Source organism: Salmo salar, chromosome 06, assembly GCF_965601325.2.
Source record: "Salmo salar chromosome 06, fSalSal1, whole genome shotgun sequence".
NCBI lineage: Eukaryota > Metazoa > Chordata > Actinopteri > Salmoniformes > Salmonidae > Salmo > Salmo salar.
The window spans coordinates 32717681-32778628 of record NC_138296.1 but is presented as its reverse complement, the minus strand read 5'-3'; the positions used below and the strand labels follow the sequence as shown (position 1 = coordinate 32778628).

The window sequence follows — 60948 nt, the reverse complement described above, 5'->3', positions numbered from 1 at the left end:
TCACTTGTTTCAACTGCTGATTGCCGCTTTAAATCAATCACTATAATCAGACCTTCAAATAGATCTGTTGTAATACAGTTGGTTTCCATTAAAATAGTATCTGTTTTATGCAAATGCTTAGCTGGAATGTATTTTCTGTTTCTCACTAACATTTACTGTGGAAAGTCAAAGCAGCATTTCTGAGTCCTTTTGTTGAATCTCTTCAAAGTCGAGAGATTCCATTGCTGAAATATCCCTCTCTCCCTCTTAATCATTAGTCATCTGTGTGTGTGTTATGCATGGCTGCACATTTGCTGGGAAACCCCAAGAAGAATGCAAAAGGCATTCTTATTTAGTAAGAGCACACTTATCTGGTACTTGAGATTTAAACCACAGACTTTATCTCCTCTGAGGTCTCAAACACTCCAGATAAAAACCCTTCCAAGCGGTAACACAATCACAACAAGAGAGATTATCGCCCCAACACACTGGGACCATTGTAGAATTAGAGGGGATGATGGCTGTTGAGAGAGACATCATCCATAAACAGTGATTGGATTAGCACTGAAAACAGATTGAGTTTGAATGAGAGCCAGAGTGAGTTTGGCTGTGGGAGTCAGAAGAGGTCAGGTCAGAAGAGAGAGGGCAGAGAGGGGCGTGGGGAAGAGAAACAGAGTGACAGATCGCCCGCCTGTTTAAGTACCCTGCTAAATTCATACATTGCAGCTGTATTCTAACTGAGACAGAGGAGAGGGAAGGAGGGAGAGAGGGGGATGGAGAGATGCATGGACGACCCAGTCGGTCTTGAGAGGGGGGGGGTGTGTTTCTCCTCCCCTCATTTTCCACCTCATTGCCCGGGACAGTGGAGGACAGAGATCCCTTTTCACCTCACAGACACCTGCTGACGGGGAGGGGAAGGGGGTCTGCTCACTCAGTTAACACACTGCATAAACCATCCTACAGAACTGATAAACAACACTTTATCACTCAGAACTAAGTCAACCAACTAAGTGCTTTTGACACATTTCTGGTAAATGAGCTGTGTTTTACACTTAACTTTATTAATTTACAACAATAACTACAGTGTAAACAACAAGAGTATCAAAACTCACAGACCATCTGACAAGACAATATTTGAATGAACCTTTATTTCAACAGGAAGTCATTAAGATCCAGGCCTCTTTTCCAAATGAGCCCTGCAGAACATATAAAATACAATTATTAAATACGAAATGCAATCAATAAATAGTAATACAATCAAACAGTTACCACAACAAACAGTTTCCCCACTTCAAATACATACTTGTATTTTAGGTTTCCGGTAAATCTTTCATTGTTTGCAATTCGATCTCTCTCTTATACGTACAAGCATTTCAGGTAAGTGAAAATATTGTTATGACATAATACCGGTAGTTAAAAACCTTAAACATTATAGTACTGCATGTATAACACTCTATAAGGCAGGCATTGTATAGTACTTGTAATGCTCCGTCAGTAAGATTATTCTTCATATTATATTTTGAATTACTTAGAGTGACAAGGACAGCAATAGAGAAGAGGGCATGGATGCACAAATGGAAATATAAATGACTGGACAGAACTTGGACACACACAAAATACTTAAGGGAAACAAAAAAATGTATTGCGGTATTTATATAAAGACAAAGCACTGCATATATAGACCATTTCAATATTTTGGGATAGTTACATTCATGAAAAAAACAACCTCTCACCGTTCACTCGATAATGCCCCGTCTGTCAGAGATGGTAACAGTCTGCAACCCTCATCCTGTACTACAGTACATTATCAAACTCTCTCTCCTATGCCCCATATCATCCAATATTTTATCCAATATACAATCAATGGTTAGCTCCTACAGACAGAGAGCCACATGGCCTGCTATATAAAGTAGGCAGACAGGCATCCAGTTACTGTTCCATTGAATGTTAGAATGGGCAAAACAAGTGACCTAAGTGACTGAGTGCGGTATGATCATTGGTGGCAGGCGCGCCGGTTCCAGTATCTCAGAAACGTCCACCCTCCTGGGCTTTTCACGCAGGACAGTGTCTAGGGTTTACAGAGAATGGTGAGACAAACAAAAAACATCCAGTCAGCAGCAGTCCTGTGGGAGAAAACAGCTCGTTGATGAGAGGTCGAAGGAGAATGGCAAGACTCACACAAGCTAACAGGCAAATAACGGCGCAATACAACAGCGGTGTGCAGAACAGCATCTTGAACCTCAGAACTAGCCGGTCTTTTTCACGGATGGGCTGTTGCAGCAGACGAGCACACCGGGTTCCACTCCTATCAGTTAAACACATGAAGAAGCGGCTCCAGTGGGCACGCAATCACCAACACTGGACAATTGAGGAGTGGAAAAACATTGCCTGGTCCGACAAATCACGATTCCTGTTGCGTCATGCTGACAACAGAGTCAGGATTTGGTGTAAGCAGCGTGAGTCCATGGACCCATCCTGCCTGGTGTCAACGGTACAGACTGGTGGCGGGTAAAGTAATGGCGTGGGGAATGTTTTCCTTCGCACATGTTAGGTCCCTTGATATCAATTGAGCAACGTGTCCATGTCCCGAAGAATTCAAGCTGTTCTGGAGGCAAAAGGGTGTCCGACCCGGTACTAGATGGGTGTACCTAAAAAAAAAAAAGTTTAAATTGCCATTGAGCGTATATCTTCCTATATGAAACACCTCACATCGGTTAATGGCTTTCTCTCCTCATGTCAATCACCCTGTCCTTCAGAGTTACGGGTAGATAGGGCAAGGGCGTGCTGTAGCAGCAGCAGTGCTGTTACTTGACTGGCTCGTTTCCGTAGCTGCTGCCTGTGATTGGCTGAGAAGCTGCTGCGTCTCATGTGACTCTGATTCTGGGCTCGTCTCGTCATCAGGGCTGGGGGGAACGTACAGACCAATGACCTCCTGCACCTTCACCGGCAGCTCCTGAGAGACAGAGGAGGAATGGAGAGAGGAGAGGTTAGATCAGTTAGATGACAATACAAAATATGTTAAATATATCATATCCAAATGAATGTATCCTCCTCTAAGATATTCCCTACTTTGCAGCAGGCCAGCTGTAGGTAGTTAGATTCTGCTCCTCGTAGGACTGTCTGCAGATCCAGCTTCATGGTCAGTTCATTGATGTGCTGCACATAGAGCCACATACACAGTCCTTAGTACAGTACACACAAACAAAAAAAAAACAACATTAAGAAAAATAACTTCAAACACATTTCCAACAAACCTTCAAAATAGTGTTGAAGTCGTGGTCAGAGCCGATGAACTCCCCCCTCTGTGATTCCAGAATGGAAGCGGCCATCAGCAGATGGAAGTTTTCACAGGGCAGACGAGTCCAAAGAACCTAGCACAGAACAGTGCATTCACTGTGTGTTTACTTACATATATTGTAAAACAATGGGTGTTTTTTCCATGTAGTGTGTAGAGCCTACATGCGAGAGTTTCTAATGAGTGTTGTGTGTTGAGTAGTATCCACTCACTCACCTCCCAAAGGGACAGGATGTCCTCGAAGGAGAACTCTCTCTTAAACCAGATCAGTAACCAACGGAAACAGAAGCACAGAGAGCCACTGTCCTGGGAGTCTGAAAGAGACACACAACGTAATAACATAACAATGTGAAGAATTTACTATGTCAATGGATTACACATCCAGGTAGTGACATAACACACCTTGAGTTAAGGTGAAATATAATCAATTGGCTGATTGGAGAATTGACTGCATGATGAATGTCTACCTCACTGAGTAATAACACGTTTGGGTTATGGTGAAGTGTGAGAGAAACACAGTAACTGAGTGATAGTCATTGTTTACCCAGGTAGTCAAGGAGCTCAGGGTCCAGAGCCTTCATCAGCAGGCTGAGCTGAAGGAGCTGCTGCTTCATGGCCTCCTGAGACTCCTCAAAGTTCTGGTGCTGAGGGCCGGAGAGAGAGAGAACATTCAAATAGTGTATAAATGTATAATGCTATGTTTTAACAGTATTATGTGGTAATATGAGTATATAACAAGAGAGTAAGGTGCTTACCACCATCTCCATAAAACCTGTCAGACACCAGAAAGACTCGACTTCGTTCTGGGTGACAAACAGGAGAGGAGCCAAGAGGTCACTCATCCCCTGGACATAGCCTGCAGGGAGAGAAAGAGAGACACAACAGGAACCACAAGGCGAGAGGAGAGTCAGGTGTGAGATATTGATAATAAATACAGTTGAAATGTGATACAATGGACAAGGGGAGTGGCTTACCCAGATCAAAGTTGAACATGCAGTATGTCATCAGCACGTCATTGAGAAGAGTCAGGCCTGGGTTGTCGTTGCCAGAGAAGAAGGTGTTGTGTCTGTCCGTCCGACTCACGTCCCTTTCTGTCCAATCAAAACAACATGAACAGATAAGTAACAAATCATAAAATGTGTGTCAACCAATGAGGCGTGAGATCATGTTTAACAGACAGCAACACCGACCTATCAGGCTGCGGTATCCTCTGAGGAGGGAGTTCCTCATCTCCTGCTCTTCACTGACTGACTTCCACTGAACCTTCATTCTGAAATACTCATCTCTGAAGACAGAGAAACACAGAGGGGTTGAGGAGATGAATTTACTCACTCCCGTTTAGACAACAGTCCCAGTCTGTGATAAGAGAGCCATAACAAGTGAGGGAGATAAGAGACTAACGTTTTCATCCTCAGAATGTCCTCCCTCTCTTTCACAGTACTACTCCAGGGATAGAAACCCAGCAGAAACTTCCACACGTCCTTCCTCAGGGATGGTGTGATACCCTAGGAGAGGGAGAGGAGGGATGGTTTGAATGACATGGTGTAGACACTGTACAGCAAAACACATTTGGATGGAAGATGGTGTCAGGTGTTTTTTACAAGAGAGGAATTATACTGTAAGGTCTTACCCCCCTGAAGACCAGCTCTTTGACTCGCTGTGGGTCCTTCACACGCCCCTCTGGGTCCAGGAACTCCTCCCATTTGTCGAGAGGCTGTCCCCTGGTTACGTCTGGTTTAGGGCCAAGCTCCACCCCCTGGTGGCACATTAAAAAAACTCTCACCATTGATATAGCCATCCGTATGTTATAGCCAACATCTGGATGATATCGCCATCCGTATGTTATAGCCAACATCTGGATGCTATAAAGTGAGGTCCTCTTCTCCATCTACTCCACAGATGTCAGGGCGAGTGATGAGTTTACATCTCCACCCCCATCCCCCCCACTTACACAGGTGATGAGCTCAAAGCCTGGTTCGTCGTCAGCTGAGGGGGGCCCATGGTGGTCCTGAGGGCCACGGGGGTGGAAGGGGGAATCTGGTGGTCGTAGAGCCCCTCTGAAGAAATTGGTGACCTTGGAGAATCCCCCAAAGGTGGTGGCATAAGGGTCCTGGATAAACCTCTGGAAACAAAGAGATTAATATAATTAGAAACACAGACATTACAGCTTCTCAAAGAATAGCACACACAAAACAAGACTTACAGAGACGAGGTCGGAGCTTCCATCGTCAAAGAGGTGCAGCTCATCAAAGGACTGAGAGAGAGCCCCAGAGCCATGGGGATACGCTAGGAAGAGACGACCATCTACAGGTGATCTAAAACAAGAGAAAAACACAGTCAGGCAGATAGTAAGAGACACAGACAGCGACAGAGAAGATATAGAATCTCAAAATAAAAGAAAACGCTAGCAAGAAAGAGAGAGAAAGTATGAAAAAGACGCTTGAAAATATATGTAGTAAGGGAGTTGGGTACAACAGCTGCTAAACTCTACTGTTCAGAGTCCAGTTAAATGCCAGTGAAATGCTTGAATTCCTCTGAGGCACTGATCTGAGAGAAAGAGGGGGAGCTGGCTGTCTGCCGCTACTCACGGGGCCAGGATGATGTAACGCTGCAGGGCCCTCAACAGCTCCCTGGTACCCCCCCTGTGGAAGTGCAGAGGAGGGAGGGGGTGGCCACCCCTGCTGGTAAAAACCAGGAAGTTACGGCCCAGGGAGAAACGGGACCGTCTTAGAGAGTACAGCTCCGACAGAGGCAGAGAGAACGACCACTGGCCTGGGAACAGAGGGGGAGACATCAACATCAAGAATAGCACTATACAGTCGTGGCCAAAAGTTGAGAATGACACAAATATTAATTTTCACAAAGTCTGCTGCCTCAGTTTGTATGATGGCAATTTGCATATACTCCAGAATGTTATGAAGAGTAATCAGATGAATTGCAATTAATTGCAAAGTCCCTCTTTGCCATGCAAATGAACTGAATCCACAAAAAAACATTTCCACTGCATTTCAGCCCTGCCACAAAAAGACCAGCTGACATCATGTCAGTGATTCTCTCGTTAACACAGGTGTGAGTGATGACGAGGACAAGGCTGGAGATCACTCTGTCATGCTGATTGAGTTCGAATAACAGACTGGAAGCTTCAAAAGGAGGGTGGTGCTTGGAATCATTGTTCTTCTTCTGTCAACCATGGTCACCTGCAAGGAAACACATGCCGTCATCATTGCTTTGCACAAAAAGGGCTTCACAGGCAAGGATATTGCTGCCAGTAAGATTGCACCTAAATCAACCATTTAACAGATCATCAAGAACTTCAAGGAGAGCGGTTCAATTGTTGTGAAAGCGGCTTCAGGGCGCCCAAGAAAGTCTAGCAAGCACCAGGACCGTCTCCAGAAGTTGATTCAGCTGCGGGATCAAGGCTTGCTCAGGAATGGCAGCAGGCAGGTGTGAGTGCATCTGCACGCACAGAGAGGCGAAGATTTTTGGAAGATGGCCTGGTGTCAAGAAGGGCAGCAAAGAAGCCAATCCTCTCCAGGAAAAACATCAGGGACAGACTGATATTCTGCAAAAGGTACAGGGATTGGACTGCTGAGGACTTGGGTAAAGTCATTTTCTCTGATGAATCCTCTTTCCGATTGTTTGGGACATCCGGAAAAAAGCTTGTCCGGAGAAGACAAGGTGAGCGCTACCATCAGTCCTGTGTCATGCCAACAGTAAAGCATCCTGAGACCATTCATGTGTGGGGTTGCTTCTCAGCCAAGGGAGTGGGCTCACTCACAATTTTGCCTAAGAACACAGCCATGAATAAAGAATAGTACCAACACATCCTCCGAGAGCAACTTCTCCCAACCATCCAGGAACAGTTTGGTGATGAACAATGCCTTTTCCAGCATGATGGAGCACCTTGCCATAAGGCAAAAGTGATAACTAAGTGGCTCGGGGAACAAAACATCAATATTTTGGGTCCATGGCCATGAAACTCCCCAGACCTTAATCCCATTGAGAACTTGTGGTCAATCCTCAAGAGGCGGGTGGACAAACAAAAAAACACACACAAATTCTGACAAACTCCAAGCATTGATTATGCAAGAACGGGCTGCCATCAGTCAGGATGTGGCCCAGAAGTTAATTGACAGCATGCCAGGGTGGATTGCAGAGGTCTTGAAAAAGAAGGGTCAACACTGCAAATATTGACTCTGTATCAACTTCATGTAATTGTCAATAAAAGCCTTTGACACTTATGAAATGCTTGTAATTATACTTCAGTATTCCATAGTAACATCTGACAAAAATATGAAAAGACACAGAAGCAGCAAACTTTGTGAAAATTAATATTTGTGTCATTCTCAAAAATGTTGGCCACGACTGTACAATTGGTGCAAGCACATTTGTGAGTATAGCCTAGTATGAGAACTACAAACACAGAAGGCAAGTTATAAAAGTCTACGTACTTGTCTCTTTGACGGGGGGGTGCTCTCTGACTCGGTCTCTCTTCACTGTGCTGATGACTGCCCAGTCTGGCTCGTAGCCAGGGTCAAAGTTGGTGTCCTCCACCCCACCTTCTCCATCCTAACAGGAAGACAGGCCGTATATAAAGAACATGAAGAAAACAGAGTGATGTGTGTCACTAGTGTATTAAACAAGCTCTCACCTTTTTAGTGTAGAATACAGCAGCCGCATTGCGGCCCTCATCCTCTAGTGCGCTCCACTCCAAAGCTGGCTCCCCACCCTGTAAACATAGACAAACACCTTAGTCTAGTCCAGAATAATGTGTGATAGCCTAAAGCTAAGAAGAAAGGACATACTGTATATGATCTATAGGCCTATGTGTTTGACTAAAGGAAGCAATACTAAGTTATTGATGACAAAGACTTCCACCACAGGGATGAGTACACTTTTAATATGAGTAGAATTGGGTTTCGATCAACCGATATTGTCATGTTTTTTAAATGTATTTTTACCCCTTTTTCGTGATATACAATTGGTAGTTACAGTCTTGTCCCGTCGCTGTAACTCCCGTATGGACTCGGGAGAGGCGAAGGTCGAGAGCCACGCGTCCTCCGAAACACAACCCTGCCAAGCCGCACTGCTTCTTGACACACTGCTCGCTTAACCTGGAAGCCAGCCGCACCAATGTGTGGGAGGAAACACCATCCAGCTGGCGACCGATGTCAGCGTGTATGTGCCCGGCCCATCACAAGGTGTCGCTAGAGCGCGATAGGACAAGGACATCCCGGCCAGCCAAACCCTCCCCTAACCCAGACGACGCTGGGCCAATTGTGCGCCGCCTCATGGGTCTCCCGGGTCTGTAGTGTCGCCACTAGCACTGCGATGCAGTGTCTTAGACCGATGTGCTACTCAGAGGCCAATATTTTCATATACAGTGAGCTCCAAAAGTATTGGAACAGTGACAATTTTTGTTGTTATTTTGGCTTTGTACTCCAGCACTTCGGATTTGAAATGATACAATGATGAGTTAGAAAGTTATCATACCCCCAAGACATGCTAACCTCTCACCATTACAGTAACAGGAGATGTTAGCATTTTTGAGGGGGTATGATATTTATGCCTCTAACTTTCTTACTCATCATTATTCACAACTCATTAAGGATTATCCGTGATTACAGTAGCATCCACAATAATGTGAGGTGTTTAGAAACATATTGTATTCTTATTTACAATAAAAAGTGACTCCAAAATGACAAAATACATTATTTACCATTAATTTCTATTGGGCACACAATCTGAATCTAATCTGAAACACAACCAAAACAAACAGCAAATGCATCCAATAAGTTTGTAGAGTCACAAGCTTAATGTAATGATTGCCTGCTAGGAATATGGGACCAAATACTAAAATGTTGCCTACTTTCATACACATAAGTGAACTTGTCCCAATATTTTTGCTACCCTAATAAAGTGCTGTAACTCCTAAGCAGTTGAAAATACCCTAAAATGAAAGCTGACAGTCTGCACTTTAACCTCATATTCATTGTATCATTTGAAATCCAAAGAGCTGGAGTACAGAGCCAAAACAACAATAAATGTGTCACTGTCCCAATACTTTGAGGGGTGGGTATAATTTGTGGAACGTTCCAAGAGGAATCTGTCCAAAAACGTTGTAAATAACAAGGTTGCCAACAAACAGTGCATACAAAGTTGTATAGCAGCAGAATAAGATACCGGTAGGGAGTGGGCTATTTCATTAAGTTTTTCACTCATCACGTTTATTACAAAAAATGTCTGTCCTCACTCTGGTAGCCTATGGACAAACATTAAGAATAAGCTACGTGGTGAGTTGATGCCTATTCGGCAGATAGTTAGCTAGGTGAATTGATCATGATACTTTGTAAGTGTTTGTTGGCAACCTCCTTGTACTTTACTTCGTTTTTGGACAGATTCCTTTTGGAACGTTCCACAAATTATACCCACCCCGTTTGGAGCTCACTGTAAATATGGTGTCTATGGGAGAAGCCCAACTTACCCGTTCCACTATACGGATGAATCCTGGGATTGTAGTGTCCTGGTTGCTCCTCTTGGCATTGGTGTGAAGGTACACCCCCTCCTTCTCAAACACCAGCTGTGTGACAAAACAACATAAGCTATTAATAGAATAGAAATTGCTGTGAAAACTAATGGCTAAATGTCATGTCATGGATTCCAGTGCAATGAATCAGAAAGTGCGATCGAGTGGGAATAGGGTGGGGGGTGACAATCATATGACATCCCAAAGAGGATGAGTTAGCTGACTTTACTGTAGCCTACAAAATAGAGTCACATGTACATTATGAGTCACTCACAGTGATTCCACTTGTGTGCCTGCCAGGGGTTTCTCCCAAGTAGTGTCTGGTACTCCCCGTCTATAGCTCCATTCCTGTGCATTTTATTCCTCGTGTTACCATTTTATTTTTAAACTTGGCATTGTTGGGAAGGGCTCATAAGCAGCGTTTCACGGTAAAATCTACACCAGTTGTATTCGGCAGCTCAGAATCGAATTAGCCTACTGGACCAAAACTGAACATACCCAATTGGTTAGATCTAGCATCCATACAAATACAATATACCATCATATCTATCCTGAATATTACCCGAAATGTATAATCAATAATAATTTTCCAGCTGTGACATCAATTCAGGTGAAATATTACATAAGCTATCCTCCAACGAACTGCTCAAACGTTTAGTTAGTTAGATACCGTAATCACATCAGTGGCGGTTCTAGACCATTTCAACTGGGGGGGCCAAGCTGGGGCCAGTTGTACTGTTAGAGGGGCCAGTAATATTAGACGTTATTGTTGTCATATCGTTTTGCATGTGGTACAATACTGTTCTGTTCCACTTAAAGCCATCCCTCTAGAAAAGCCCCCCTCCCCCGAACCGCTAGTGAATTACATTCACAGGGAAGTTTACAATGCTAATTCTGTGGAATGGGGATCCTCGGCCTCGGGACCCTTTCTTCACTGTAAACAGGTCTAACTACTATAAGTAGTTGTTAGAGAAACAGCAGTGCTTATTGCTTTACATATTAAAGTCTGCCGTGGAAAATAACACAACTATTACGATATTTCTCATGGCCAATTTATTGAACAAGTAATATATCACACCAGCAAATATCAATTTAATCTGGAAATAATTATGAATCTAGCTTGTTTGTTATAACGTTAGCTAGCTAACTGTTACTGTAGTTACGTCAGCGTCCCCAAATATCACACGACTTTGTTTTGAATGTGATAGTCTAGCTACAATTTATTTTATTTATTTCACCTTTATTTAACCAGGTAGGCAAGTTGAGAACAAGTTCTCATTTACAATTGCGACCTGGCCAAGATAAAGCAAAGCAGTTCGACAACATACAAAAACACAGAGTTACACATGGAGTAAAACAACATACAATCAATGATGCAGTAGAATAAAAAAACAATGGTGATAACCGAGTTTATTTAGTTAGCGGCCCTTTAATATAGACCGAATCAATCAGACGAAGAGAAAATCTAAACTTCAATTTCAATACATTGAGCTTACCTTGTGACTAGTCTCAGCCTTTGGCTCCATTTTTCTTCCACTAGCCTTTTTTCCAAAACAAATGTCATCACAAGAAGACTTCCGCCTTCATAGACTGCACCGTCTACGTTATACGTCAGTCAGGTGGTCAGGAACATCAACCAATCATAGCTGGTGGCACGTCTACATTGGAATAGATGCCGCGTTCAAAACAACGGGGAACTCAGAACTGGGAAATCGGAAATCTCCGACTTCCGACTTCAGTACGTTCAAAACAACAGAGAACTCGGAAAAAACGAGCTCCGACTCGGAAAAATCGATTAGAACAGTTATCCAACTCGGGAAGTCGGGCCTCTTTCTAGAGCTCCGACTTTCCGACCTGAAGATCACCGATGTCAGGATTTGACATATTTTCCCAGTTGTTTTGAACGTGGCAAGAGTACCGCCGCATGAATCATAATACCCATAAACCCTAGTGGTCAAAGCGGGAAATGGTTCCAATCTTTTTTCCACCATACATTTTTTCCATAGGGGATTTTAGAAACACTTGAAATAAGGCCTGTATTTCATTTAGGATTACCCTGCTGTGACGTTTTGATAATTGTGTGAATCTCTCTAGGACAAGGTGACTTATCAATATATTCGCCTGTATTTGCCCCCTAAAAAGGAAATGCTAATGAGGCGATTATAAAGAACTACAAATGCCATGATGATCTGGATGAGACTGCTGAATTGAGGCAAAGGTAAGAATCTCTGGATTAACTATCTAAATGTAGTAATGAATAAATTGGCAAAATTTCTTTAAGTGGACAATTCTGTGAACTGTCTTTTGCAAGTTTTAAATTGACACAATACCTAATAAAGGTGTCAACTAGCGATGATGTACAGGAACTTGCAGGGATTTGTAGTTTTGCATGATGTCCACCTTGATACTAATTAGCATTTTCGAATCTGAGAGTAAATAGAGCCAAATATACTGATAAGTCACCTTGTCCGAGACATGATTATCAAAACGTCACGCCAGGGTAAGCCTACACGAAACATGAAAAATGTATGATGGAAAAACGATTGGAACCATTTCTCTGTTTGACAACTAGGTTTTATGGGTATTCAAATCAAATTGTATTGGTCACATACTTATATTTAGCAGATGTTATTGCGGGTGTAGCGAAATGCTTGTGTTCCTAGCTCCAGCAGTGCAGTAGTATCGAACAATACACACATCTCAAAGTAAAATAATGGAATGAAGAAATATATAAGTATAAGGACGAGCAATGACGGAGTGGCATTGACTAGAATTGTTTTATTTATTTTTTCTTTAACCTTTATTTAACTGACTTGCCTAGTGAAATAAAAATGTAACGTTTTACTCTCCTCTTTTTTCCTTCATCTGCACTGCAAAATTAGAAGACAGTTTAGGTGGGAATAATATATAGATTCAAAAGTCTACCAAAAGCATTTGCTTCCACCTGTCAAGCTCTCCATCATGTCAGATCAGTGAGGATGAAGTAAATTATACCAGTAGAAGAAACCATGACAAACTATTGAGATGCAGCCAGCCCCAAGCCTCGTCCAAGTGCGCGTCCAAAACAAGACGAGTACGAGCCCGCCCACAGTCACATGTAAAACGTGCGTCTCGTCTAGCGTCTCTAAACAGCAACGTCGGAGTCTAGGGGAGACTATTCTTGAGATGAAGAATCAGACAAAGAGGGATAAAGAAACAGTTAGAACTAGAAAAACGCGTGCAACAGACGAAATAAGGAACTGAATGTGTAAGCTGACTTCTGTTCTTGCTGTTTATTTGTGTCTGTGTGTGCCAGTGTCTCTGCAAAGGCGAGAAATGGAGGTGAAATGTGTTCATGTTGGGAGGAGAGTGCACAGGAGACCAGTTGGCTAGCATGTTAGCAAACAAACAATCACAAACAATCCGCAGTCTTGAAAATTGCATTTTCATTGAAGTGCTTTCCTGGTAGTAATAATCACAGGGATGACATTTAGAAACGAGCTGGGTAAGTCTAGAGCAGGCAGTCACCCCACAAGGTTTTGGCAGAGCCAGTTCGTATGCTAACGAATGCACAAGATTGGGAGGGAGGAAGGGGGACGACGACGCTGAACTGCGACAGTAAGCAAGACGTAACGACAGGTGGACAACGACTTCCCACAGTTAGCGGTCTATTTTGGAACATCCTCAAACTGCCACTGAGATATTGACCACTGAGATATTGACCATGAACTCAAGTCATGCAACAAGGTAGTCTGACGTCAGAAAAGTTATATGGAATTGAAATGTATGTACAGTATTTGGATCATGTGAATTTGACAAATTATATGCTTGAGTTGAGTGTAATCTAATTTCATGAAGTTTCATCATGCATAAATTTATCAGATTATTATCTGAATTCTGGTTTAGTGATAATCTAAATGGTGCCTAGCTAGTGACATCAGCTAATATTGCTATAATGACTAACAATGCAAACTTTTTTTTTTTTAGCAACTCAAGCATTATTTCTCCATTTTGTTTTTTCCAGGTAACACCAGCAACATTTTCATTTATCTCTCCCCTAGTTCTCTCAGGCACACGGACATTAATAATATTAAACAATCACCTTGTGCCTCTGAAACCTGCTTTATAACAACTAAGGATAGTTTTATTCTTAGCTTTAACCAAACCACCAATAGAAAAAGGATCCTAACGTTTCCTCAGATTAGCCAAAAACACAGCAACACTACAGCCTACAATCCAGTGAGAAAAAAGGTAAACTTATCACAAGACTTGTTGACAAAAATATATAGTATTTAATATCAAACTGCTGGCTGAGTCCTACAGGCGCCTGATTACACTAACCTAAACCATTTTAGCTATTGATCAATAAAAACAGTTACAAAGCATCTATATGTTCCATAAAAGCTAGCCCTAATAAATTAAACACACCCAACAGTTATTGTCAGTCCTGTTTATCTATCATGGCCTCCATCACCCAATCATCTGACCCCGAGGTCCCAGACAACCACAAAGAGAGCTGGCTGGCACTACTTGCCGCGGCGGAGGGATATTGTCAGAAGTCAGGCTGCGACCTGGCTATTCTTACAGCCTGTAAGAAGTTCTGGCCATCTGTAGTGGAGGGAGATGAGAGGAAAAGGGAGAGTGGCTTGCCTGCTGGAGGCCGGAAGTGGGATTTCTCCTATCACGTGTGGGGTCAGGGGGCTTTGGCTGAGTCTTCGCGGCGCTACATGGACGACATTGCGGTGCTGCACTCCACATCTATGCTAACGGCGCATAGACATACACGTCTGAGTGCAGGAGACGGAGGAGCTAAACTGGTAGTGGACATGCCCACTGACAGGGCGGTGAGTAGACTGACTATCAGTCATTTTGTGCCATTCAATGTGGCTGTCATTCATAGTGCTGTGTGTGATTGTAAAGTTCTAAACTTCTCTTCCACAGGGCCTAACAGGTGAGGGTGGGGTGGGAACCATCAGCCCCAATACCACACTCTATTCGCAAAGCTACCCATCAATCTACCACTCAGGGGCTGTCATTGGCCAAGCTGCTGGGCAGCATGGGAATGGAGAGAGGGAGCGAGAGATGGCTGTGATGATAGAGGAGGCTGGACGAGGGAGAGACATTCCTGGAATTGGGGACTTGGAGGAAGAGTGTGAGGAAGAGGAGGACATGGACGAAAGGAGCCGTAATCTGAATGAGACTGCAGGTGAACACAGCTCTGTGGGACTATTTTTTTATCTCCAGGTCTGAATGACTTTGTAAATATTAATCTCTCTGCTTCAGGAGTGTTTTCCATGGATGAGGACTCTCTGTCTCGTGACTGTGAACCATTCTTTGAGTCCGATGGAGAGGAGGAGAGCACTGATGGTGAGTGTATGTGTGTAGTAATATTAGTTAATGATCTAATGCTCTTAATATGTGCCTCTCTCTGCTCCAGGCTCGTTAAGTGAGGACTGTCCTCCTCCACCGCGCAGCAGGGCCATGGGGCAGTCGTTCTCATCCCGACACCCCAACCCCATGAACATGGCCCGCTCCCTCCCCGTGTCTGTTCCTGTGTGGGGCTTCAAGGGCAACAGACCCCACCAGGGAGAAGGCCACAGTGGGGAACGGGTCAGTCAACCTTCATTTAAAAACATACAGCTCACTTTCTCTCTGTCGATCAGTCATTCTGACACACATACCCACTAACTGTCTCTGTGTTGCAGGCTGGCGTAGCTGACCTGGATCATATTGCTGCCAGCATGAAGGCCCTGTTGGCCCCAGGAGCCAACGACGGAACAGAAATGTTTGGAGGACTACCTCGCCCTCGCCTCAACACGGGAGACTTCTCCCTCAAACACTGAGAGAGCCAAAGAAAGTGAGGGGATGAAGGAGTGAGAGAGTGTGTGGATGAAAGAGAGCTAATTGATTGGCTGGCAGGCGGAAAAGTACCCCAGTGTATTAGCTAATCACTAACCCCAAATTTGGTAGGAACAACAGTGAATCCAGAGAGGATTAACTGACATGACCTGCGCTGGTATACACACTAAGATCATTTTCAACACATTACACCCATACACACTTAAACACTAAAAGACTATTCACTACACACAACTTAACTTCAAATGTGCTCATAGTGACCCACTGTACTGACCAACATGGACACTAACATATTGATATGTTTCTATCTGACACAGGTGTTGACTCTGTTGTGGGACTTTGCCAAGTAGATTCGTGGAGGATGGGTCACCCTTCTAGAAATGGTTGGCTCTAGGGGGCTTTTTAACATGAAGCCTGTAGCTTTTCAAATTGTGAGTGAAGGGCACCATGTCTCCATGAAACATGCCTTTTTGTACTTCTACCTTGCCAATGAATGACTGTACACTTACTATCGTTCTACCAGTCAATCTCTGACGTTGACACTATTATAATAATAATATCCTCCAAATGTGTTGACTGTGAGAGCGAGAGAAAGCAGAGGTGAACAGAGATGTATCTATCATCTCCCAACTTTTCAAAAGCAGATAAATGTTTTAATTTGAGTACCTGTATGGTTTAAATTAAGGAGCAACATCTGTGAATCAGGCTGTTGGTTCTGACACTGAATATTATTTGGATGCAGTATAATGGCTGTCCTAGAGAGGGCAGTATCAGATTAAGAACTATACTGAACATAAATAAACACAACATGTAAAGTGTTGGTCCCATGTTTCATGAGTTGAAATAAAAGTTCTCAAAGAATTCCATACGCACAAAAAGCTTACTTCTCTCATTTTGTGCACACATTTCTTTACATCCCTGTTAGTGATCATTTCTCCTTTACCAAGATAATCCATCCACAGGTGTGACATAACATAATTAAACAGCAATATAATTTCACAGGTGCACGTTGTACTGGGGACAGTGAAAGGCAACTCTAAAATGTTTAGTTTTGTCACACAACACAATGCCACAGATGTCTCAAGTTGAGGGAGAGTGCAATTGGCATGCTGACTGCAGGAATGTCCACCAGAGCTGTTGCCAGAGAATTGGATCTTCATTTCCCTACCATAAGCTGCCTCCAACATCATTTTAGAGAATTAGATAGTACGTCCAACCGGCCTCACAACTGCAGACCACATGTAACCACACCAGCCCATGACCTCCGCATCTGGCTCCTTCACCTGCGGGATCGTCTGAGACCAGCTACCCGGACAACTGATGAAACTGGCTTTGCACAACCAAATAATTTATGTCAGAAACCGTCTCAGGGAAGCTCATCTGCGTGCTTGTCATTCTCACCAGGGTCTTGACCTGACTGACTAAAGTAGGTAAATGCTAACCTTCAACGGCCACTGGCATGCAGGAGAAGTATGCTCTTCACGGATGAATCCCGGTATCAACTGTACTGGGCAGATGGCAGACTGTGTATGGCGTCGTGTGGATGAGCTGATGTCAACGTTGTGAACAGAGTGCCCCATGGTGGGGTTATTGTATGGGCAGGCATAAGCTACGGACAACGAACACAATTGCATTTTATCTATGGCAATTTGAATGCATAGAGATACTGTGATGAGATCCTGTGGTCCATTGTTATGACATTCATCCACAGCCATGTTTCAGCATGATAATGCACTGCCCCATGTTGCAAGGATCTGTATACAATTCCTGGAAGCTGAAAATGTCCCAGTTTTTTCATGGCCTGCACACTTACCAGACATGTCACCCATTGAGCAAGTTTGGGATGCTCTGGATCGTATATGACAGCGTGTTCCAGTTCCTGCCAATATCCAGCAACTTTGCACAGCCAGTGAAGAGGAGTGGGACAACATTCCACAGGCCACAATCAACAGCCTGATCAACACTATGCGAAGGAGATGTGTCGCGCTGCATGAGGCAAATGGTGGTCATGCCAGATACTTTCTGATCCACACCCCTACCTTTTTTTTAAGGTATCTGTGACCAACGGATGCATATCTGTATTCTCAGTCATGTGAAATCCATAGATTAGGACCTAATGAATTCATTTCAATTGACTGATATGGGCCAGGGTTGTGGGTTCAATTCCCACGGGGGACCAGTGCGAAAAAAGAAGAAAACAATGTATGAAATGTATGAATTCACTACTGTAAGTCGCTCTGGATAAGAGCGTCTGCTAAATGACTAAAATGTAAAATGTAAAAAAAATGATATCCTTATATGAACTGTAACTCAGTAACATAGTTGAAATTTTTGCATGTTGTGTTTCTATATATTTTTTCTATTGTTACACAGTTTTATTTATTCATCACATTCATACATGACCATGGTTAAATCAGATATAAAATGATACAAGCTATGAATGTAAACTACACACCCTACTTTAACACTAACAAACTAGTGCTGTAACAAAACTACTGACAGTACTAATAAATATTAATAGTCAATATAATTGTCATTCTAAATATTATAATATAACCTAGTAATTCATATGTATGTTGTCCTCATGCAACAGAGGGATAACAGCAACACTTAAAACAATAGACATGATGTGAATCTTACAGATTACCACTGATTTCATGTTGTGAAGATTCCATTATTCTCTGCTTCAATTCTGCATTCTGACACCAGTGCTTTTTCTCCAAATATTAGAAACATATATCTTCTCGTTCACTTTACCTCCCTCTCTTACAAATTCCCTGACCCGTTATTCCATCTCTCCTTTCCTACACCCTTCTTGTTACTGTCCCTCTTTCTTCCGGATCCAACAGAAGGATTTACTGCCAACCCAGAAACAAGGCAGAATCTTCTCTTTGAGGTCAGTTTTGAACTTGTGTATCAGTCGCACCGCCTTTTCCGCCTCCCCTTCTCCTTCCACGATGAAGAACTTGATGATGCCAGCGGGCTGGTCCAGGTATATGCTCATGGTGTTGCACAAAGGGAGCTCGACCGCCACGTTCTCCCCGTTGTGCCAGACGTGGTAGCAGGAGCCGGCCCAGCCCACACCCCATGAGCTTTCGTTCTCTCCCAGCCCACATGGCCCGTCCTTCCGGCCCATGCTCTCGTACACTGCCCCAATCACCACCCAGCCGTCATAGTCCACCTCCCAGTACCCTCTCTGCCCCAACAGCCCCTCCTTACAAAGCACCTGCACAGAATAGAGAGCGGATAGTAGAAAGGGTAGATTAGAGATGTCTTAGAGCCAGGCATGCACTGATGGCATGTCCAAAACGGTGGGCACACTTTAGTTACACAATGATACTATGATGTGTGCCCTGAAACTGAGGATGGCAGACCAACCTGTGGTGAATGCTCATATCTCTCCGGTCTCATGGGGTATGGACACACCTCCTCTGACATACGTGACACCTTGAGGTTGCTCTCGGATATCCACAGCAGCTTCTGGGCCGTTTTGTCATCCAGGGAGAGGGGGATCCAGTCTGAGGGGAGAAAGAGAAACGATGAGGTAAAGAGAGAGGAATTGAGTTGAGTGGTTGGTTGAATATGGATGAGATGAAAGGGTCGGAGAACCAATAAGGTCAGATGAGTACTGTGATATTATTGAGATAAGTACAATCTCTTTTGTGTGTAGGCCGTAAAGCGGATATACTGTAAGCCAGGTCATAATTGTGCATTTCAACATTGTATAGGCTGTGGGCAAGCAGGACTTAGCATCAAATGCATTACAGAGAGTGAGGCCCGAAGTGATAAAGAGCCAATTACATGGCCTTACATTTCATAAGGTCAGCCCTGGTGGTGGGATCATGAATATTGGGCTCGTACACCGGCGGCACCTCTGTTATGAGGAGAGAGAGAGATAAAGTGTGAAATCCATTAACGGTATATTGATGAGATAATCCAGTTTGAATTACACCACCGGTCTAATGTAATTCCTGGGATGCTATTGTTAGTCAGGATTTACAAAGGCTTTTCAGTACTTATACATGCAGTCTTACAGAAATCATACCTGCAGGAGCTGCCTGGGATTTTCTTCCTACAGAAAAGAGGCAAAAATGTATTATCTTTCCCAAATAGAACATTATCTTGTGTCAGATTGTTGTTATGTATTTATTCACTGTGCATTTGCAGAGGTTGTGCTAGGTGCTGTTTGTAGAGGTTGTGCTAGTTGTAGTTTGTAGAGGTTGTGCTAGTTGCAGTTTGTAGAGGTTGTGCTAGTTGCAGTTTGTAGAGGTTGTGCTAGGTGCTGTTTGTAGAGGTTGTGCTAGTTGTAGTTTGTAGAGGTTGTGCTAGTTGCAGTTTGTAGAGGTTGTGCTAGCTGCAGTTTGTAGAGGTTGTGCTAGTTGCAGTTTGTAGAGGTTGTGCTAGCTGCAGTTTGTAGAGGTTGTGCTAGTTGCAGTTTGTAGAGGTTGTGCTAGCTGCAGTTTGTAGAGGTTGTGCTAGGTGCTGTTTGTAGAGGTTGTGCTAGGTGCAGTTTGTAGAGGTTGTGCTAGCTGCAGTTTGTAGAGGTTGTGCTAGGTGCAGTTTGTAGAGGTTGTGCTAGTTGCAGTTTGTAGAGGTTGTGCTAGTTGCAGTTTGTAGAGGTTGTGCTAGCTGCAGTTTGTAGATGTTGTGCTAGGTGCAGTTTGTAGAGGTTGTGCTAGGTGCAGTTTGAAGAGGTTGTGCTAGGTGCTGTTTGTAGAGGTTGTGCTAGCTGCAGTTTGTAGAGGTTGTGCTAGCTGCAGTTTGTAGAGGTTGTGCTAGGTGCAGTTTGTAGAGGTTGTGCTAGTTGCAGTTTGTAGAGGTTGTGCTAGGTGCAGTTTGTAGAGGTTGTGCTAGGTGCAGTTTGTAGAGGTTGTGCTAGCTGCAGTTTGTAGAGGTTGTGCTAGCTGCAGTTTGTAGAGGTTGTGCTAGCTGCAGTTTGTAGAGGTTGTGCTAGGTGCAGTTTGTAGAGGTTGTGCTAGGTGCAGTTTGTAGAGGTTGTGCTAGCTGCAGTTTGTAGAGGTTGTGCCCCTGTGACAACAATTTTGAACCCCCTTGTGGGGGAGTATGAAATAATTTTTACATAACTAATTTTTGCTATCGTTCTTTTTTTACATCCGCTTTAGACAGTGGCAACGCGGAACACTAATTTAACACACATTTTCTAGAAGGACGGCTTTAGGCGGAACACAACAGTATCGTACCACATGCATCTGCATTATGAACATGGTCTTTTGCCTGCTAATGCCTGCAATGCAGTGAAGAAAACGATATGACAACAATAACATCTAATGTAACTGGCCCCTCTAACAGTAGAACTGGCCCCAGCTTGGCCCCCCCAGTTGAAATGGTCTAGAACCGCCACTGGTGCTAGGTGCAGTTACTGTCCATGATTCCTTCTCTCCCTTCCTTCTCTTCATCTCTTCTTCCCTTGCTTCTATCTCCCTGCTCCTGTCACTCTCTCCCTTCATCCCCCTCCCTCCCACTATTTGCCTTAATGCCATATATCACTTTGGAGTGTGTGTGCTATTCTGAGTCTTTTTTCTTAGCACTGATTAATGTAGTTTACCCATACCAGCCCAGGTTTGGGTTACGGCTTTACATCCGCTAAGGACGCACGTCACAGCCACTGACACCGGGGTTCAGGCCGTTATAAGATTACAAGTTGTGTGTGATGGACGTTATTTCACGCCACTGACAGCATGTTTGTCTCTGCTGCTGAAGTACTCTGGCTGTTGTTTAATCTCTGGTTCTCCCTCCTGTCCATTCATTTGTCATCTCACTTTCTCAGAAAACTGGGTGCTATTGCTGTTTCCACTCGGACTGTCACCGTCCGTCAGTCTCCTTTCGTCTATGGGCGACATTAGCTCAAATTACTTGATTTTCACAGGGTTATCCATCTTGTTTCAGCTCAGCTCTCATTCTCCCCTATCAGACTTAATCTGTTTTGCAAAATATTTTTTATTGTGAAACAAACAAAAAATAACAAAAAAACAGAAAACTTGAGCGTGCGTAACTATTGCCCCCCCCACCACCACCACCACCTTTTGCAGCAATTACAGCTGTATGTCTCTATAAGCTTGGCACATGTAGCCACTGGGATTTTTGCCCATTCTTCAAGGCAAAACTGCTCCAGCTCCTTCAAGTTGGATGGGTTCCGCTGGTGTACAGCAATCTTTAAATCATTCCACAGATTCTCAATTGGATTGAGGTATGGGCTTTGACTAGGCCATTCCAAGACAAGACTTTAGCAGAATGCTTAGGGTCATTGTCCTGCTGGAAGGTGAATCTCTATCCCAATCTGAAATCTCTGGAGGTTTCTCTCAAGAATTTCCCTGTAATTAGAACCATCCATCATTCCTTCAATTCTGACCAGTTTCCCAGTCCCTGCCGATGAAAAACATGGTGTTGATGGTGTTCATGGTGTTGATGGTGTTGGGTTTGCGCCAGACATAGCATTTTCCTTGATGGCCAAAAAGCTACATTTTAGTCTCATCTGACCAGAGTACCTTCTTCCATATGTTTGGGGAGTCTCCCACATGCCTTTTGGCAAACACCAAATGTGTTTGCTTATTTTTTTCTTTAAGCAATGGCTTTTTTCTGGCCACTCTTCCATAAAGCCCAGCTCTGTGGAGTGTACGGCTTAAACTGGTCCTATGGACAGATACTCCAATCCCCGCTGTGGAGCTTTGCAGCGCCTTCAGGGTTATCTTTGGTCTCTTTGTTGCCTCTCTGATTAATGCCCTCCTTGCCTGGTCTGTGAGTTTTGGTGGGCGGCCTTCTCTTGGTAGGTTTGTTGTGGTGCCATATTCCTTCCATTTTTTAATAATGGATTTAATGGTGCTCTGTGGGATGTTCAAAGTTTCAGATATTTTTTTATAACCAAACCCTGATCTGTACTTCTCCACAACTTTGTCTCTGACCTATTTGGAGAGCTCCTTGGTCTTCATGGTGCCACTTGCTTGGTGGTGTCCCTTGCTCAGTGGTGTTGCAGACTCTGGGGCCTTTTGGAACAGGTGTATATATTCTGAGATCATGTGACACTTAGATTGCACACAGGTGGACTTTATTTAATTAAATATGTGACTTCTGAAGGTAATTGGTTGCACCAGATCTTATTTAGGGGCTTCATAGCAAAGGGGGTGAATACATATGCACACTCCACCTTTCCGTTTTTTATCTTTTAGAATTCTTTGAAGCCAGTTATTTTTTTCATTTCACTTCACACAAAATAGTCCAAATTGGTATGTCCATTACATGAAATCCAAATAAAAATCAATTTAAATTCCAGGTTGTAATGCAACAAAATAGGAAAAACACCAAGGGGGTGAATACTTTTGCAAGGCACTGTACCTCTTTGACATGCCAGCGGTTGACAGTTTGGTCATCAGGTATATGCTTGATTTGCAGTAAATGCTTTGTTTACTTAGATAACTCATTGCGAAATGTCAATGAAACAGTAAAGCGGAAGTTGTTGCAAATATGGTCCAAAGTTATGCTAAATGTGGCTTTGTTCATGTCATTTTGATTGGTCAAAATATTTATTGTGATACCTTGTGATGGCTTACAATACAAGGGTGTTCTCAGATACTTGACTCCTGTTCTTCATTTATTTCAAGTTCACTGGTTTTTGTGGACTCTTACTTTTCATCTACCAGTATCTCTCAAGGGACCCATTCACACACAAATTCATGTTATCTGTACCAGGGCTCAGAAGAAGTCAACCATAGGTTTGAAAATGCACTGACTGGGGTAAAGGTTTGTTGACATGTCAAATCAAATCAAATTTTATTTGTAACATGCTTAATTACAAGCGCTTAACCAACAATGCAGTTCAATAAATAGAGTTTAGAAAATATTTACTAAATAAAGTAAAAAAATATATAATAATTTGAATCAAAAAGTAACACAAGAAAATTACATAACAATAACGGGGCTATATACAGGGGGTACCGGTACCGAGTCAATATGGGAGGGTACAGGTTAGTCGAGGTAATTTGTAAAGTGACTGTGCATAGATAATAAACAACGAGTAGCAACAGTATAAAACAAAGGGAGGGAGTCAATGTAAATAGTCCGGGTGGCCATTTGATTGATTGTTCAGCAGTCTTATGGCTAGGGGGTTGAAGCAGTTAAGGAGCCTTTTGGTCCTAGACTTGGCGCTCCGGTACCGCTTGCCGTGCGGTAGCAGAGAGAACAGTCTATGACTTGGGTGACTGGAGTCTTTGACAATTTTTGGGGCCTTCCTCTGACACCGCCTAGTATATAGGTCCTGGATGTCAGAAAGCTTGGCCCCAGTGATGTACTGGGCAGTACGCACTACCCTCTGTGGCACCTTACGGTCAGATGCCGAGCAGTTGCCATACCAGGCGGTGATGCAACCCGTCAGGATGCTCTCAATGGTGCAGCTGTAGAACTTTTTGAGGATCTGGGGACCCATGACAAATCTTTTCATTCTCCTGAGAGGAAAAGGTGTTGTCATGCACTCTTCACAACTGCCTTGATGTGTTTAGACCATGACCAGGAACTTGAAACTCTCGACCTGCTCCACTTCAGCCCGTCAATGTTAACGGGGGCCTGTTCGGCCCTCCTTTTCCTATAGTCCACGATCAGCTCCTTTGTCTGGTTCACATTGAGGGAGAGGGTGTTGTCCTGACACCACACTGCCAGGTCTCTGACCTCCTCCTTATAGACTTTCTCATCATTGGGGGCAGCCCGTCAGGAAGTCCAGGAGCCAGTTGCAGAGGGAGGTGTTTAGTCCCAGGGTCCTTAGCTTAGTGATGAGCTTTGTGGGCACTATGGTGTTGAACGCTGAGCTGTAGTCAATGAATAGCATTCTCACATAGGTGTTCCTTTTGTCCAGGTGGGAAAGGGCAGTGTGGAGTGCGATTGAGATTGCATCATCTGTGGATCTGTTGGGGCGGTATGTGAATTGGCGTGGGTCTAGGGTTTCCGACATGATGGTGTTGATGTGTGCCATGACCAGCTTTTCAAAGCACTTCATGGCTACCGACGTGAGTGCTACGGGGTGGTAATCATTTAGGCAGGTTACCTTCGCTTTCTTGGGCACAGGGACTATGGTGGTCTGTTTGAAACATGTAGGTATTACAGACTCAGTCAGGGAGAGTTTGAAAATGTCAGTGAAGACACTTGCCAGTTGGTCCGCGCATGCTTTGAGTACACGTCCTGGTAATCCATCTGGCCCCGCGGCTTTGTGAATGTTGACCTGTTTAAAGGTCACTTCGGCTACGGAGAACGTGATCACACAGTCATCTGGAACAGCTGGTGCTCTCATGCATGCTTCAGTGTTGCTTGCCTCGAAGCGAGCATAAAAGTCCTGTATTAACGCTTTGTCTGTTCGATGGTTCATCTGAGGGCATAGTGGGATTTGTTATGTGGCTTGATTGAACCATTTTTTGTGGTAAAAGTGTTGGGATTGGTAAGAATTTCGGCCCGTCTTTTTGTAGTGTGGTCATTGAACAGTTTATGCAGTAATATTGCTGTGATTTGACTGTTTTATACAGTAATAGTGTGGTGATTGGTCAAATTTGCAACCCCTCGTATAATATGCAGAATCGCAGAATTCCACAATCCTGGAGGGACTGATATGGGTATTTTCTCCTTTACATAACACACACATGCACACATAGGATACCGGTACTGCTTTCAAATGCCCCAAACACGTGTTTGAAGATGTCGCTGGATAGCAAACTTTCAGTGATGGAGGGGATAGCAGAGAGCGTGAGCGATATGTCTTAATTGTTCTTCCTGACAGTCTGCACCATTGCAGGAAGCCAGGGCCTTTGCTAACACCAATGGATTACTTTTTAGAGGACAGGTGGTCAACTGGTCATTGATCATGGTGGCCCTGCCAACACATTGCTGGAAGGATTGGCCAGTCTGTCCTTTTAGCCCAGCTCTTTTGCGCAGGACAGTCCATGCTGGCACCTGTCTGAGGAAAACCTAACTCTCCAGCTTTCGCGACGTGTCTGCCCAGTGGCGGACAGGGAGCCGACAGGATGGGGCGGCAGCGTAGCCTAGTGGTTAGAGCGTTGGACTAGTAATCCAAAGGTTGCAAGATCGAATCCCCGAGCTTACAAGGTACAAAAGGCAGTTAACCCACTGTTCCTAGGCCGTCATTGAAAATAAGAATTTGTTCTTAACTGACTTGCCTAGTTAAATAAAGGTAAAAAATAAAATAAAAAGGATGATGACCATGAGGAAAATGTGAGCTTGTTACAACATCAGTAGAGGCCAAGTGAAACTGAGAGGATGAGCAGAGGAAGAATGAGGCTGAGAACTTCACTATCTTCCTTGCTTGAAGCATGTGTACCAAAGAAGCTGCCACATTACTGTATGCCCAGTTTAGAGGTTATGATGTCTTTCAACAACTTCCCATCGTGGTTGGCTGAACTCTGATCCACTGGTCTTTCCAATCAAGCTTCCATGTTTGTGACTTACACTCCACTGAATGTGTCCTGAAGACTGAACAGCTGCACACTGCCCAAAAGAGATGAAAATGACTTTGACAGAAAGGTATGCATATAATGTATACTGTGCTGAACAACAAGTAGAAGTAATGATCAGGGAAGGTTTGGAAAGGGAGAAGGACATCTGATCTCGGGAGTTGGGACGTGGGCAGTAGGAAGGAAAGGGGTTGTTGACAGGTCACTTAATCCGTCATCCCTCCCCATACTCTCCCGGAATCCTCCCTTATAGGGACCGAGCGATGGGAGAGGGAGGGACACAGAGAAAAATAGCAAGAGTCGGCTAATAGGATAACCAAGGATAGTTAGTAGATGGCAAAAGTAAGACATTGATGGAGGGTGTCACCAAGGGATTCAGGAGAATCATTGCGAGGGTAGAGAGATTTAAATATACATTTTAAAGCAGGGATGGGCAATTGGTGGCTCCCCAAAAAAATGTAATAAGCCTTACTTTTGCAAGTTAAAATAGTAGAATACACTAGGTGCAATTTTGAAATTTGGTTGTGCATCAGCAGTTTTTCCCTTGTTATGTCAGACACTGATAGTCACTCAATTAGCCCATGTCAGCAAAATATTTGTATATAGGCAAATTAGTCTAGCGGCCAGCTAGCTACTTAGTAATCATGGTCGAATTATCGGCTGGTGGGCCCCCATTGATTTTGTTATGGAAAAATATATAGAATTGCAGGAAATTAGCTGTCGAACAGCCAATTTTTTTCTCTCCGCCCTATGGCAAAATGAGTACAATTACATGAAATGAGTTATAAAATTGCTAAATCGTAGAATTGCAGCAAACTTGCTTTAAAACATCAACATTTTCTCTACGCCCCGTGGCAAAATGTGTGGAATTGCACGAACTTAACTCTAAAACGCTGTCAAGAGGGGGGCTGCTAAAATGTTTTGCTAGCACAGTAATGTGATGGAGCATTTGACAGGCAATTTTGCTATTTGAAAGTGTCTGATCCTCATTTGAAGAGAATGTTTCACAGGCAGTATACAGTGCATTCGGAAACTATTCAGACCCCTTGACTATTTCCACATTTTGTTACATTACAGCCTTATTCTAAAATGGATTAAATAGTTTTTTTCCCTCATCAATCTACACACAATACTCCATAATGACAAAGCAAGAACAGGTTTTTAGAAATTTTTGCAAAAAGGGAAAGGGTATGAATACTTTCTGACATCCAGAAAACATCCAGAGTCTCCATGGAATGAGACATCACCCTGGCTGGTTATTATGAGCGGGGCCCGGCGGGGGTGGGGGGGATATGAGTGGGCTCTGGCTCCCCTGTGGAGGATAAGCCCAGCCAGATACCCTGCTGCTCTCAGTGGGGTCACCAGCAAAGCCCTGGACAGATTGACAGATGGATAAACAGATACTCAGAGAGATTGACGAGTTGACACAGAGATAGAGGCATTTAAAGAAAGAGAAAACGGGTGGATGAATGTTCAGGCACATAGAGACAGTGGCAGAAAATGACAAACAAGGGAGGTTGCTACCTCAGGTCAAACATACGGGTCAAATGCATTGGAATCCATTGAACCATAAATCTAATTGCGAAATCATAGGATTGAAATGGCAGAGGAAGGATTGGAATGGAAGTCCAACAGTATTGGGGACAGCATTTGAAAAGATTTCTTCTGATCTTGGAAAAGTTTGTCCATTTAACCAACATTTGTCAAGTTCTAGAGATGTTTTTGAAGATGAGTATGATGTTTGTTCACAGTAACAACGACATTCAGGACATATGATAGGTGTGCTGCGGATGGACAGAAGCTAATCGGAGAATGAAATGAAGACTCCTCCCTGGTAATTGGAGGAAAGCCAGTTGGCCATGTTGAGGACATCTGTAGATGCCTTTCAGAAGTCAGGAAGATGACCCCTCTGACATGGTAGAAAAGAAGCTGCTTATGTTGGACGTGCTCGTCGGTGGTCTGCACGACCCCCCTGGATGAGATGGAGCTCTCTGCCCGGATCGGGTTCGGGAACAGCGGGATCTCCCCTGATAGGGAGATCACGAGATGTGACGGAGAGAGGTGAAGGGAGCTGGCCAAAGCTCAGACCCTTCCCTTTGCCCTCTGTTATGAAGTGTCTAAAAAAAACCTTGCTGTGTTCCAAGCCGATGATGAAATGGAGATGGATGGAAAAAGCATGGACAGAAAGATGTACAAACCAACAGGAGGATACATGACAGCATTCTTGAAGAAAAAGAAGGAGAAAGTCATTGGGAGGTGATGGGCTCCAATTAGAGGTCTTCACTGGTCTAAAAAGTTGGACCAGGACCAGAATGGACCCAAGGACAACACGACCTAGACCCAACCCGTACCCTAACTGGAACGAGTGACCAAAACAATCTGTTTATCAGCCAAGTTGTTCTTCTGGTTAACAAATAGGTCTTTACAGTATATGTTGGCTAGGCCTTCTATAAGTCAATAAATTCACCTTATTAGCGTAAAATAAATATGCTAGAGGCTATGCAGAGCCGTGGCCGGGTCCAATCAAACAGGACCCAACCCGGACCTGAGGGATAAGTTAGAATTTCAGACCCGAACCCGATCAGGCCCTGGTCCGAAATTGGGTATATCGGGTCCACCCGGACCCGTGAAGACCTAGCTCCAATTGACTTTGTAATAATTAATGTTTAGCTGGACATTGTCATGAAAAGCAATGCAACTGTCTAAATTTAAATCTGGCAATCTGAAGAAATATAATTCATCATGAGTCAGAACTGAAGCAATCAGATACGAACCTCAGCGGTCAGATTTTCACAGAATCAAACAGCCATGAATAAAACTTTGTGTTTCACAGCCAGGTACTTGAGTTACTGTCCATGACTTCACACTTCATTACCATGGGAGCCAGAGGATGGCAGTGATAGGGAGTGAGAAGGGAGTGATGGGACATTGAGGCCACACTGAGCTGGGACTGGATACATGTGAAGGATCCATAGCAGGGTTGGATGGACAGAGGGATATATGAAGAAGCACAGAGTGGAAACTGGAGAGGGAGAAGGAAGATGAGAAATATAGCAATATAGAAAAAAAGTGGACGGGATCATTGGCAGCATTCAGAGAGGTTAGTTTCATGGAGCAAAGTGACAGACAGAGATGAGGTATGAGACCTGACATGGCCAGTGAGGCTCTGTGAGAGCTGACTGCTGAAAGAATGGATTTGATCCGGTGGGAACATTGTGGTCTGGAGAGGCGATGTCAGAAGAGGGGGAAACAGTTTGATGAGCTGATTGATGAGATGGGGGAGAGATTTGGCAGCAAGACAGGCGGAAAGAGGTACTTGGCAAAGTGGGCCTGTCAAAGGAACATGATACAGCTTGTAACTAACTGGTGGCAAATAAACAACATGTTATCGACATCATATATTCATAATAAACACCCAGTGATGAGCACTGTCTGTCTGTCTGTCTGTCTGTCTGTCTGTCTGTCTGTCTGTCTGTCTGTCTGTCTGTCTGTCTGTCTGTCTGTCTGTCTGTCTGTCTGTCTGTCTGTCTGTCTGTCTGTCTGTCTGTCTGTCTGTCTGTCTGTCTGTCTGTCTGTCTGTCTGTCTGTCTGTCTGTCTGTCTCTCTCCTTAGCTAGCCTTATAATAAAGTCCATATGCCAAAACAGTAGTTAACACTTACGATTCCAAGTAGCTTAACCGTAACTGAACAACACTCTTATAAAAGTCAACCTGCACAGAAATGCTACTGTAAGAAGTAGGGTGTGAATATCAGAGTACACACAGTAGCCTACATATAGACTCCACCATGCCCCATAGACTACATATAGACCCCACCATGCCCCATAGCCTACATATAGACTCCACCATGCCCCATAGCCTACATATAGACTCCACCATGCCCCATAGCCTACATATAGACTCCACCATGCCCCATAGCCTACATATAGACTCCACCATGCCCCATAGCCTACATATAGACTCCACCATGCCCCATAGCCTACATATAGACCCCACCATGCCCCATAGCCTACATATAGACTCCACCATGCCCCATAGCCTACATATAGACTCCACCATGCCCCATAGCCTACATATAGACCCCACCATGCCCCATAGCCTACATATAGACTCCACCATGCCCCATAGCCTACATATAGACTCCACCATGCCCCATAGCCTACATATAGACTCCACCATGCCCCATAGCCTACATATAGACTCTACCATGCCACATAGCCTACATATAGACTCCACCATGCCCCATAGCCTACATATAGACTCCACCATGCCCCATAGCCTACATATAGACTACACCATGCCCCATAACCTACATATAGACTACACCATGCCCCATAGCCTACATATAGACTCCACCATGCCCCATAGCCTACATATAGACTCCACCATGCCCCATAGCCTACATATAGACTCTACCATGCCACATAGCCTACATATAGACCCCACCATGCCACATAGCCTACATATAGACTCCACCATGCCCCATAGTCTACATATAGACTCCACCATGCCACATAGCCTACATATAGACCCCACCATGCCCCATAGCCAACATATAGACTCCACCATGCCCCATAGCCTACATATAGACTCCACCATGCCCCATAGCCTACATATAGACTCCACCATGCCCCATAGCCTACATATAGACTCCACCATGCCCCATAGCCTACATATATTTGTAAGTCGCTCTGGATAAGAGCGTCTGCTAAATGACTTAAATGTAAAATGTAAATATAGACTCCACCATGCCCCATAGCCTACATATAGACTCCACCATGCCCCATAGCCTACATATAGACTCCACCATGCCCCATAGCCTACATATAGACTCCACCATGCCCCATAGCCTACATATAGACTCCACCATGCCCCATAGCCTACATATAGACTCCACCATGCCCCATAGCCTACATATAGACTCCACCATGCCCCATAGCCTACATATAGACTCCACCATGCCCCATAGCCTACATATAGACTCCACCATGCCCCATAGCCTACATATAGACTCCACCATGCCCCATAGCCTACATATAGACTCCACCATGCCCCATAGCCTACATATAGACTCCACCTTGACCCATATACCAGTGCTAAAACGTGTCTTTGAGTATGACACAGTGAAAAAGCTGTTGGTTCCTTTGTTAACTTAAAATAACGACTTGTTTCTTAATCCTGCGGCCCAGAAAAGCCTGGAGGCACTGGCCTTTTGCAACTGAGGTTGTCAGGAAAAACAACACTGGCAGCATTTCACAGTACGACACTGGACTTACTCCATATTTGGATGTAGTTTTCAGTGAGAGGCAGGCATAGGAACTTGAATAACTTGATTTTCAGAAATACATCAGCCACAATAATCCTAATTTCCCTATTCACTAGGTACAATGTCATCTCAAAAGTATTATAAAAAAATGACCCAATGGTAATGAAATAATTTCCTATTTATTATTTAGTTAAGTTACTGACAAACTACAATGAATCATTTGAGACATAACAATACAATGTCAACAAAGTAAAACAATCCAAAATGATTCATTACTTGCCTGGTGTTTGATAAAGTAAAACCATTTATAACACAACAAGACACGAAACATGTATTCATGAGAATGTGAATATTAATTATGAATGCTAATTTCTGAAAATGTGAAATATACATAAATTTTTTTAATTTCTATAATTTATTGGGAAATCCAATAAAATGTTATTTTAATGTAATACTGATTGACTGATTATTACATTTGCTTTAAAAATCTGTTCAACTGAGGAGGAGAGGGTTTTGGTCCGCTTTCAATTACATCATGTATTGACACATGTAAGCTCACAGACTAGATCATGAACCCTTACCTGCTTTCTTTGGCACAGGCATGACTTCCTTACTGCTTGGAGCGTAGTTTGGCAATGGCATGGTACCCTATGGTCTTCAGCAGAGATAGTGGCTGATCCTTTCTCCATGAACACTTTTATTTCCTCAGGGAGAATGGGGAGGGGGTGACGGGTTAGGACAGGAGGTGCCCAGGTTGGGAGATGAGCGGTGTTTGGTGAAGGTTAGTTGGATGTAAGGGGTTACTGAAGGGTTGGTCCTGTCATCTGAAACTTCTGCAACCCTAGTGAAACCCCTGCAACCCTAGAGTGCAAAAAAACACAAGCAAACACACACTGTACAGTATGTCACAAACACTATACTCCTTTTACATACAGTACCGTCAACTCATTGAAGGGTTATTCTTAATTTGTACTATTTTCTACATTGTAGGATAATAGTAAAGACATCAAAACTATGAAATAACACATATGGAATCATGTAGTAACCAAAAAATCAAAATATATTTTAGACTCTTCAAAGTAGCCACCCTTTGCCTTGATGACAGCTTTGCACACTCTTGGCATTCTCTCAACCAGCTTCACTTGGAATGCTTTTCCAACAGTATTTAAGCAGTTCCCACACATTCTGAGCACTTGTTGGCTGCTTTTCCTTCACTCTATGGTCCAACTCATCCCAAACCATCCCAATTGGGTGGAGGTCGGGTGATTGTGGAGGCCAGGTCATCTGATGCAGCCCTCCATCACTCTCCTTCCTGGTGAAATAGCCCTTACACAGCCTGGAGGTGTGTTGGGTCATTGTCCTGTTGAAAACAAATGATAGTCCCACTAAGCCCAAACCAGATGGGATGGCGTATTGCTGCAGAATGCTATGGTAGCCATGCTGGTTAAGTGTGCCTTGAATTCTAAATAAATCACAGACAGTGTCAACATTAAAGCACCCCCACACCATCACACCTCCTCCTCCATGCTTCACGGTGGGAACCACACATGGATATCATCTGTTCACCTACTCTGCGTCTCACAAAGACACAACAGTTGAAACCAAAAATCGCACATTTGGACTCATCAGACCAAAGGACAGATTTCCACCGGTCTAATGTCCATTGCTCGTGTTTCTTGGCCCAAGCAAGTCTCTTCTTCTTATTGGTGTCCTTTAGTTGTGGTTTCTTTGCAGCAATTCGACCATGAAGGCCTGATTCACATAGTCTCCTCTGAACAGTTGATGTTGAGATGTGTCTGTTACTTGAACTCTGTGAAGCATTTATTTGGGCTGCAATTTCTGAGGCTGGTAACTCTAATGAACTTATCCTCTGCAGCAGAGGTAACTCTGGATCTTCCTTTCCTGTGGCGGTCCTCATGAGAGCCAGTTTCATCATAGCGCTTGATGGTTTTTGCGATTGCACTTGAAGAAACTTTCAAAGTTCTTGAAATTTTCCGTATTGACTGACCTTCATGTCTTTAAGTAATGATGGACTGTCGTTTCTCTTTGCTTATTTGAGCTGTTCTTGTCATAATATGGACTCTGTCTTTTACCAAATATGGCTATCTTCTGTTTACCACCCCTACCTTGTCACAACACAACTGATTGGCTCAAATGCATTAAGAAAGAAAGAAATTCGACAAATTAACTTTTAACAAGGCACACCTGTGAATTGAAATGCATTCCAGGTGACTACCTCATGAAGCTGGTTGAGAGAATGCCAAGAGTGTGCAAAGCTGTCATCAAGGCAAAGGGTGGCTACATTGAATAATTTCAAATCTCAAATATATTTAGATTTTTTTTACACTTTTTTGGTCACTACATGATTATGTGTTATTTCATACTTTTGATGTCTTCACTCTTATTATACAAGGTAGAAAATATATATATATTTTTTAAACAACCTTGAATGAGGAGGTGTTCTAAACATTTTGACCGCTAGTGTATATGTGTGAAATATGTTTTGATTTAGAATGGACCAATATCATGGACCTCTCTCTCGAAACGGTGGTTCCTTTTCATGCCAGCCAGGTAGGCTATACTCCTGTTGTAAAGATAAGCAATGTGCTTAATATTAGGAAAGTTGAGAAAAAAAATATAGTAGGCCTAGCCTATAGAAAGGTGATAGGATATTGTGAAAGGATATTGTGAATGTATCGTGTGGAGCTAAATGCGGAGCTATTGAATGACGATTGCATTGCCCTTGCAGATACTGTATGATTCTTGGGCTGCGGGCTTGTGTTGAAGTGTTCTAGCTTGTAATGTCAAAAGCCATGCTGTCGGCATCCTCAGATACTGCCTGGGAAGGTGCACCTTACCTGCCTCTTATCTCCAAATAATTTCAAACAGGAGGATTTCTGTATTTCTGTAACAAAATATCTTCCTGTCAGGACACAGTGTTTCATTGGGTCACTGTGTTCGGGGACATCTAGCTATTAGAAGAGGCATTTTAATGAAGTGTAAGTGCCTGCTTCGTGCTGGCCACCAGAAGACCAGATATGTTGTGTGTGGTATGCTAATAAACATCAGCATTCAACACCCACAGCGTAGTGTTGTCAGTGTGTGGACTTAAAGAGTATTACAGTAAGATCTTTCAGCACTCCCAGGGTTACTATGCATCATTATTATATAGACTAATACCACCACGGTATATTCCATACAGGAACATGTCCAATCACTGAGTTATCTGATAGCTAGTGTTTTATTCCATTTGTTACGAGTTATGATAATGTTATAGTGGTATGGTGAAATGACTAAAATAATGGCACACTACGCATACTGTACCATATAGATTTAGAAGCATAATTGTATGTGGGAATGCTGAATTTAAGCAATGGCTAATACACTTCTTGTAAAAAGGATTACATAGTTTGCTACATGTACTAATGTAATGTATAAGAATTGTTGTTCATGACTTATATATGATAACGTGTTCTCATAAATACACGGAGGCGGTTTTCGCGGCATAGGTTAAGCCTAGTCCTGGAATAAAAATCACTTTCAATGGAGATTCACTGTCTGGGAAACCGCCCCATGGTGTACCATGTATACATGAGTTACAAACAGTTTACTAAGTAGGCCCTGGAAGGAATAGGACTTGGTATCCTACATTGTGTTTACAGAGCAGGGGTACAGACAAGGTAAACATTAACCAGCATTAAAGATATTAAAGATGTTTGCACTAAATATGTTTTCCCTATAGCTGCGCCAGAGCAACATAAACCCCATAATACTCCTTAATCACAGGATATCCCAAGCCGGGGGTCCCTGCCCACACACGGTGTCATGGTGACATTGTTGGTTTCTTAGCGACAGGGAACCCAGAGATTTATGTGGCACCACCAGCATGCAGGCGGCAGCCCAATTGGTTTGTAAGATTTATCTTACTCTCTTCACCCTTCACTCACTCTATGCTCTACCTTCTTTCTCACCCTTTCATTTCTTATCCTTCGATTTGTCTATTATTCCCCTTTCCTCTATCCCATGTGGCCATCCTCACTTTTCCAAATTTATTTTGGTTTCTCTTGCTTAGCTATCTGTGGCCTGTGATATATTCTCTGTCCTTGACACCATACACCACTCCATAGCGCTATGCAGAGCCTTATATTTTGGTATATTGATATATATTGGTAGGCCATCATTGTAAATAAGAATTTGTTTTTAACTGACTTGCCTGGTTAAATAAAGGTTAAATAAATACATAGAAAATATTGAGAGGCTTTAGTGCTATGAACATGGCTGTATGCTGATAATATACACACCTCCATGGGACCCTGTGTTACCCACTACCCAACGTGTGTGAGTGGGGAAGTTAAAGCATATGAGCTGGACAGGAAACATTTGAACTCCTCACATAAAACATCAATATACCGCTCACTTTTGCTGGTAGACATGTTCTGTAACAGAATTATCCAATTTGATCACACATCAAAACAGTGTTTCATCTAGAAACTACAGTATGGGCTTGTTTATGCATTTTCTTAAATCCCTTTTTAAAGCTAAGCAACAAACTCATAAGATTCCATTCTTGAAGATTCCAACTCTCATGTGCATGCACCAGTGTCATCTTCCCCCAGCTTCCTGGTAGACAGGCATTCATCAGGCCTGGTGCTGATAGGCTCCTCTGGATGCAAACTGGACTCATGGGTAGATGTAACATAGTAAATGTAAATCCTGACACTCCAATTAGTATGATATGTTACGTTTCCTATGGTATGTATTAATTTGTGGATGTCCATCATCCATTTCGTATGATATGTTATGAATTACAGTTCGTATGATATGTTACAAATTGCAATTCGTAAAATGTTACAAATTGCAATTCGTACAATATGTAAAGCATTTGCTAAACTTACGACGTTATGAATTCCAATTTGTTATGGCTAGTTTTAGCTAGGTAGCTAACGGTAACATTAGCCAGGTGGCTAACGTTAGCTAGTCTAGAAGTTTGGGTTAGGAGTTAGGGTAAAATGTTAAGGGGAAGGGTAGCTAACATGCTAAGCTGTTGTTGTCCTTGATGAGAATCGAACACGAAACCTTTGGGTTGCTAGACGTTCACGGTATACGCCCGACCAACCACCCAACTTTCGTTTTTGCCTTAAGTAAATCTTCTGTCTTATGTAACCATACCGAACGTAACATATACTAATTTGAGTCTCCTGGATTTACATTTACTATGTTACATCTGGTCTATGAGACCAGGCTGCTGGATGAGAGCTATTTGTGGAGAAAGTAAAAGGTGACCAACTGATGGACAGGCTGGTGTTTACGAATCGTTTATGAATAAGGATGGATTTTTCATTCAACAAAACATCAGTGGTTAGTTTGAGAGAGATTGGAGAGCTTCAATGACATAGATATAGGTCAGGTATAACATTCAAAATCATATTAATTCAGATATATTCATACATTGTTATATTTGTATTTCATACTTCCATGATCCTGTGGGCTGCCACTAGAAAGAAGACAGATTTTTCTGATATAACTTTCCCCACGTTGCTTGAGTGTTTTCTACTGTCATATGCCTTCCCACCTGACAGTGGCATATCTTTTTACTAACAAATTACTTTGTCGCTCTCTCCCTTCTTCCATTCAAGCTCTCCTTTTTCCTTCAGCTGTCCTCGTCGCCTCATCCTTTCCTTTCTCAAGTTAACAGAGCGAGGTGGGAGGAACATGGAGATAAGGTTGAGATTAAAGGTTTCAGGGCAGAGCCTAACATAATGCTGTGTGTTTGTAGCACCAAAGTGGTAGGTGGTGATGTGGGGTGGGGGGCAGAGGACACTAAAGCGATGGAGCTCAACACTGAGCCTCTGAAATAAGGGGCTACACCTCACAGCTGTGTACATAGACTAAAAACAGACAAAGGAACGTTGAGGCTGACTGACGAGGGGTGGCCATGTTGACACAGGAGTTCCAGAACATTCTGTCTCTAAAGCTATACTGCTGGCATTCTACAATCCCCCTAGCCTGACTCATTCTAATAAATATGACGGAGAGGAGAAGTGTGATTGGAAGACAGAGAGTGAGAAGGGTAGAGTCCAATTGGGAGATGGGTAGAGACTGAGAAGAGTGGTAGAGAAACAGATGGAGAAGGGTTGTAGAGAGACACAGGGGGATAAGGGTGGTAGAGACAGACAGAGAGAAGTGTGATAGAGACACATATAGAAGGGTGGTAAAGACACTGAGACATAGTGAAACTATGGCTTAGAATTCAGCAAAGATGAGATGGGAGTAAAGGCAGTAGCAGAGAGCCAGGCAGAGAATTGAATAGAAGATGGCCAGCAGAACGATTTTCACAAGGGACAGAGTAACAGATCAGAGAAGAAATTTGAGGAGAGGGGTTGGACTTAACCAGTGACTCAATAGTGTCCTGGCAACACTGTATTATTGGACTGCGAAGCATGACTGCATTGATGTGGTTTTATGTGCCCGCTTGAATATGCGTGCCAGTCAAGCCATGCAATAAAATAGAGATTAATGGCAGGACAGGGTATGTGATCTGAATGACAGTTCTCTGACACTGCAATAGCTAAACACAACACACCTTATTACACTACTGTCTACAGCTATTACACAATGTACTTAAGAATTTCCACAAACAAAATGCTGCAAATATTGTCCATGGCGACATGTTCACGAAAGTGACAATTTCCCTTTGTCATCCTCCATCGAATTGCGTTAACGTTGAACGAATCTTCAATAAGGCATCATTCTGGATGGGCAGAGAAAGAGGACATCTAGTGGCGTAGAGAAGACTGAAAACGCCCAATTCTCAGCATCCCCCCAGCCACTCACCCCACTCTTGAATATATATCCAGTGGCATCATACTGGCTAGTGGCTATCAAATACCATAGTCAGACAGACACAGTTATCAGGTAGTAATAAATATTTTATTTTTCCCATCACTTCAATATTAAAAATGAAGTTCATGACATACGTTCAAGGTTAGCTCATCTGTCCATATTAGTCTATGTGTAACAGTGTGTTGAATGATGTGCATTTCTCTACATAATTATTTACAAGTAGAAGAAACTGCTCCACATAAATCATGTTGGCATGGCGATCATCGGCCTCCTCCATTAGCTGCTCCACCCCCGGACTGATCCTGAGCTCCTGACATCATCAGGAAGAGAACGAGGGGAACAATGTACATCCACTGGAGAGAGGGAGGCAAATGTTCCTGTTATTATCAAATGATACAAGATGTTAATCTAACTCAGGGTAAGACTACAAGCTGTGATTAGTGATGCTTCTCCTGCACAACAGTCCCACAGTTTCATCCTGTTCAATGTCCACCTCACTCAGCAAACGAGAGAAGGATAAAGAGTGGCTGAGAGTGAGGTGAACAGTGAAGTGAAACACATCTCAGGGTCAATGCCAATGTGTGTGCAAAAGAAGGAGGCACAAAATGACTGTGGTGATAATAATCTAATCCACTTTAGCAATGAAGGTGTGTATGTTGTCCAATCCTATTTTACCAGAGTGCTTCAGCTTATTACTAATCAATGGGACACACCTGGATTAATTAAAGGTGTGCAGGGACAAAAAAAACCTGATCATTAGCACTGGATCATTAGCATTGACCTTGAATGACAAGGACAGGAGGGGAGGGACAAACAGGAAAAATGATTAGTGAAACATGTTAGCATTAATCAAATCAGTGAACAGTATAACACATATATACATAAGCTTGCAAGAAGCAGAAGAGACACAGAGCGCAGCACAGACATAGGCTGACATCCCAGAGTGAGTTGCTGAATGAGCCAAAGTGAGAACAGTACTTGAGTGGGAATCAGCTCTGCTGCTCTTCGGCTCCCCCTGCTGAGGGTTGTGCCGAACTGCTGGCCATGAGGAAGATTGCACCTCCCAGAATCAAATACCACTGGAACACAGCACAGCATAGCACTAAGTCAACAAACGGCACAGCACTGAGTCAACAAATGACACAGTCACAATCAGCAACACAGACTCATAGACAACAGCACTGATTAAACCAAACACAGCAATGGAAGCACAGCACATAAAACAACACAGCACAGAGCCCTATACTATGAACACGGTTTGAGCAGTTAGTGAGGTAACGTTGGTCAACTGAGTTAAACTCGGGATAACTGGTACCACCGAAGTGGCTCACCTTTTAGCCAGGTACATTTCTATGGCAACAAATCCTTCAGAACTCAGGGCTAACTCCATTTATCCTGAATGAAGTGTGTGAGCTGCGAGTCGAGGACCAACGCAATCAGATTCCCTCCCTCTCGCAAAGATTGCGTAACCATCCCCTTCATTTGAGGAAGACGACTTTGTGTGTTAAAATACGTAGAGTTAGCGGCAGGCGGACAACAATATCAACCGTCGTAGTACGGATAAAGCCTGCGCTGGGATGTGAAGCTAACTGAAGCTGGCTAGCTTTAGAAAACCCCGAGTAGCTTCAAATCGTAGCATACCCCTCAGGACAGGACATATCCGGATTGGCTAAGGTTAGACAAAACAAAAACACAAAACAACATGCAGATATACACTGAGTATACCAAACTTAGGAACACCTTCCTAATATTCAGTTGCACCCCCCTCTTTGCCCTCAGAACTCAATTCATCGGGGCATGGACTCTACAAGTAGGGCTGTTACGGTGACCGTATTACTGCCACACCGGCGATCACGAGTCATGATTACAGTCAAATTCCACGTGACCGCTTAGTTACGGTAATTAGGCTTCTCCAAGCTCTGATGCTGCTGCTGGTCATTAGTAACCTACCAAACTTGCCAACTGCCTGGTACTCTGCTCTCTATGGTCCCTCTAATCACTCTGACATCAATGCAAATGTAATCGAAAATCAAATCAAAACACTTAATGAGAGCCCATGCGTGTGATGGCCTCTATTAAAAAGAGGAGGATCCCATCAGCTTTCTATAGGCTAGGCCTACTATATTTATTTCTCAACTTTCATAATATTAAGCACATTGCTTCTCTTTACAAAGGAAGTATAGCCGACCTGGCTGGCAAGGAAATAAACCACGTGAAAATCATCCTCTATTCAAGTGCATAGATTATGTATTTTTTTCCCCTGCCCCGAGACCGGTGCATGATAATAGTACATTCTAAATCAAAACTAAATTTCACACTAATTATTTAGTATATGTAAAGACAAGAATAAATCAAGAATAGTCTGATGGGTGACAATATTAGCCTATCACTTGTGAATGATGCCCAGTTTGTGTGCAGTAAGGAAAGAAACAGCACATGCCTTTTTTGGGGGGACTTTTTCAAATCATAGTCGCACACATCATGTAGCCTGGCCTATATGTTTAGTTGTGATACAAACCATATCAAAAGTTGCCAAATAACTTCTTAAAATTAAGCATATTAAATCAGCTTTACAACGGGTTCAGGGCCTAACTGGCATACATACGCAGCATGTGAGTCAAGTTTGGGGGAAGACAATTTTCACCATAAAAATACACCTTTATAAAAAACGTTTAAAAAGCATTAAATGCATAATCGCATTTGCGGTCACCTTTGAGAATTATGTTTTCCCACTAATGGACATCCACACTTACAGCCTACTGCCATGTGCGCATTGCTGCGCTTATAATGTGAAGAAATGCCTAATAGTTTAGCAACATTTTAAACTAAATGTTCTGATCTGTCAGCTTCATTACTTAAAAAATGTTTTTTGATGCTAGTATTCATTTGGGATCTATCCCATCCCACAACTGTCCCAGACTATTTCTGGAATATTTATTTCTGGAATATTTATTTCTCGCACAGAATAGGTACATTTTTGTACTATGGGGGATGGTAGATTGACATAGGCGAGTGCTTTTGCTATTCGTTAGGCCTTCTCATCTTGTTGGCTGACGAAAAGTAAATGTGGACAGTTCTTTCAATATGCGCCTCGGAATTGGATAAGGACGCGCACAATGGCGTCCCCGAAGTGTCTGTCTTCACTTGTAGCCTGTGAGAAAGACATGATCACGTGACGGAGAGCCAATTGAGTGAGAGGTGCTTTGGATCATGCAGCCGGGAGAAGGGAATTATAATTATTATATTCAGCCCAAGGGCACAACGGCCACTGGTGGCAATGGCATGGATTTTTTTAGGAGCAATACGGCCACACAAAGGGGATGCTGCCAGGAAATTCGAGGCATTATGAAGTGCTTGTCAAATTGTGAATGAGACTGACTTGTGTACAGCCTGCGCAAGAAACAAAGCAGAGCTCATGTCTTTCATGCGACTTTTTAAAAATCCTCATTAGAGTCGCATCATGCAGCCTTAGAATGTATTACAAATCAAAACATATAGCCCAACATTTGTATCACAACTAAAGTTACAAATATAGTTACAAATATCTCTAAATTAAGTATATAGGAGTACCTGTTTCTTTGTTAATTGCTCAACACAGAATCCCATATGCGCACTCCCTCAAATCAAAATATCCTTTCTATTTTATTCAACCATGTTCAACTGTATTATACATATTATAAAATAATATAAAATAATGCCACAGAATTCTAAGCAAATCGTGTCTGCTAAATGAACTAGTGCAGCCCACAGCCATATGGCATAGCCAGATCAGGGTCTAACACTCAAGAGTATGCTATTCTGTTCTGAAATAGACCACATTTTCTTCATATCATGTTTCTTTAGACCTGTCTAAAATAAATCATAGATTTATTGTGATGGTGTAAGCTATATTACATGGATTTATTAGACTTTTTAAAATGTAGATGTTCCAAAGATCTCCATCAGTGGTTTGTAGGCTATGCGTGGAAGACAGGAGATGCTAAATGTGTTTATGTTAATTGACGGCAGTTATTTGCTAGACAATCACCGGCTTATGAAACGTTATTACCGCCACAGCCCTATCTACAAGGTGTCGAAAGCGTTGATGTCCTTTGGGTGGTGGACCATTCTTGATACACACGGGAAAGTGTTGAGCGGAAAAATCCAGCAGCGTTGCATTTCCTGACACCATCCTGTGCGCCTGGCACCTACATACCCTGTTCAAAGGCACTTAAATCTTTTCTCTTGCCCATATACCCTCTGAACGGCACACACACACACACATACACAATCCATGTCTCAATTGTCTCGAGGCTTAAAAATCCTTCTTTAACCTGTCTCCTCCCCTTCATCTACACTGATTGAAGTGGATTTAACAAGTGACATCAATAAGGGATCATAGCTTTCAACTGGATTCACCTGGTCAGTCTGTCATGGAAAGAGCAGGTGTTCCTAATGTTTCGTACACTTAGTGTATATATAACGGAACAGAGCAGCTTAAGACTGAACAGCAGAGCAGAGTTTAAAAGACTTGAAGAGCCCAGGGATAGACCCAATAGACGGTCATAATGACACAGTGCAGGACACAAACCACGGATGTCTATGCACACTTACATATTTGGCAAAGAAGGATTTCTGCTCCTGTGGCTTGCCTCTCTTTTCATGTTCTATGTCCATGCGTTCAATAAACAGAGCAGTCTCCGGCCTGGGGGAGAGGATGATGAAGGATATTGTTAGACAGAGAAAGGTTGAAGTCGACCCAAAAGAGTTAGAAAATCAAATCAAGATTTGATAGAGCCAGAACCATATTTCTGTGACCAGAACATCAATAAGGACTGAGGACTCACTGGGGTGCATTGGTAGGCGCTATGATGGTCAGCGTAGTGTTAAAGGCCTCCAGATCAACTTCGTCCTCCACCTCTGTCCCCCGACACGCGCCTGGAATGGTCACTATGGAAACGCCGATGAGGTAGCCAGAGACATCAGTGTGGAGGGTGATGACATCGCTGAGGTGGGACTCAACTAAAGAGCACTGAGGGAGACAGAGAAGAAACAGATATGTTTACAAAAGACAATGCCAATGAGGTGTGCTGTCTTTTTAATTTCAGCTTGCTATGAGGGTGAGACACACATACCGCTCTGACGAACGCCGTCAGGTAGCCATCCATCTGGCGCTCTGTCTGCCTGTCTGTCAAAGACACTCTGGGCACTCGGATTTTGTACAGACCATCCACAGCAGCCACTTCCTGTGTCAGAGGGACAGGAGGGATACAGATTCAGAACAAAATCCTGATTGCTGACAGTAAACTCCAAACCACATCTGCCTCTCCCTTCCTCTCCTACCTTCAGAGTGTTCCTGTCCTCCTCTGATAGCTGGCTCTGGGAGAGGGACACACTGGTTTCCCTCCCACCCCTTAACTGCAGAGCTCCACGCACACGGAACCGAGACACATCATCTGAAAGAAACAAATGGTATAACACATGATGAGCACCAAAATCATGACCTCGATATCTCCTTCATTTGGTAAATGGAACCTTGAAGAATAGCGTATCACAGTTAGAAAATACATACTCACCAACTTCAAAGGAATGCTCAAGAGGGACAGAAAATCCACTGAAGTCTGTGTCCAGCCCATCACCAGTCTGTGGAGAAGGAAATAGATGCAGTTTTACTAGAAAGAATAGATTCCGACTCTTGCTTACAGGTACCCTGTGGTTGGACAAGCTTCCTGTTTAGATTAAGACACTGCGGAGCCGGAGCGAGAAATGGCTTGGAAAATGTACCTCAATCCACAGAATTGTGTTGTACTACGAATGATCCAATTATCCCAAATGTTACACCGAGACTTTTTTTTTTTAATGGCAGTGTCTGTCAGCCAATCAGCTCCTTTGTTGTGTCCCCGACAACAACAAAAAAATTGGTTGACCAAGAGTTGTCTGTTCTTTCGACCCATCGATTGACACATCCTATGTGTTTCAACTATATGCACAGAGCCTGTCTGATGCTTTTAGCGAACTGTTTGATGAAATAGTTAAGACACAAATGACTAGAGGGAGTCCGACCGCAATTGATTTGATTGTGCTGCCTGGCTCAGACTTGCTGCGCTGTGTTAAAAAAAAGAGAAAAAAAAGACAGCAAATGACTGTGACGAGCACCCGTTGTCTCTCTCTCTCCTCCCTGCTGCAGCGACCACAGAACATCAGTGTGTATAGCACTGTCTGTGTTGCTGAAGCTGCAACATAATTACAGCCATTTCTGACCGAAATTCCTCATTTATTTAGGAAAAACTATCCCTATTCCCTCAACCTGTGCTCTCTTTATGTGACATGTATGCTTCGCATGCACGTGACGTAACCAATAGGGCCTGACCTATAGCATATCATAATCACATCAATAAATTGGTTATAAGAAACTCTGTTCACCTTAACACGTGACAGCAAAATGAATGAAGAGGACATGACAAATAAACTTGAAGCAGGGGAATCCTTTACTGGTTGCGCAGGAGGTAAAGGGGAAGCCAGATTATTGGAATAAATTTTGCTAGTTGTGGAAAATACTGGAGATCAAGAAAAAGATGGTATGGAGCAAGTGCTGCGTGCATATTAGTCCTGTGTGTGCCAAACAGGTGCTATTACACTACAATATCATTTTTCGGACCGTTTCGAACAATGTAAACAACACTAAATAAATTAGAGTCTGTTGTAATGTTTTTTTGAATGTAAAGACTTTATTACAGCAAAGACTAAAATCATTTGTGAATGCAATTTCCGAAATGAAACGGTTTAGGCCTATTTATTGTTTACGCTAATTATTCATGAAATAATTGCTTGTTATTTTATTTTAAAACTAAAATGCTTGATTGCATTGCTGTGTGATGACATGAACGGATAAATGATTGAGTGATGCAGTAGCCTATATAAGTATTGAAATATAAGCCTAAGTAAGTAATGGTATTAAGACTAAACAGGATGCACTCTTTGGCCTACAGCTTGATGGTGGTTGTACAAGGTTGCTAAACTATGCCTACTAATGATAATGACATGACTTATTATTATAAGGATGATCATAATAATAGTAATAATAACAATAAGAAGGAGATCAAGGAAAAAGGGTTATTATTATCATAAGTATATTTTTTCGGTCAATCTGGAACAGTGAAAACACTAAATAAAGGATAAATAATACCAGAGAGGCTGGTCTAATAAAAGAAAAGTGTAAAGCCTTTATTACAGCATAGCTAAGATTAAAAACAGCAGAATTTGTGAAATTGTTGGTGCTCACAGAATCAGTAGGCTATCAACTAAACACTCAAATAGGCAACAGAAGCAGGATCTGTCTTACATTTAACAGTTAGGCTATTGATTATAGACCTAATTAAGTTGGGGTTTCCTCTCTCCTCATTTTTCTTAGACAATTAAGGCAAGGGCTGTTTTCTCCTCTCCTAACTCCTCTGCTGCCTCAGCCGCATTGTTCTCAACACCAATATGATGGTTTACTTTGCTATTATGCACATAGCAACATGGTCTAGGAAAAGGCGCCAATTCAACAGGCACTGATGTGTTTCAGAACTGCAGACTGCGACCACTATCCAACGTGGGACAAAGCGCATTTGTTATAAAATAACCATTATTTGTGTTGCACCATTGTTCTTACATAATATAACCATATACAATTTTAGTAGCACATGTCTTAGACTGATGGACTGTGACATTCCAACGGCCTCCACAATGGATCAGTTCACTCAGACAGGTGCGAATTAGACAGGTGTCTTGTACACCATGATTTTTTTTTACTAAAGAAATCTCAGTCGACCAACAACCTATCAACCAAACAATCGACCAACTGACTAAATGGGGTAAGCCATATTTTCAACACGACCTGTCATTCCATAATGGCTGCTGGGGCTACTGCTTGCTAGCTAGCATTAGGACGAAAAACGGCAGTTTTCCAGAAAAACTAGCAGTACTTCACTCTTCTCAGTGTAACAGTTGAGATAATGGGACATTTTGAAGTGTAACGCATTTTCTCACCCCCCGTGGTTTATTAACCTAAAAAAGTATCGAAACTATCGCGTAGAATCGGAATCTATTCTGGCTAGCAATTTTACTTACTGCATTGGCAGTTCCCAGGGCAGATCTGCACTATGGGCTGTATAACTAATTTGATTGGCTTTTGAAATTTGGGGGTAGAACATTTTAACAGAAGTGCAGCAGCAAGAAGGAGCAAAAAGTGCAGTTAACTAGCTAGGGCCCCATTGGATGCTGTAATAGAGATCTACCCTGGGAGAGTTTACAATGAGCTGTTCAGATGTAAGATGACATTTCCACAAATTGGTCCTGACATTCAAACATAGTGGTATTGATCCGAATTCTTCTTGGCTTGATTTACAGTGCATATGTGTTGAACACATCCGTGCAATATTACAAATGACTACCATGGCGTGACAGAAATTGCGTACCACCACCAAGGCTGTCAAAACCACCTACCTAGATAGCTAGCTAGCTAACTAACTAACTATGGCTAGCTAAACAACATAATATCAATCTAGCGAGCGTTACTTATAACGCTAATTTTGCTGACTACTTAGCCAACGTTACGTGTTTGATAGACATTGATGAAAACATTATCTGCACAGTAAGTAACGCTGTATTTGATGCATATTGAACGGCTGTTTTGCATTCATGCGTTGTCTTCATTAACTAATTTGGCCAGTTAGCTAAGGTCGGACGGTTAGCAAGAGCTAACAGCAAGCACATTAGTTGTCTAAGTTCATGGAATTAGATATTGGCAAAGAAAAAACCCCCAGCGGTTTTGACATACCTTTCTGCCAGTGTTGCAACACGCAAAATCAGCACACAATATAAGTATTGTGGGAATAATTGACAGTAACAAAAACGACCGTGGTACTGAAGCCATTTTGTCGGTCCGTGCGTCAAAGTAAACATGGAACTACGCGATGACGTAGTATACTGGAGAACGAGCACCAACCTATAGTCAACTGCAGGTGGCGATAGAGTAGCGTTGATAGCAAACTTAATGCAGGACTGTTGAAATGTCTAAAACGGGAGATTGAAAAACGAAAGGTGGGCCTACGAAAGGCATGGGGATGGAGCGTTGGAAGTTAAGACCAAGTTTAGCCATTGTTCTCTCTCTTACGTCTGGCTTTCACAAGAGAAGGTCACGGTTGTTTTATAGGGTGTCCTTCATTTATTTGGCGTGGGCTACGGCCAAACAGTAGCCTGTGTGAAGTTGGGTTAATAAACCGTAAATTCGTAAACTCAAACCTCTATCTGGATAATTGTTCCTTTATGATCTAGTCAGGTCATAAAAAAAAACAAAAAACATTACAGTTCCTCAATGTAGGAAGCAAGCATTTTTGTAAACTTGTGGTTGGCGTGTATTTGAATACATTTTTTATTATGTTTAAAAAAGTCGAATAAGATAGTCCTTTTTAATCTCCCAAAGGGGAAATTTGATAAAACAAAACACAACGAAGGCCGCACAGATGCTAAAAGCAGAACATCAAACGAATATAAAAAACGAAGTGTTCATGTGACTTATTGAAGAACACGTGATTAGTCTTGTTCAAAACAATGTGTTGCGCTCCCGTTCTTTGCGTTTTAATTTAACTGTCTTAATATTTTACCCTTCGTTTACTAAATAATGTATAGGCCTAGGGTTATCCGTGAGACTAATTATGTATATTATGGACTTCAAATATATTATTTGCTGTGACAGAGAGTGAGGGCGAGCATAATTCTAGTAAATGGCTACACAGATACACTCACATTGTCACACATTCAATACAAGCAAAAGGCCCAGGAGTGTAGTCATGTACCATCCTGTTTCACTTGGAAACTGTATATTTTACCTTCCTTCCCAGGATTCCTGTTTCTGTCTGAAGGTGTGAGCATTCCTTATGGGACATGGCAACTCCCCTGCCATGTGATTCTCTCAAATTCTTGCTTTGAATCCATTCCCTCTCGCTGGGGCTGCCCATTACTCTCTGTCACCACTCTCAGACAATGGTACTGCCTCCCTGTACACCCCTCCATACTATTCTTAGGACAATCAGCACCATGTACACAGCATGTCCCTTCATGTGAAACTGTAGAATGACCTTCAAAAATAATCTGGATGCATCAAGAAACTTGAGCAAAATAAGATTTTCATATAATTTAATCCACAGATTGTTGACATATATTTGAAATGTTTATCTTAAAGCATAACTGAGAAATAATTAATTGAATATGGAATATTTTTGACATTTTGGCCTTACCCAGGCCTCCTTTAAGACTCCATGTTTAATCTGTAGCTGCTACAAAGCAACATGGTGTCAACAATCCTTCCAAAAGACCCTTCTAGGGATTACATTTTGTGGAAATCTCTGAAATCATCTTCTTTTGTTGTAGTTTGTGAGGAATCACCCATTAATATCTTATGAGCCCCTACTGAGAGGTAAAGAACCTTGGAAAATCAGAGTGGGTGCACCAGTTGGTGTATGGTCCTTAACATGTATCTCAAATTAGAATTTTAGTGTTAAAAGAATCAAGTGTCAACCTCTACTATGGATCATTCAGTCCTCTCGGGACAGATCTATAGGAGCAGTTCACATCTTTAATATTTCATACATTTACAGTATTCAGCTGAGTTTTATGATAATGGAAATGTCATGTTATGTTCATTAGTGAAACAGCCTGAATGGAGTTATGTATAGTCATATTAGAAAGACATTGTGTAGTTTTAGATCAAGATCTCATAACAAAACATTAATACGTGACAGAGACTGAGATCTCTTTGCCTCTCATTCACCCCTCCTTTCTTCCGCACTCCAGTTCACCCTCCTTGGACATTGTCATCTGAAGTTGCACACACAAAAAAATAGAGGGTCTTCAATCTCTTTCCATCCTTCTGACTCCCAAAATTCTATCTCCCAAATTAAAGTTATTAAGGGTGATTATAGATATTGCAAGGTTATGGGCAAGAGCAAATAGTTGTTAGAAAACTCATGTCACAATACTCCGTGTATATTTACTACCATGGACACATGGAATTATAGGCCATGCCAAATGGCTTAGGGTACAGTTGAAGTCGGAAGTTTTCATACACCTTAGCCAAATACATTCAAACTCAGTTTTTCACAATTCCTGACATTTAATCCTAGTAAAAATTCCCTGTTTTAGGTCAGTTAGGATTACCACTTTATTTTATGAATGTGAAATGTCAGAATAATAGTAGAGAGAATTATTTATTTCAGCTTTTATTTCTTTCATCACATTCCCAGTGGGTAAGAAGTTTACATGCACTCAATTAGTATTTGGTAGCATTGCCTTGAAATTGTTTTACTTGGGTCAAATGTTTCAGGTAGCCTTCCACAAGCTTCCCACAATAAGTTGGGTGAATTTTGGCCCATTCCACCTGACAGAGCTGGTGTAACTGAGTCAGGTTTCTTGGCCTCCTTGCTCGCACACACTTTTTCAGTTCTGCCCACACATTTTCTATAGGATGAGGTAAGGCCTTTGTGATGGCCACTCCAATACCTTGACTTTGTTATCCTTAAGCAATTTTGCCACAACTTTGGAAGTATGCTTGGGGTCATTGTCCATTTGGAAGACCCATTTGAGACCAAGCTTTAACTTCCTGACTGATGTCTTGAGATGTTGCTTCAATATATCCACATAATTTTACATCCTCATGATGCCATCTATTTTGTGAAGTGCACCAGTCCCTCCTGCAGCAAAGCACCCCCACAACATGATGCTGCCACCTCCATGCTTCACGGTTGGGAGGTGTTCTTCGGCTTGCAAGCTTCCCCCTTTTTTCTCCAAACATAACGATTATCATTATGGCCAAACAGTTCTATTTTTGTTTAATCAGACCAGAGGACATTTCTCCAGAAAGTATGATCTTTGTCCCCATGTGCAGTTGCAAATCGTAGTCTGGCTGTTTTATGGCGGTTTTGGAGCAGTGGCTTCTTCCTTGCTAAGCGGCTTTTCAGGTTATGTAAATATAGGACTCGTTTTACTGTGGATATAGATACTTTTGTGCCTGTTTCCTCCAGCATCTTCACAAGGTCCTTTGCTGTTGTTCTGGGATTGATTTGCACTTTTCGCACCAAAGTACGTTCATATCTAGGAGACAGAACGCGTCTCTTTCCTGAGCGGTATGACGGCTGTGTGGTCCCATGGTGTTTATACTTGTGTACTATTGTTTGTACAAATGAATGTGTTACCTTCAGGCATTTGGAAATTGCTCCCAAGGATGAACCAGACTTGCAGAGGTCTACAATCTTTTTCTGAGGTCTTCTGAGGGCTGATTTCTTTTGATTTTCCCATGATGTCAATCAAAGAGGCACTGAGTTTGAAGGTAGGCCTTGAAATACATCCACAGGTACACCTCCAATTGACTCAAATTATGTCAATTAGCCTATCAGAAGCTTCTAAAGCCATGACATCATTTTCTGGAATTTTCCAAGCTGTTTAAAGGCACAGTCAACTTAGTGTATGTAAACTTCTGACCCACTGGAATTGTGATACAGTGAATTATAAGTGAAATAATCTGTCTGCAAACAATTGTTGGAAAAATTACTTGTGTCATGCACAAAGTAGTTGTCCTAACCGACTTGCCCAAACTATAGTTTGTGAACAAGACATTTTTGGAGTGTTTGAAAAATGAGTTTTAATGACTCCAACCTAAGTGTATGTATATATTGGAGTGGACAGATAGATGAAGCCTCATCAGACAATTAAAATGTATTAGTGGTCAAACTAACACTGCAAGACGGAAGCTGGAATTGTGATACAGTGAGTTATAAATGAAATAATCTGTCTGTTAACAATTGTTGGAAAAACTACTTGTGTCATGCACAAAGTAGATATCCTAACCGACTTGCCAAAACTATAGTATGTTAACAAGAAATTTGTGGAGTGGTTGAAAAAACGAGTTTTAATTATCACCTAAGTGTATGTAAACTTCCGACTTCAACTGTATATACTTCAGAATTCACAAAGTAGCATAGCCTTGATGCATTATTTGGGACACATACTTGTAATTTATATTTCTGGCCTGGAAACATGTTTGCCATGCACATGTATGAATAATGGAACAATGTCACATACGTACGTGCATGCCGCTGAGAGCAGTCTAGGTCAACGTCCTTGAAATGAAAGCACTTATGATTGCCAAAATCTATTCAATCAGCAATTCTATTTTTGTATTCAAGAAGAAAGAGAGAGTGTGCCTTACTCAAGAAAGCAAAAAAGACACCATATTATGGGGCTTTATTAACTGAAATATATATTTTTACATTGTTTACAAACTGATATGTGACATGTATTAATGCCAAAATAACATGCAAAACAGGCAACACTTAAACAGGCACACACCCTCCTAGATCTGAATGAAAGAAATATTCTTATTAAATACTTTTTTCTTTACATAGTTGAATGTGCTGACAACAAAATCACACAAAAATAATCAATGGAAATCCAATTTATCAACCCATGGAGGTCTGGATTTGGAGTCACATTCAAAATTAAAGTGGAAAACCACACTACAGGCTGATCCAACTTTGATGTAATGTCCTTAAAACAAGTCAAAATGAGGCTCAGTAGTGTGTGTGGCCTCCACGTGCCTGTATGACCTCCCAACAAAGCCTGGGCATGCTCCTGATGAGGTGGCGGATGGTCTCCTGAGGGATCTCCTCCCACACCTGGACTAAAGCAGCCGCCAACTCCTGGACAGTCTGTGGTGCAACGTGGCGTTGGTGGATGGAGCGAGACATTATGTCCCAGATGTGCTCAATTGGATTCAGGTCTGGGGAACGGACGGGCCAGTCCATAGCATCAATGCCTTCCTCTTGCAGGAACTGCTGACACACTCCAGCCACATGAGGTCTAGCATTGTCTTGCATTAGGAGGAACCCAGGGCCAACCGCACCAGCATATGGTCTCACAGGGGGGCTGAGGATCTCATCTCGGTACCTAATGGCAGTCAGGCTACCTCTGGCGAGCACATGGAGGGCTGTGCGGCCCCCCAAAGAAATGCCACCCCACACCATGACTGACCCACCGCCAAACCGGTCATGCTGGAGGATGTTGCAGGCAGCAGAACGTTCTCCACGGCGTCTCCAGACTCTGTCACGTCTGTCACGTGCTCAGTGTGAACCTGCTTTCATCTGTGAAGAGCACAGGGCGCCAGTGGCGAATTTGCCAATCTTGGTGTTCTCTGGCAAATGCCAAACGTCCTGCACGGTGTTAGGCTGTAAGCACAACCCCCACCTGTGGACGTCGGGCCCTCATACCACCCTCATGGAGTCTGTTTCTGACCGTTTGAGCAGACACATGCACATTTGTGGCCTGCTGGAGGTCATTTTGCAGGTCTCTGGCAGTGCTTCTCCTGCTCCTCCTTGCACAAAGGCGGAGGTAGCGGTCCTGCTGCTGGGTTGTTTCCCTCCTACGGCCTCCTCCACGTCTCCTGATGTACTGGCCTGTCTCCTGGTAGCGCCTCCATGCTCTGGACACTACGCTGACAGACACAGCAAACCTTCTTGCCAAAGCTCGCATTGATGTGCCATCCTGGATGAGCTGCACTACCTGAGCCACTTGTGTGGGTTGTAGACTCCTTCTCATGCTAGCACTAGAGTGAAAGCACCGCCAGCATTCAAAAGTGACCAAAACATCAGCCAGGAAGCATAGGAACTGAGAAGTGGTCTGTGGTCCCCACCTGCAGAACCACTCCTTTATTGGGGGTGTCTTGCTAATTGCCTATAATTTCCACCTGTTGTCTATTCCATTTGCACAACAGCATGTGACATTTATTGTCAATCAGTGTTGCTTCCTAAGTGGACAGTTTGATTTCACAGAAGTGTGATTGACTTGGAGTTACATTGTGTTGTTTAAGTGTTCCCTTTATTTTTTTGAGCAGTATATATATATATATACAGTACCAGTCAAAAGTTTGGGCACACCTAGTCATTCCATACAAATCAAATCACATGCGCCAAATACAACAGTGAAATGCTTACTTACGAGCCCAACAGTGGAATTTTTAAGTAAAAAATAGGTATTAGGTGAACAATAGATAAGTAAAGAAATTAAAACAACAGTAAAAAGACAGTGAAAATAACAGTAATGAGGCTAAATATAGTAGCGAGGCTATAACAGTAGCAAGGATATATAAAGGCACCGGTTAGTCGGGCTAATTGAGGCAATATGTACATGTTGGTATAGTTAAAGTGACTATGCATATATGACAGCGTAAAAGATGATTTGGCGAGTCGGGGGTGGTGGGACACAATGCAGATAGTCCGGGTAGCCAATGTGCAGGGGCACCGGTTAGTCGGGTTAATTGAGGTAATATGTACATGAATGTATGATTAAAGTGACTATGCATAGATGAATAACAGAGAGTAGCAGCAGCGTAAAAGAGGGGTTGGGACACACATTACCTGTTCAGGAGTCTTATGGCTTGGGGGGAAAAACTGTTGAGAAGCCTTTTGGTCCTAGACTTGGTGCTCCTGTACCGCTTGCCATGCGGTAGCAGAGAGAACATTCTATGACTGGGGTGGCTGGGGTCTTTGACAATTTTTAGGGCCTTCCTCTGACACTGCCTGGTGTAGAGGTCCTGGATGACAGGCAGCTTAGCCCCAGTGATGTACTGGTCCGTACGCACTACCCCCTGTTGCGCCTTGCGGTCGGAGGCCGAGCAGTTGCCGTACCAGGCAGTGATGCAACCAGTCACGATGCTCTCGATGTTCCAGCTGTAGAACCTTTTGAGGATCTGAGGACCAATGACAAATCTTTTTAGTTTCCTGAGGGGGAATGGGCTTTGTCGTGCCCTCTTCACAACGGTCTTACTGTGTTTGGACCATTCTAGTTTGTTGGTGATGTGGACACCAAGGAACTTGAAGCTCTCAACCTGCTCCACTACAGCTCCGTCGATGAGAATGTGGGCATGCTTGGTCCTCCTTTTCCTGTAGTCTACAATCATCTCTTTTGTCTTGGTTATGTTGAGGGATAGGTTGTTATTCTGGCACTACCCGGCCAGGTCTCTGACCTCCTCCCTATAGGCTGTCTTGTTGCTGTTGGTGATCATTCCTACCACTGTTGTGTCATCTGCAAACTTAATGATGGTGTTGGAGTCATGCCTGGCCACGCAGTCGTGAGTGAACAGGGAGAAAAGGAGGGGACTGAGCACGCACCCCTGAGGGGCTCTAGTGTTGAGTATCAGCGTAGATGTGTTGCTACCTACCCTCACGACCTGGGGGCGGCCCATCAGGAAGTCCAGGATCCGGTTGCAGAGGGAGGTGTTTAGTCCCAGGATCCTTAGCTTAGTGATGAGCTTTGAGGGCACTATGGTGTTGAACGCTGAGCTGTAGTCAATGAATACCATTCTCACATAGGTGTTCCTTTTGTCTGGGTGGGAAAGGGCAGTGTGGAGTGCAAAAGAGATTGCGTCATCTATGGATCTGTTTGGGCGGTATGCAAATTGGAGTGGGTCTAGGGTTTCTGGCATAATGGTGTTAATATGAGCCATGTCCAGCCTTTCAAAGCACTTCATGGCACGTGAGTGCTACGGGTCTGTAGTCATTTAGGTAGGTTACCTTAGTGTTCTTGGTCACAGGGACTATGGTAGTCTGCTTGAAACATGTTGGTATTACAGACTCAATCAGGGACATGTTGAAAATGTCAATGAAGACACCTGCCAGTTGGTCAGCAAATGCCCGGAGCACGCGTCCTGGTAATTCATCTGGCCCCGCGGCCTTGTGAATGTTGACCTGTTTAAAGGTCTTACTCACGTCGGCTACGGAGAGCGTGATCACACAGTCATCCGGAACAGCTGCCTCAGTGTTGCTTTCCTTGAAGCAAGCATAGAAGTGATTTAGCTCGTCTGGTAGGCTACTGTCACTGGACAGCTCGCGGCTGGGCTTCGCTTTGTATACTGTAATAGTTTGCAAGCCCTGCCACATTAGACGAGCGTCGGAGCCGGTGTAGTACGATTCAATCTTAGTCCTGTATTGGCACTTTGCCTGTTTGATGGTTTGTCGGAGGGCATAGTAGGATTTCTTATAAGCTTCCGGGTTAGAGTCCCGCACCTAGAAAGCAGCGGCTCTACCCTTTAGCTCAGTGTGAATGTTGCCTGTAATCCATGGCTTCTGGTTGGGGTATGTGCGTGCAGTCACTGTGGGGACGATGTCCTCGATGCACTTATTGATAAAGCCAGTGACTGATGTAGTGTACTCCTCAATGCCATCGGAAGAATCCCAGAACATATTCCACTCTGTGCTAGCAAAACAGTCCTGTAGTTTAGCATCTGCTTCATCTGACCACTTTTTTATAGACCGAATCACTGATGCTTCCTGCTTTATATTCTGTTTATAAGCAGGATTCAGGAGGATAGAATTGTGGTTAGATATGCCAAATGGAGGGTGAGGGAGAGCTTTGTATGTGTCTCTGTGTGTGGATTACAGGTGATCTAGAATTTTTTTCCCTCTGGTTGTGAATTTAACATGCTGATAGAAATTAGGTATAACTGATTTAATTTTCCCTGCATTAAAGTCCCTGGCCACTAGGAGCGCCGCCTCTGGGTGAGCGGTTTTCTGTTTGCTTATTTCCTTATATAGCTGACTGAGTGCGGTCTTAGTGCCAGCATCCGTCTGTGGTGGTAAATAAACAGCCACAAAAAATATAGATGAAAACTCTCTTGGCAAATAGTGTGGTCTACAGCTTATCATGAGATACTCTACTTCAGGCGAGCAAAATCTAGAGACTTCCTTAGATTTTGTGCACCAGCGGTTGTTTACAAATATGCACAGACCGCCCTCCCCCTCGTCTTAGTGTGCTGTTCGATCTAGCCAGTGCAGCGTATATCCCGCAAGCTGAATATCCATGTCGTCATTCATCCACGATTCGGTGAAACGTTACAGTTTTTGATGTCCCGTTGGTAGGATATTCGTGATTGTACCTCGTCTAATTTATTGTCCAATGATTGTACGTTGACAAGTAATACTGACGGTAAAGGCAGATTTCACACTCGCCATCGGCGGATACTTACGAGGCACCCCGCTCTGTGTCCTCTGTACCTGCGTCTCTTTCTCTTGCCAATGACGGAGATTTTGGCCTTGTCGGGTGTCTGAAGTACATCCTGTGCGTCCTGCTTGTTGAAGAAAAAATCTTTGTCTAATCCGAGGTGAGTGATCACTGTCCTGATATCCAGAAACTCTTTTTTGCCGTAAGATGCGGTGGTAGAAACATTATGTACAAAATAAGTTACATATAATTCCAGGGGTTTTCTTTATTTTTACTATTTTCTACATTGTAGAATAATAGTGAAGACATCAAAACTATGAAATAATACATATGGAATCATGTAGTAACCAAAAAATTGTTAAACAAATCAAAATATATTTTACATTTGAGATTCTTCAAAATAGCCACTCGTTTTCCTTGATGACAGCTTTGCACAATCTTGGCATTCTCTCAACCAGCTTCAGGAGGTAGTCACCTGGAATGCATTTCAATTAACAGGTGTGCGACTGTCACAAAAAATGTCGTACTCGTCACGGAAAATGTCGTACTGGAGACAAGAGGACCAAGGCGCAGCGAAAATGTGAATACTCATGGTTTTAATTTAAAAAAAAGGAGTAAAGTATTCACTGACAAAACAATAAAGGTGACAACAGCAACAGTTTTACAGGCTCTACAAACGCAGTGCAAAAACAACTACCCACAACCCCAAAGAAAAACACACACACCTATATAGGACTTCCAATCAAAGGCAACTCAACACACCTGCCTTCAATTGGAAGTCCCAATCACCAACAAACATTCACACACAAAAAAACTGCCACCTCCTGACCCCAAAACTAATACAATAGCTCCATCTGCTGGTCAGGACGTGACAGCGACAGTCCATCATTACTTTAAGACATGAAGGTCAGTCAATTCAGAACATTTCAAGAACTTTGAAAGTTTCTCCAAGTGCAGTTGCAAAAACCATCAAGCGCTATGATGAAACTGGCTATCATGAGGATCGCCACAGGAAAGGAAGACCCAGAGTTACCTCTACTGCAGAAGATATATTATTAGTGTTAACTGCACCTCAGATTGCAACCCAAATAAATGCTTCACAGAGTTCAAGTAACAGACACACCTCAACATCTACTGTTCAGAGGAGACTGCGTGAATCGGGCCAAGAAACATGAGCAATGGACATTAGACCGGTGGAAATATGTCCTTTGGTCTGATGAGTCCAAATTTGAGATTTTTGGTTCCAACCGCTGTGTCTTTGTGAGACGCAGAGTAGGTGAACAGATGATCTCCTCATGTGTGGTTCCCACCGTGAAGCATGGAGGAGGAGGTGTGATGGTGTGGGGGTGCTTTGTTGGTGACACTGACAGTGATTTATTTAGAATTCAAGGCACACTTCACCAGCATGGCTACCACAGTATTCTGCAGCAATACACCATCCCATCTGGTCTGCGCTTAGTGGGACTACCATTTGTTTTTCAACAGGACAATGACCCAAAACATCTCTCCAGGCTGTGTAAGGGCTATTTGACCAAGAAGGAGTGATGGAGTGCTGCATCAGATGACCTGGCCTCCACAATCACCCAACCTCAACCCAATTGAGATAGTTTGGGATGAGTTGGACTGCAGAGTGAAGGAAAAGCAGCCAACAAGTGCTCAGCATATGTGGGAACTCTTTCAAGACTTGGAAAAGCATCCCTCATGAAGCTGGTTGAGAGAATGCCAAGAGTGTGCGAAGCTGTCATCAAGGCAAAGGGTGGCTACTTTGAAGAATCTAAAATCTATTTTGATTTGTTGAAAAAAAAATGGTTACGACATGATTCCATATGTGTTATTTCATAGTTTGATGTCTTCACTAAACAGGTGGGGCTCCACTGATTTTGTTGGATAAACCTGGGTCAATGGAAACTTGCCTAAGGTGTCTTGTGTTAGACAGTCAAAAGTGAGATCGAGAACAGTCAGACAATCAACCTGTCAATCAATGCTAATCGGTGTGTCAATCAATTAGCTAATGGGCTGGCTCTCGCCCTACCGTGTTAACCAATTAACAATTTCCAGCCTGGCCGCCCTCTTCATTACTGCATCAAACCCCCCTTCACCTCTATGCTGTCTTCCTTTCCTCCTCACCCTCTACCCCTTCCTTCTTTCCTCAGAGATCCTGGATCCCCTCTAGGTGTCATCTGACAACCTTTCCCTGGGGAGGGGGACTGTAGTGGAGAGGGAGTAGGGAATAAAAAGGGATGAAGGAGGAAAAGCAGACAGACTAACAGACAAGGAGGGAGGGAGACACAGTCAAAGGAAGAGATAGACACACTATCGCAGCTATGCCCGAAGCCAAGAAGCCAGGTAAGCAGGTCATACACATTGTACACTTCGATACTGTTGTACAGCTAGTGTCCTCTTTGGATTTCTGTGTATCTATATTGGTCAGTGTTCTTCCTGTCATCGACCGAGACAGACTCTCTACTACTCCCATAGGCTGGTTCCCTACGTATGATAGTATGTTGTTGATCATGTGATATGTCGTTGTTTTTGCACTTTATACCCCCATAGCGTTCACGGTAGTAATAGATGAAGTTTATTGGCATATCTGTTGGGAAATGTTACAATAAGCATGACAAAGTGATGAAATCATCTGAATTAACATAGGTTGTATTCATTATGAAGGTAGAGTGAGGTAAAGAGAAAAGTGGATGGCAGGAAAGATAGTGAGAATCTGTCTGTTTTTGTGATGGTGGAGAGTCCAGGCAGTGGCAAGGTACAGGCCTATCTCGTCTCAATAGTTAGTTTGGAACTTTTATTATTATAGGCATTATGATAAGGGTTAAGGTTAGGTCTATGGTTAGAGTGGATAGTTAGTTAAAATGTTGTTGATAGATAATTGATTTACTGAACATCTACAAACTATCTATTTGGCACTATCGAAAATAGCACATATCTGTTAAAATTAGGTTATAGATTATAATAAGGTTCATGTTATTATTTGCACAGATCTGTGCTCTTTTACATCACAAAGTCTTCCCATGTCTGTAATAGACCCATACTGTTGATATGGGGGGAAAGTGGTTCAAATGTGAGGACTTATACATTGTTGGCCTATATTCAGACAGCATTAACACCAGCAATACGTAGGTCTTTTATGCATGGTTCTGGTTGTTGTGAAGACCTAGACATTGCAGCTCTGGCATCGGTTGACAAAACATTGCCATAAGTGTCAGTGAAATGTATTGCCCGTATGTAGTAATGCTTGTCTATCTGAGGGGATCTAAAATATGTCATGGTCTCTTTTCAACATCACCTGGCAACATGACATTTGAGAGACTCAAACAGGGAGGGAGAGAGGGAGAAGAATCATTCTTAGAAAGAAAGGTGCTATCTAGAACCTTAAAAAGTTATTTGGCTTTCCCCATAGGAGAACCCTTTGAAGAACCCTTTTGGGTTCCATGTATAACCCTTTCTACAGGGGGTTCTACATGGAACCCAAAAGGGTTCTACCTGGAACCAAAAAGCATTCTACCTGGAACCAAAAAGGGTTCTCCTATGGGGACAGCTGAAAAACCCTTTTGAAACTCTTTTTTTTCTAAGAGTGTAGTGTGGAAGAACAGAGTAGAGCAGTAGCATAGTAAAGCATAGCGATAAGATGAGGGGAGAAAGATGAACGAGATGATGTGTCGGAGGGGGTTATGCCATGTCAGGTGTGACCTCTTCACATCACTACTCTGCACCTCAGAGGCTCAATCTATCTGACCCTGATTGCCTGTCTACTTCACTTACACCTCTACTAAACTCTTTCATCTGGCTAACCGATTAATGTGGCCTGTTTGGATCCTTACCATAGACTATTAACTATATACAGTAAATGTATTCAAAGGGCATACAGTATCTTGTACTGTATTTACTATATGTTTCATTATTTGTTTTACTGTACTCTGTCAACTTACCTTACACACCCTTCGTTTCACCACTGTTATTCCTGTTTATACTGCCTGCCTGGCTGGCTCAGAGTAATTCCACACCAATTTCTTTACGTCTCAGCCATGTGTTGCCAATCTAGCATCATGACATCATGTAGATCGTGTTCCTGTCACCACATTAATTCCATCCTTTAGACTGCTCTCCCTTACTTTTACACCAACCCCAAATCCTTGCCCCCCCTTGAACTTCAACTCAGCCCCGGAGCCTTCCCCTCCCCCATGGCGACTGTCTGGTACTCAAGAAGCCACTGGGACATGGAGAAAGCACGCTTCCCAATAAACAGCATTAAGAATAGTTCTGCAGCCTGTGTGCTTAGCCTGAGGAAGGGGATTGAGCACACCAGAGAGGGAATACCTGCGCTCGGTCAACCTAGTGTTGTGGAAAATATTCATATTTTATCAGAGATATTAATGATTAGCCATGAATGTCTTGTGTTTTGGACATACAGTATATGATTGTGAGACACATCGTGGTATCAATTACACTCAGGCTATATGAGGGGTGATAACAGGTGAAGAGTTATTTGTTGACGCTGCTTCCCTTCATCAGGGGAGCGAAAATAACACAATTAATTATTCACTGTAATGCAGTGAAAGACCAGCATCTTTACACCCCCCTCCCTGGGGGTCTGGAGCAGTGGACCGGTGCAGGGAAATGTCCCTAATAGAGTGTTATGATATCCCACCAACGTGTTTTGCCTTGGGGTCATTTGATTATTGAAAGTTTAGGGTTTCATGACCCCCTCAAGTGGAGGC

At 42.9% G+C, this 60948-nt stretch overlaps 5 protein-coding genes across 8 annotated transcripts in view; 2 read left to right on the top strand and 3 right to left on the bottom strand.

Moving 5' to 3' along the window:
- Window positions 1–1110: 1110 nt before the first annotated feature.
- Window positions 1111–11475, bottom strand: LOC106606880 (TBC1 domain family member 17). 3 transcript variants are annotated; one of them, XR_014392638.1, is made up of 18 exons: window positions 11297–11475; window positions 9759–9854; window positions 7926–8003; window positions 7726–7843; window positions 5863–6046; window positions 5478–5589; window positions 5226–5396; window positions 4905–5030; window positions 4676–4779; window positions 4465–4559; window positions 4249–4365; window positions 4030–4130; window positions 3819–3918; window positions 3491–3588; window positions 3234–3350; window positions 3049–3135; window positions 1713–2932; window positions 1111–1175 (listed from the first exon to the last, which is right to left on the bottom strand). XR_014392638.1 is itself a non-coding variant. In XM_014203302.3 (18 exons), the coding sequence occupies exons 1-17, from the start codon at window positions 11324–11326 to the stop codon at window positions 2738–2740; spliced, it is 1929 nt and encodes a 642-aa protein (XP_014058777.2). In that variant the 5' UTR covers window positions 11327–11475; the 3' UTR covers window positions 1111–2627; window positions 2724–2737. The 3 variants fall into 3 exon arrangements, 2 of the variants coding, with proteins under 2 accessions (XP_014058777.2, XP_014058775.2); XM_014203302.3 differs by having other exon boundaries at window positions 1111–2627; window positions 2724–2932; XM_014203300.3 differs by having other exon boundaries at window positions 1111–2932.
- A 1465-nt stretch (window positions 11476–12940) lies between these two features.
- akts1 (Proline-rich AKT1 substrate 1) lies at window positions 12941–16510 on the top strand. The gene is given in 6 exon segments (NM_001173769.1): window positions 12941–13047; window positions 13804–14623; window positions 14721–14985; window positions 15063–15146; window positions 15217–15389; window positions 15485–16510. Coding segments are annotated over 5 exon segments (1044 nt in total). The 5' UTR covers window positions 12941–13047; window positions 13804–14239; the 3' UTR covers window positions 15623–16510.
- A 1466-nt stretch (window positions 16511–17976) lies between these two features.
- LOC106606917 (tripartite motif-containing protein 16) lies at window positions 17977–32138 on the bottom strand. Its single transcript, XM_045720219.2, has 5 exons — window positions 31948–32138; window positions 19684–19710; window positions 19450–19512; window positions 19017–19156; window positions 17977–18864 (listed from the first exon to the last, which is right to left on the bottom strand). Exons 1-5 carry the CDS (start codon window positions 32006–32008, stop codon window positions 18457–18459), a joined length of 699 nt encoding a protein of 232 aa, XP_045576175.1. The 5' UTR covers window positions 32009–32138; the 3' UTR covers window positions 17977–18456.
- Window positions 32139–38274: 6136 nt separating this feature from the next.
- Window positions 38275–47147, bottom strand: LOC106606918 (ER membrane protein complex subunit 10). Of its 2 annotated transcripts, XM_014203388.3 has the most exons (8): window positions 47010–47147; window positions 43765–43831; window positions 43532–43644; window positions 43324–43434; window positions 43036–43220; window positions 42803–42893; window positions 39188–39288; window positions 38275–38562 (listed from the first exon to the last, which is right to left on the bottom strand). In XM_014203388.3, exons 1-7 carry the CDS (start codon window positions 47103–47105, stop codon window positions 39199–39201), a joined length of 753 nt encoding a protein of 250 aa, XP_014058863.1. In that variant the 5' UTR covers window positions 47106–47147; the 3' UTR covers window positions 38275–38562; window positions 39188–39198. The 2 variants fall into 2 exon arrangements, with proteins under 2 accessions (XP_014058863.1, XP_014058862.1); XM_014203387.3 differs by lacking the exon at window positions 39188–39288.
- An 11331-nt stretch (window positions 47148–58478) lies between these two features.
- Window positions 58479–60948, top strand: part of mypc1 (Myosin-binding protein C, slow-type) — a 47209-nt gene continuing 44739 nt past the window's right edge. Inside the window, exon 1 of the mRNA NM_001146386.2 lies at window positions 58479–58564. Within this exon, the coding sequence (NP_001139858.1) occupies window positions 58543–58564 (22 nt within the window). The 5' untranslated portion in view covers window positions 58479–58542. The remainder of the gene's footprint in view (window positions 58565–60948) is intronic.

Excerpts from the sequence above, each read along its gene's own strand:
- LOC106606917 (XM_045720219.2), bottom strand. The coding sequence starts at position 32,008 with ATGCCATTGCCAAACTACGCTCCAAGCAGTAAGGAAGTCATGCCTGTG. Across the intron at positions 19,513-19,683 it reads ATCCCAGGCAGCTCCTGCAG|AGGTGCCGCCGGTGTACGAG; the intron begins GTATGATTTCTG and ends TCCTCATAACAG. Across the intron at positions 18,865-19,016 it reads GATATGAGCATTCACCACAG|GTGCTTTGTAAGGAGGGGCT; the intron begins GTTGGTCTGCCA and ends TATTCTGTGCAG.
- LOC106606918 (XM_014203387.3), bottom strand. The coding sequence starts at position 47,105 with ATGGCTTCAGTACCACGGTCGTTTTTGTTACTGTCAATTATTCCCACA. Across the intron at positions 43,645-43,764 it reads TGAGCATTCCTTTGAAGTTG|ATGATGTGTCTCGGTTCCGT; the intron begins GTGAGTATGTAT and ends TGTTTCTTTCAG. Across the intron at positions 42,894-43,035 it reads GCGCCTACCAATGCACCCCA|GCCGGAGACTGCTCTGTTTA; the intron begins GTGAGTCCTCAG and ends CCTCTCCCCCAG.
- LOC106606880 (XM_014203300.3), bottom strand. The coding sequence starts at position 11,326 with ATGGAGCCAAAGGCTGAGACTAGTCACAAG. Across the intron at positions 7,844-7,925 it reads CTGTATTCTACACTAAAAAG|GATGGAGAAGGTGGGGTGGA; the intron begins GTGAGAGCTTGT and ends TCTTCCTGTTAG. Across the intron at positions 5,031-5,225 it reads GCTTTGAGCTCATCACCTGT|GGGGTGGAGCTTGGCCCTAA; the intron begins GTAAGTGGGGGG and ends ATGTGCCACCAG.